This window comes from Pelobates fuscus, chromosome 1, assembly GCF_036172605.1.
Source record: "Pelobates fuscus isolate aPelFus1 chromosome 1, aPelFus1.pri, whole genome shotgun sequence".
Classification (NCBI taxonomy): Eukaryota; Metazoa; Chordata; class Amphibia; order Anura; family Pelobatidae; genus Pelobates; species Pelobates fuscus.
The window spans coordinates 446241740-446313828 of record NC_086317.1 but is presented as its reverse complement, the minus strand read 5'-3'; the positions used below and the strand labels follow the sequence as shown (position 1 = coordinate 446313828).

The window sequence follows — 72089 nt, the reverse complement described above, 5'->3', positions numbered from 1 at the left end:
GACTGGAACCCATAACTGACGCCCCTTCACGTAGCCCTATACTAACCAGACAACTGACCGGTACCCAACAACTCAAACATTATCAGATGCCTCTTCGTCTGAATCCTGGGTCAGCCTATCTCGATGCCGCAGGTCAAATGGCACATGCTGACCCAGTCTTCGTATATGTCCCGTTCACGACTACCAATCTCTTGAATTGGAAGACCCACAATTCCTCGTACACTGAGAAACCACAAGCTATGACCGATCTGTTCACCTCGATAGTTCAGACACATAATCCGAAATGGGCTTATTGCCAGCAGTTATTAATGACATTGTTTAATAATGAGGAAAGGACAAGGATTAACCAAGCGGCCATTAAAGCGCTAGAGGATAGAGCCCGTGCTTTAAATCAAGCCAATCCGGCAGCATGGGCCGCAACACATTACCCTAATACCGATCCCGATTGGAATGTTAATGGAGCAGATATGGTTCAACTCAAAGCCTATAGAGACGCTATAATTGCTGGCATGAAAGCCGGAGGGAAGAAAGCTATTAATATGTCGAAGACAGTTGATGTGATTCAGAAAAGTGATGAAGCGCCCAGTGTCTTTTATGACCGATTATTGGAGGCATACCGCTTGTATACCCCCTTTAATCCGGAAGACGCTGATAATTCCCGAATGGTAAACTCCGCCTTTGTCAGCCAAGCTTACGGAGATATTAAGCGCAAGCTACAAAAGTTAGAAGGGTTTGCAGGAATGTCTATCACCCAACTAATGGAGGTAGCAAATAAAGTATACATGAACAGGGAAACAGAGACAAAGAAAGAGGAAGAGCGCAAGATGCGTAAAAAGGCTGATATGCTAGCGGTAGCGATCGCAGGCGTAGATAGACGGGGCCCAGATAGAGGCGATAGTAGATGGAATAGGGAGCCTTTGAGTAGGAATCAGTGCGCGTATTGCAAGGAAGAAGGGCATTGGAGAAACAAGTGTCCGCAAAGAGAGCAGTACGAGAGAGACCTACCCAGGGCAGGTTACGGAAACTTTAGAGGCAGAGCGAGAGGTAGAGGAGGCCCCGGAGGGAGCAATGGTAATAGAGGAAGTAATGGGAACAGAGGAAGTGTAAGGGAAGATAGGTACTATCCAGCAGCGCAAAGGTCCCGCGATAGAGAAGGTAGGGACTTTGTAGGATTGGCTGACACGGTCATGGAGGACTATTGATACCGACCGGGCTCCATCCCCCTTGGTCGAGCGGAGCCTATGGTCGATGTATCAATAGGGGGAAAAAGGAGTGCGTTCATGATCGACACTGGTGCTGAACATTCGGTGGTGACTGACCTAGTTGCTCCTCCATCTGGAAGAACTATTACTGTAATAGGAGCAACTGGAAGAAGTGCTGCAAAACCGGTTCTTAAAAGTCGACTCTGTACATTGGGAGGCCACGTAGTAAAACATCAATTCCTTTATATGCCTGAATGTCCAGTCCAATTGCTGGGACGTGATATGCTATCTAAGTTACAAGCGCAGATTACGTTCCTACCAAATGGAACAACATCCTTAAAGTTTAATGGACCTTCAGGTATTATGACATTATCCGTACCAAAGGAAGAAGAGTGGCGACTTTATACAGCGTTGACTAGCCAAAACCCTAGGAGTGATGAATCCTTATTCAACATACCAGGAGTTTGGGCAGAGAACAACCCACCAGGACTGGCCCGCAATATTCCACCTATTAAAATCGAACTAAAACTTGGGGTTTATCCAGTGAGCCTAAGACAATATCACATCCCGCAGAAGGCTAAGAAGAACATCCAATCTTATCTGGATAAGTTCATACGGTATGGTATCCTAAAATTCTGTACTTCCCCCTGGAACACCCCATTGCTGCCTGTTCAAAAGCCCGGTACAGATGAGTATCGACCTGTACAGGACTTGAGAGCAGTCAATGATGCGGTTGTTAGTATACATCCAGTTGTGCCCAATCCATATAACCTGCTTGCTTTAATTCCGGGCGGGGCTACTTATTTTACAGTCTTAGACCTCAAAGATGCCTTCTTTTTCCTCCGAATTGCCGCAGAAAGCCAATGTATCTTTGCTTTCCAATGGGAAAACGCTGTGACGGGCTCAAAACGCCAAATGACCTGGACAAGACTGGGTTTAAAAATTCACCTACCCTATTTGGTTCAGCTCTAAGTCAAGATTTATTGGATTTCGAGTCCATCCCAGGAGAGTGTGTATTGTTACAATATGTAGATGACTTGTTGATAGCAGCAGTTACAAAGGAAATATGTCAGCAAGCAACGCACGATCTACTACACATTCTCTGGAAGGCAGGATACAAGGTGTCTAGAAAGAAGGCTCAGTTGTGTTTGCCAACTGTCAAATATCTGGGATTCCATATCTCTGAAGGTCAAAGAATTATGGGGCCAGAGAGAAAAGAAGCTGTGTGCCAAATACCGATACCCAAGAATAGAAGACAAGTGCGAGAATTCTTGGGGGCAGCAGGCTTCTGTAGGATATGGATTCCCAGCTAAGCGATACTGGCAAAACCTCTGTATGCAGCTATCAAAGGTACAGAGCACGACCCCTTCTTATGGACTCAAGAACAGCAAACGGCATTTGAAGATGTGAAGAAGGCTTTGATGAGTGCCCCAGCATTAGGTCTACCTGATCACACACGACCATTCTACCTGTATGTACATGAGCAAAGAAGAATGGCTGTGGGAGTATTGACACAGTACTTGGGATCATGGCAAAGACCTGTTGCCTACATGTCTAAGCAACTGGATGCAGTGGCCAGCGGACTTCCACCTTGTCTAAGAGCCGTAGCTGCAGCCGCCCTGCTAGTAGCTGAAGCCGATAAACTCACTCTGGGTCAAGAACTTTATGTACGAGTCCCACATGCAGTACAGACGTTGTTGGATTACAAAGGAAATCATTGGTTTAGTAATAGACGTATGACCAAGTATCAAGCAATGTTGTGTGAAAACCCAAGAGTGCATTTAGAGACTGTAAATACCTTAAATCCAGCTACCCTTTTGCCACAACCTACTGAAAGTCAACATGATTGTTTGGAAGTAATGGATGAAGTATTTTCAAGTAGACCAGATCTTCGTGATTTTCCCATCCAGAACCCCGATGTTCAATATTACACCGACGGCAGTAGTTATGTGAAAGAAGGGATCCGCTATGCAGGATATGCAGTAACAACGATAGACAAGGTGATAGAAGCCACTGGCAAAAGGAACATCAGCACAAAAGGCAGAATTGATAGCACTGACACGAGCGTTACAATTGGCTGAAGGTTTAAGAGTGAACATCTACACGGACTCCAAGTATGCGTTTTTAACCACTCATGCCCACGGAGCTTTGTATAAAGAAAGAGGACTATTGAATTCAGAAGGCAAAGAAATCAAGTACGCAGCTGAAATCCTACAACTATTGGAAGCAGTGTGGGAGCCGAAAGAAGTCGGTATTATACATTGTCGAGCGCATCTGAGAGGAGATGGTGATGTAACCAAAGGAAATCGGATGGCAGATAGTGCAGCTAAGCGTGCCGCTGAATCAGGAAGACAGGAGTATGTGGGGCATTTAGCTGCTCTTATACCAACTCCACTGTCTCAATGGACTCCAGTTTATACAGCTCAAGAAGAGGAGTGGTTAAAGACTGAACCTGGAAAGTATTTGGAGAACAAATGGTATCAGTTAGAAGATGGAAGAATAGTCATTCCAGCATCACTAGCAGTAGAAATTGTCCAAAACTATCACAACGGGACACATTCTGGGAGAGACAGTACCGAAGAATCTCTCAGAAAACATTTCTATATACCAAGATTGTCCAACTTGACTCAAGCCATTGTACGAAGATGTGTAACGTGTGCTAAAAATAATGCAAGGCAAGGACCAGTAAAGCCACCAGGAGTCCAGTTTATGGGGGGACTCCCCATGTCCGATTTACAAATTGACTATACAGTGATGCCTAAATCTGGTGGACATCGCTACCTACTGGTAGTTGTGTGTACCTATTCAGGCTGGGTAGAAGCATGTCCTACTCGTACAGAGAAAGCAGGAGAAGTTGTGAGATTCCTGTTACGAGAAATAATACCCCGATATGGACTACCCTGCTCTATAGGATCGGACAATGGTCCAGCTTTTGTTCATCAGTGCCTACAACAACTGACTCATATGCTTGGTATAAAGTGGAGGCTTCATACGGCATATAGACCCCAGAGTTCTGGTAAGGTAGAGAGAATGAATAGAGCTATTAAGAATCAGTTGGCTAAAATGTGTCAGGAAACCCAACTTAAGTGGAACGTTCTCTTGCCCATAGCTCTATTGCGAATCCGCAGTACACCTACCAGAAGAATGGGTCTCTCTCCTTTTGAAATCATGTATGGGCGACCACCTCCCGTACTTGATAACTTAAGGGGGGATTTGAGTCAGTTGGGAGAAGGAATTACCCGGCAGCAGGTTGTAGAGTTGGGTAAGACTATGGAGGAGGTACAGAAATGGGTACAAGATAGATTACCTGTGAATATTTATCCCCCAGTTCATAGTTACCACCCAGGAGACCAAGTGTGGATTAAAGAGTGGAATAATGTACCGTTAGGGCCCAAGTGGAGAGGTCCTTATGTTGTTCTTTTGTCTACCCCTACAGCGATAAAAGTAGCCGAAGTGACTCCGTGGATACATCACTCCAGGGTTAAACCAGCAGCAGTCGATTCTTGGCAAGCTACAGCAGATCCAGAGAATCCCTGCAAGATCCGGTTAAAGCGCACGACTCAGTCGGAGTGACGAGGAACCTTGTGGATTACAAATTCACGGACGAAGACTGAGGATGACGACGAAAGATGTGTTTCTGATAATGTTTTTATATGTGTATTTTTATATTCAGGAAGGTAGAGGTACCGACACTCCTAGCTGTGAGGTATGCATTAAGACTACAAGAACAGGTAACCATATTTCCCAAACCCTAATTTGGCATTCGCAATACGAGTGTAAAGGAGATGTATCAAGATGTAGATACTTAAATATAGAATATATTGTGTGCCATTTAGGAGTAGGAGAACCTAAGTGCTTCAGTCCAGAGTATCAACCCCGTACAATTTGGTTGACTCTCAGGAATGGAGATCCTCAGGGGACCCTAATTAATAAGACGGTATTAGAATCCGTACATTCTTCGGGTGTTCTGCTATTTGATGCGTGTAAAGCGATATCAAGTCGTAGAAAGCCGTGGAATGTATGTGGGGATCTTAGATGGGAGAGGACGTATGGGTCTAACGATAAATATATTTGTCCCAGTAGTAAAAATAAGTATGTGAGCCCTAGATGCCCAAATAGAGATTATAACTTTTGCACATATTGGTCTTGTGTGGGGTGGGCAACTTGGGGACAGACAGTAGACAAGGACATGATTGTGACTAAGTTGCCTACCAGCCCATATTGTAAGTCTATGGAATGCAATCCAGTCCATATACTTATAAATGACCCCGACAAGTTCTTAGATAAATATGGTAATTTATTTGGGTTTCAAATATATGGGACGGGTTTAGATCCTGGGACGGTATTGTTTATAGGGATAGAGACTGATACGGTATCCTCCCAGACTCATCAAGTATACCATTCCTTTTATGAAGAGATGAGCATAGATAATAAGATCCCCCATAATGCTAAAAACCTGTTTATTGATTTAGCTGAAAGTATTGCCGGTAGTCTTAATGTTACCAACTGCTATGTGTGTGGAGGTACTAACATGGGAGACCAATGGCCTTGGGAAGCAAAGGAGGTAATGTCCGGTTCTGAGGCAGTTGACCAATTAATATCTACACAAGCCGATTATCATATGAGTGTTAGAGGTAAATCTGAGTGGAGATTAAAGACCTCCATCATAGGTTATGTTTGCATAGCAAGGAAAGGAATGATGTATAATACTTCTGTAGGAGAATTAACTTGTCTAGGGCAAAAAGCTTATGATGATGATACAAAGAATACAACTTGGTGGTCGGCTTCAAATGTCTCAGAACCATCTAACCGTTTGCTAGATACGCCAATTTAAAGGATGTATGGTTTGATTTATCCATCACATCTAACTGGAGAGCCCCAGCAAATTTGTACTGGATCTGTGGTAAGAAAGCCTATTCGGAGTTGCCACAGGACTGGGAAGGGGCATGTGTGTTGGGTATGCTCAAACCATCCTTCTTCTTGTTACCTATTGAAACAGGTGAGACTTTAGGTGTTAAAGTGTATGATGTGAATCATAGGAAGAAAAGAGGACCCATAGAGATAGGCACCTGGGAAGATAATGAATGGCCTCCCCAGCGTATTATAGATTACTATGGGCCAGCCACGTGGGCAGAGGATGGTACCTTTGGTTATAGAACCCCAATTTACATGCTCAACCGTATTATAAGATTACAGGCAGTGGTTGAGATCATTACTAACGAGACATCACAAGCGCTCAATCTTCTAGCGAAGCACAATACCAGGATGAGGACAGCAGTATACCAAAATAGATTAGCCTTGGATTACCTTTTGGCAGTAGAGGGAGGTGTATGTGGGAAGTTTAACCTGAGCAATTGCTGTCTTCAAATAGATGACGAAGGGCAAGCAATAGCTGAGCTTACTAGCCATATGGTTAAACTAGCGCATGTGCCTACACAGGTATGGAAAGGGTATAATCCAAGTAGTTGGTTTGGTAGCTGGTATGAGTGGTTTGGAGGGCTTAAGGCAGTGGTAGGTGGAGTCCTACTGATTTTAATGTTGTGTCTACTCCTGCCGTGTCTTATACCCTTAGTAGTTAGGTCTGTGCAAAGCCTGATAGAAAATATAGCAGAGAGGAAGGCTGCTGCACAGATAATGGCAATTTATAAATATAAGGCTCTAGATCAGGGAGAACTAATGCAGGAAGATGAGTGTTGAAGATTCACATCATAAGATAAGTCTGGTCTGGTTCAAGGTAACTTGCGGTGTATGCAAACCAAGGTTAAGTGATGCCTCAAGTAATTGTGAAATATCAAGAGGCATCAAAGGGGGGAATGTGGTGGAATCTCGGTAAAAATAAATTTAGTAGGCCGAGATTACCACGTGGCATGTGTACGTGCATATGCTGACGTATCGATCAGTTGGTTGCACGAGGCAAGATACGATCAGTAGTGTACGGAGCATGTGCAAGAATACAGGATATAGTATTCCCCTCCTCCATTGTGCTGGACAGGCCATGCGGTCAAGCAGGAAGTTAATTATTATTTGTATTGATTGGTCAAGAGAATGTGCGGGTGGAGCTTAATATGGGAGGAGTTATGTGCCTATATAAGGAGCCTGCACTATTGTCCGGGGCTCAGAACTTGCTGTATTTTGGTGACATTAGTCCCTCTGAGTCCCGATCGGTGATCCAATAAAGAATCTCTTCCTTCCTGAAGAAACCTGTGTCCATCTCTCTGTGCTTGGCTTCCGCCAGTTTCTCCGGTATCAATAGTGGGTGGTGATTTCAATGCTACACCGTGTCCGGCTGTGGATAGGGGTCCTTGTGGTGGACTACCACGGTCACATAGAAGAGGTGGGCAGGACAAGCTGCTACACACTTTACTACAAAGCACAGATCTTATAGATGTTTGGAGAGCCCACCTTCCAGACGACCGAGACTACACGTTTTATTCGGCACCACATAACACTTATTCGAGAATTGACCTATTCTTGGTGAGCTCCCTTGCACTGACCAAAGTATCGAACTCCACAGTGGGATCTATTACGTGGTCGGATCACGCTGACACTAGATAAACTGTGCACGGCGTCGCTGTGGTCTTGGAAGCTGAATACGTCTTTACTTCAGGATCCGGCGGTGGTCGAGACCACTCGAAAAGAACTGATTGATTATTTTGCTCGGAATACTGAGTCAGGTATATCATCGGCCACAGTGTGGGCGGCTCACAAAGCGGTTGTTCGGGGAGTACTGATTCGCGAAGCTACCTTGAAAAAGAAGTGTAAGGCGCAATTACTTTTATCTCTCTTGGAATCCCTGAGGAAATCTGATTCTTCTCCTCGCACACTAGCGGAGGTGCAGACCCTGCAGTCATCTGTCCGTGAAACGCTCCTCGATGAAGCAGCAAGAGCTATAGTGTGGTCCAAAAGGAACTTATTTGAAAAATCAAACAAAATGGATACGCTCTTAGCCAGTTAACTCCGCCTGAGGCAGAGGAGCATCCATATCACAAAAATTAAGGATTCTTTTGGTAAGTACCAAACAAATCCTACAAATATCGCTCAGGTTTTTACCAACTACTATACCAAATTATATAATCACTCCTGCTGCACCACTAACGGTTCGCACAGCGAATTGAATAATATCCGTGCTTTTCTGTCCCAATTGTCCCTTGGGTGTGGACTCAGATAACCTAAGAAAGCGGATCTCGGCAGAGGAGATAGATATGGCCATATCTTCTTTAAAAGGCAATAAAGCCCCAGGCCCGGATGACTTCGATAGCAGCTAATATAAGATGTTTCGCAAGGAACTCATCACTTACCTGGAGACGTGGCTGAATGAACTCAAGGAAGGGGGCACGCCAGATAGGGACATGTCATTGGCAAACATAGTACTCTTGCCGAAATCCGGCAATGACGACTCGGCACCGGAAAACTTCCATCCGATATCTCTAATAAATCACGATCTTAGCGAAGATTCTTGTTAGCAGACTGAATCCACTCTTGACATGTTTGGTACACCCGGATCAAGTGGGTTTCGTACGCGGCAGGCAATTCTTCGAGAACACTAGGCATAATATAGATCTTATCTGGAGGCAGGCTGCTACGGGGATTCTGACTTTGATACTGTCACTTGACACTGAGAAGGCTTTTGACAGGGTCAAATGGCCTTATTTATTTGAGGTACTGGAACATTTTGGCATTCCGAGCCAGTTTATTACCGCAGTCCTAGCAATGTACTCTGATGTTCGGATCTCGGGAGCAAAAATTTAGCCATTTCAATTAGGTAATGGTACCAGGCAGGGGTGTCCTCTATTGCCCCTGCTATTTGCCCTTTCTTTGGAACCCCTCTTGCAAGTGATATGCCACAATCCGGAGATTAAGGGATTACGGTTGGAGGACAGCAATATGTGGTGTCAGGAATCGCCGACGATATCTTACTGACATTGACCGATCCTAAAGATTTGATGGCGTCACTGACAAACGTCTTAGAAACATATAATGCACTGGATGGGTATAAGGTGAACTTAAATAAATCAAGCGCGCTACCTATAAGCATGATGGGAGTGGACTTAGCTCACATAGGCAAAACGTACAAGTTACATTTAGCTCGGGATCATATTAAATACTTAGGAGTTCGGTTGACCGCTGTTCCAGCTCAATTGTTTCAACAAAATTACGTTCCTATGCTTCGAACCTTAATGGAGGTCATGGAGAAGTGGGTGGATAAGCCAATCTCATGGATAGGTAGGATACATTCTGTGAAAATTAATATCCTCCCTAGAATACTGTTCCTCTTCCAAGACATCCCGGTCAAATTGACTAAATCTAACTTAGGAGCACTTCCCCAGGCTATTGGAAAATTCATATGGCAGAACAAGTAACATAGGGTCTCCCGGAACGTTCTTTATAGAGCGAAAACGAGGGGAGGCTTGGGTTTGCAAAATCTTTACTTTTATTATCTAGCGGCCCAGCTAACCCAAATAGCGTTATGGCACTCTCTCCTCCTGAGGAGAGACGGTGGGTAGTTTTAGAGGCGTCTCTTCTGGGTTCAGATACCCCTCAATTCTTTATGTGGATTCCTAGGGAACACAGAACGACTTTACATGTAGAGTGCCCAGCTATCTCGAACTCTTTGAAAATATGGGACGCCACGTCATCCAGATATGGTGTGTCTTCCTCCCCTTCACCACTAACCCCTTACCTGAGGAATGCATCTTTTATCCCAGGGATGGATGTGAGAGATTTTAGGGGAATTGAAAAAATAGGATTACAGCGTTTATTCCATCTATTTGAAAGCGGATGCTTTATTACATTTGAGGAATTGAAAACTAGGGCCCAAATACGGCCTTCTGACTTTTTTCGCTACCTCCAACTTCGGGATTATGCCCTAAATCCTGTGATTAAAAAAAAACACATTAACACAACTCACATTTTTTGAATGGATGTGGATTGGAGAGCACTTCCCAAAAGGCCTGATCACCAGCCTATATGCTCACCTAAGCACCAACACCTTAGAATGGGGTGAGCTTACATATATAGAACAATGGGAGGCGAATCTCAATGAGGTATTGGAGGGCATTGAGTGGCAGGAAATCTGGGAAGCTGCCGCAACATCCTCTATATGTGTCTCTTTGCAGGAACAAGCTTACAAGACTATGGTTAGGTGGTACACTACCCCAGCGAAACTTTGCAGAATTAATAAAATCCCAACGGACTTATGTTGGAGAGGGTACGGTCAGAAGGGGACTTATATACACGTGTGATGGGACTGCCTGGAGGTACAAAAATATTGGAAACAGATCACTGCATTGCTGCGGGATGTCTTCGACAGGGAGATTAAATTAGACCCCTGGGTGTTCCTCCTGGCCAGATCTATGGATGATTGGTCAAAAATGGAACAGAAACTTAAACATAAGGTGAATTTGGCAGCCAGGAAGGCCTTAGTTCAGGTTTGGCTACAGAGGGAGACCCTCCCACTTACAGCTTTCACACAAAAAATCAGAGACATGCTACTTATGGACAAATTAACAGCTCAGTGGGTGATTGGGAGTTTCGCGGGTTGGGCTCATCCCCCCACGACACCGCTCTTCGTGCAAACAACTAGCGATAGCGGCTGAAATCTCCTTTTTCTCCCTTATGGGGGAACTTTAAGGAGATTTACATGGCATAGATCACCCCATAGAAAGATACTACTACGAACTTGAAGACACACTCTGCCGCCTGGACTTGGGTCTTTCTCCTCTGCTGGTTTCTCTGCGTCCCCCTCTGGTACAAAATTCCCCTCCCCTCCATTCCATTTTTCTTCCACCCTCTCTCTTCTTCTTTCTTTATTCTGTTTTTTTTAACTGTATCTTCTCTATATATCTCACAATCTTTCCTTTACCCTTTTCTGACTGTCAATAGAAATTCATCCCGTGCTTATGCAGGCACTTAACGACTATTGTGCCTTGATTTAGTATAAGTGAGGATCCTTGGTCTAGAAAGGTGGACTTGCAATATTAGTTCTTACGATGTAGGGTCAAGATTCTTGATACCGTGATCTTCAATGTGAGCTAAAAGTATGTAAGACCTAAGCAGTGGAACTGAGGATGCTCTTTCTTTGGTCAGTCAGTTTTCATATGTTTTATCTTAAATAAAAAAAACCTGGTGGGACACCACTGTTATAAAGACTTACACAACGGATACGCAATGCTCTGCTGAATTTACTGAAGCAGATTACAACTTTGTTTATTCGTTTATTTATGTTTTATACCATTGTGAATTTGCCACTGTTTTATTGTATACTAGTATGTTTTATTGCCTATGTTATTTTTATGGTGTCCTGCCTTGGAATAAATAAAGAATTACAAAAAAAAAAAAAAAAATCAGTTATTTTGGTCTAAATTTTGAAACTCCCAAAAATGTGCATTATAGCCCTGTTTTTTTTTTTTTTTAGCATCAGCTAGAATAAATCAATCTTGTAAATATTTCAGGTCATCTACCGTAATTTAGAAACTCCAAAAGTGTATTTTGTTTTTAGGGAGAAAATAAAGCTAATGATTTAAATAAAAATGCAATAAGCTAATTTCTCCAACCATTTGTTTATTCAGCTGAATTTTTTTGTGTCCCAGAATGTGGGATAAAACAAGAAATTATTATATTAAGACATCTTTTTAGATTTCTGTGGCGGAAAACCACATCCTGTGGGGGAAAACCCACACCCCCTTATAGTAAAGGCATTTTACAGTATTTATTATCAATAATTGATGGAACTTTTGGTTAACATTGTGTCAAAAACATGAAGCTGCCTTGTATGCATAAAGAACGGGCAAATCTTGCGTTCCACACACCATCAATGGCGTTGATGGTACGAGCAGTAGGACACACTTGGTATGAAGATACTGTACATGGCGCATTGACTTCTGCCCCTTTAGTGTTGATGGAGACTGTAAAGACTATGTCAACACTGAAGGGACTGGAAACATCGACTTAGGTTGATCCAAAAATCATCATTTAGTCCTTTTATTCCAGGTAAGACTTCACCAGAAGCCACATCAGCAGCACAGTGATCAACACAATCATGAAGTTGAGGAACAGCTCTTGTGTGGATCTCTCCATCTTGTAGGATTGTCTCAGAAGAATGCCAAGAGACGATTTCAGCAGACACTCGTGGAATGTTCACCACAGCTCAATGTGCTGGAAAAAAAAGCATAGGGATTATTTTAATATACACCAGAGCAAATCATTAGATAATAATTGGTAATCATAAAATTATTCAAGATTCTTAAAAAATAAAATAAAAATATATGTACGAAGTAAGCTAAGAAAAAAATTATTTAATGAACTTATTTGGAACTTTGTGTTTAAAGGAAGTGGAAATCCGTCGGCGCTGGGTTGGGCTCCTCCTCCTCTGATGTCAGCCAATGAGGGAACCTAATGCGCATTAGGCCTTCCCTACAGGAAAGTATTGAATTAATGCTTTCGTACGGATATCCTCAAGCAAAGCGTGAGGAGAGGATGCCCAGTGTCACTTCATGAAGTCAAACTCAATGAAACTGCAGGAAGCACCTCCAGTGGGTGTATGGTAGACAGACAGAGTTTTCTCTGAAACTGAAATGTTTGATGTTGCAGGGCTAAAATTACAGGGACACTACACCCAGTTGTATGGGTGACTATAGTATCCCTGTAGGTATAACCATCTGATTGTTCAATGTATACCCTAAATAGAGACATGCTTCCAATAGGTGAAAAAATAATATAAACACTAGCTTCAGAGACATATGACTATGTCAATATTTTTACAAAAGCTGTAAGTACTTGAAGGATCACTATAGTGTCAGGAAAACAAACTTGTTTTCCTGACACTATATAATCCTTGGGGGACCCTCACCCTCAGGGTCCCCATCCCGCTGGGCTCAAGGGGTTAAAACCCCTGCAGCTACTTACCTTAATTCAGCGCCGGGCTCCCTCTGCGCTGGTGACCTCTCCTCCCCCGCCGACGTCAGCTCCCGAGTGGAGCGGAATGCGCATGAGTGGCAAGAGCCGTGCACGCATAACAGTCTATAGGAAAGCATTTCTCAATGCTTTCCTATGGACGTTCTTCACGCTGGATTCGAATTTCGCATCCAGCGTCACAGAAGCGCCTCTAGCGGCTGTCGGGAAGACAGCCACCAGAGGCTGGATTAACCTTGCAATGTAAACATAACAGTTTCACTATGTGTGTGTAGCTATGGAGATGCTAACTTTCTATATTGACTAAATAAGAAGTGCCTCTTACACAGAACATCTTAAACTTTAAGGAAATTAACTCTCTTTTTTACGGGGCTCTCACAAGGGACATGCCACCATGGCATGATACTACGAGGGACCTCACGGTACCTTGATGATCCGGCTCCATTCCCTATAGATGGAGTTATGCACACAGCAGAATAGTTACTATAGGGGACAGTACCTACCAAATACCAGACCGCACAGTCAGGTATAGTAAGGATGGAGTTGTAGTGAATCTCAAAACTACTTTTATGCATAGCGCAATTTACTTAACTTAAAATTGTGCAGTTCTCATGTGGTTTTGATATTGATTCCATGTTATTCTGAAAAGTGCAGTTTTTAAGTGCTTTTTATATTATCAATGTCTATAAATTTTTTTTGGGACACTACAGGCACTCAGACCACTTCATTGCAATGAAGTGATCTAAGTGCCATGTCCCCCATTTTAACTCTGCAAGCGAAAACATATCCATTCTGTAGAATAGCAGTGTTTTCATTACAGGATTTAAATCCCTCAATTGGCTGTCACTCTGACAGCCGCTAGAAGTGCTTCTGAATAAATGTCAATCAGATGGTCTTAGAGACCAGAGGCCGCGCATGCACACGAGCCTCCCTATGCTTTTCTGTAGAAAACATTGGATTGGTTAAAATTATCAATCTTAATAGCCAAAGGGGTGGGATGGCAGCACAGAGACCAGCGCTGTGAGGAAGAAAACTTAAAATCACCTTTTTCTACTCCCTACAGGTGGGTGCCAATCATCTAGAGCATTAGGGATACACATTTATATTCCTAACACTTCAGTGTTCCTTTTAACCTGCACAATAAAAACGGATTGAGCATGACAACCCCTGCTTGGAAGCTTCGTGAAACACTAGTGGGCATAAGATGCTAACCGTAATATTGCATTGCTTTGCAGCAACATTTAACCTGTGTGTGCACAACATTTAGATGGAAACATTAATGTTTTCCAAACCAAAAATACAAGGCAGTGTTTTCATTTAAATTTGTTTGGAGTGGCTACCAACTTTCCAACCACAAAGTGTGACACTCCCTGCTCCTATATCCCAGCGCTTTGTGTAAAATATCAATACTTAATATAAACACCCCCTGTAACATTTCAGTTTGGGCATATCAGAAGAAAAATCATCGCAGTTAACAATGGCATATACACATAATATCCGTACGTGCATCTAATTACATTGTATGAATGTCACGCAGCTTAACAAATTAGCACCCTATCCTTAGCTTGTCCTTAATAAATCTCTTACAAAAACAAATATTCTGACTTCTGACTCCTTTGAGCAGTGACAGCCATATATTTCGTATTCATGTACCACATTTTACACCGTGCGTAAATATGGCGAGAATTTCCTTAGCAAATGCTTGTTCTTTGGCACTGGGCAGATGACCAACTGCAACAATAGTATTATATTTAATGGATAGATGTTAGTATTATTTAGTTACAGGGAGAATGACTGTATCATCTATTTCGAGATCCTCTAAAGGCCAGAGTTGAAAGACTTAGCAACTTGCAGTGATGATATGAGGAGGGGCAGGATGGTGGAAGCCCGATGATGGCATGAGGAGGGGTGAAGGGAAATTCTTCTAGAACAGCGCGCAACTGTCATAGACAGACAGGAACCTAAGGTTTTAGCTGAGAAATGTGTTGAAAGACATTTACAGTCTGTGCGACACCTTAAGGAGTCTGTGAAACAAATATTAGAATGTACAGCAAAGGGTTTACAAAGTGTTCTATAAATATTTGCAGCCACTCAATTGTATAGTAAAAGGAGGATCTTTATTTACAAAACTACCTTTTATCAATAAAAAAAAAATAAAAAAATTGCCAGAGAGTTCATTTCTTCTCATTGAGAATTAATTACTAGTCACTGGGGTAGCATTTTTTTTTAACCATCATTATTTTAAATTATTTATTTATTATAATACAAGTGGGGTTATATACTTAGAAATGGTTAGTAATGAAAATTATTTCAAAATCATCTTCATATTTTAGATATATTTGAGGCAGTCATCCTCAAATAACTGTAGAGGTGAGTTCACCCTACGATGACTTTGCAATCGAAATTCATCATTTACACTAGACTTGTGCACAGATGCATTTTTTTTTTTTATTCTTTATTTTTAGTTGTGCAGGTGGTTACAGGGCATTAAACAAAACGCCACAACAGCGTGATTCAAGAGTGACAAAAGGTTAGTCAGTGGCATGAGAAAACGCAAATGTTTGTAAATTTACGAATAGAACAAGCTTAATTAAATTGATGCTAACACACAAGTCGTGGGCTTCTTTACACATACATCCATACCTATGCTGTCTAGTGATTTTACATTTCAGAACGTTTCATTACGAAGTTGCTTAAAACCTAGGCTTAATTAGGCAAGTGAATATAGTATAAGAGTATAGACACATGTTCATATGAAAACAACAGCTTATCTACAGATGATTGTGCCACCAGGCAGGTTGTGGCACATTGGGTTGGTATCTGCACTAATCAGGGCATTAGGACCATTAAATACTGTTGCCTCAATTATGGTGTCGGTTGCAGATATGTCCGTTTGGAGGTACCCACAGCCAGGGTTTCTGTTATTAAGGCTGTCAGTAACGGGTCTAGTGACTCTCGCTTTAGATGCTGTCTGTCGTAAGGAGCTGGGGTACCTGTCGCTTTTGCATCAGGAGTGATGTCGATCCCTGTCCTCTTCTCCGGCTCATAGTCCTCATAGGGTACCTCTGAGTGCATTGCGTCCCTGGAACTCACCGCAGGTCGAAGTGTCTGTGGACCTCTGTGATCTGTTATTCAGCCGGCTTGTGAGTGCGGGTATGCTGCTTTGCGGGTCGCAGTGACCAGGTGTGGACACCGCTGGGGTGGGGTAGTCATTTAGGGCGACTAGAGCGGTATGGATTATGAGGAGCTCCGGTGAGGCGTGCTCAGTTAAGGTAGGCGCTGGGTCCTCTGCTGGTGAGTAGATCTGCTTGCGGTGTGGGTAGCCATCAGAACCGCAGTTCTCTGTCACTGCCCTGTTCTTTGTTACATTGAAATGCCTTGGGTGGTCATCGCTCTGGCCTTGTATTGTGGGAGCTCTCCCTCAGCGCGCCCTCTTCAGCGGTTTACAGGTTAGGTGCATCGCTGTCAGCCATTTTGTAAGGGCCACATGGTAGCTGATGGCGGTGAGTCGCTTGGGAGCACTGCCAAGATGTTGCCTGCCCGGTGTAGGCCGGGATAACCCCCGCCGGCCCAAAGATTCGTCGTGGATCTTGGTAGTTGCCAGGGCGGAAAGCGGGGCAGCGGCCGTCCGCCCACTCTCCTCCCGGGTAGGCCTCAGTCTCCAGCCCCGGAGCATCTCTCCAGGACCCGGTCCACCCGATATCAGGTGCTCCAGCTGCACCGGGAGACACTCCAGGGCCAGGTATCACACACTTCCAGGGGGTTCTATGTTGATTATAGTGGGTTTCTACCCATTTTTAGTCGAGTTCCCCAGGAGCCATAGTGACTTGCAGCCTGCTGGCATGGCCGCCCGGCCCCGCCCCCCGTGCACAGATGCATTTTGAACGAATCGTATTCCTTTTAATCAAATAAGACTCCACAGGTAAATTCTGGATGGATCAATTAATTCGGACATAGATCAAAAGAAATTTGATTTGTTCGTACTACTTGAAACACATTTAGACCAAAATTCTCAGGCTTAGCAAGCTTTTAATAATATTAAGTTTTTCTAACTTGGCTAAATTGGAATATGTTTTTACTTGAAATTGTCATTTAATGAAAAAACTAAGTGAAAATAATGTGAATTACTTACAATATGTGTAAAGATTGAATTTATAATATTTTTGTTTTTAAGTATTTTAGGTTTAAAATATTTTAAAGAAAGGCAATAGAAATCTCTGCTGAAGGTACGTATGCAACAAGTTAATTAAAGGGACACTCCACTGCCAAAATAAACATAAATAAAAGTCACTGATTAGTACATATACCCAAATTAAAACATGCATGCATTTAATGCTGTATTTTTTTTCATTGGGGGTATATAAAAACAGCTTGCAAAACTGCAGACCTCTTGTCTGCTGCCTTTGAACCCCCCCCTGTTCTTCCCCAGCCCAGACTTTCTGTGACTGTCCAATCATAGACTTCCCAATGCAGCTCAATGAGAAGTCTTTACAAGGCAGGTGCTCTGGGCAGTGACTGCCTCTTGTGTTTAGCTCCACTGAGCTAACAGAACCAGAATGTTACAAGACCTGTTGTCTACTTGTAAGCCAAGTGGGTGTTTACAGGTTGATTTATAAAAGTGAAATCGGCACTGTTTGCAAAATTAAAAAATAGGACTCTCTTCACACTTAATGCTTTTCAGCAAGCTCAAGTACTTTATAAGTCTGGAGTGTCCCTTTAATGCTCAGAGGCTCGATTCTAAATGCCACTGATAGCATGGTACGGGCACATCATAAAATAATCAGAAAAGCTAGCATCTGTAAAAATGTCTAAATCAATGTCTGGACTTCCTATTGCACTCCTGATTATATCTCTTTTGACACATTTTTTATGAAAAAAAATCATCAAATGGCATCTAGTCGAAAAAATAGTAAAATTACCTATGGAGTTGTAGATGTTTGTCAATCAACCAATAAATCAGTCAATCAATTACCCTGTTTTATAACAGATTTTTTTTTCAAGTTTAACAGCTGTGAGTTTGATGGAGTTCCCCATCTTTTTTTTATTTGTACACATCCGTCATCAATCGGAAAAATAATCACAGCATCAAAAGGAAATTCTTTGAACAAACTGTGTAACATACAATATATATTTAGCAGAGCTTAAACCTGATCACAACGATCACTGGTAACTCAGTTAAAAAAAAACGTGCATTTACCAGATTTGTAGTTATGATTTGTAGCCATTATTTAACCCTTTAAGGACACGTGACATGTCATGATTCCCTTTTATTCCCGTAGTTTATTCCTTAAGGGGTTAAACTTAAGGAAGAGATAACATTTGTGATGTAGTGTTTGTTTTGGAAAAGAACCAGTGCTTAATTTATTATATATAAAAAAGGCAAGATAATATATTTAGCAAAAAAACATTGTGTTTTGCCCACCCATGTTTATTTGCTCATCAGAAATGATTATTTAATTGGAATCAGGTCATGTAAAATTAGACTTTAAGGCTATTATGCCAACATATTTTTTGGAATAATAGTTTTAATAAAAAACACTGCCTTCAAACACACAACACACAACACACAACACACAGCACAAAAATCACATACATTTTAGGTTGCATTCCATTCGGAGCTCTGAGAAATACAATCTCATCTAGAACATGCACCTACAATTATGCTATATTTTTATGATAACATTTCCAAGCATAACTCGATAAAAAAATATATATATTCTAGACGTGAATAATATTAGCATTTCGGGTTATTACCTGAACTAATTTCACAGGATGCTTTATTGCTTTAAGTTTATCAATCCTCTCCCAGGCTGGACTCTCCTCACCTTCTTGAGTAATATGATTCGCAACTGTCAGTGTTGGAACTAATGTAGCAAGAAGGAGGAGGGTAATATATGAAATGCCTGGGAATCTGATGAGGTCACGAACCAACTATATATATATGTATGGTAAGAAGTGTATCTTGATAGGAGGAATGATTTGAAACACAGTTTATATTTGATTTACTTTACCTAATGATTATACTTAATACTACAAATATTTGGTATGTGCCCAGTATAAGTACTCATTCATACTCAGAGAAATACTATATTTTTTGTCTTCTCTACCACTGCCTGTAAAAATGATGAAATATCTTGTTAAGTCATTGTCGGTATCCTTATAAATACACAGCTATTACTAAGCCAACCCAAAGGCGTTACTCCTGGTAGCGCGGAGCCTTTATTATTTGAACACATCATTAGCACACTGTCCTTGAGATGGGCAATAATCTGAATATGTGACCTTTTTTTTTTTTTTTTTTTTTTTTTATGTCCCCTGAGCTTACAAATGTCAGGATTTGTTTGAGCAGTTTAAGGATTGTGGTTAGGATTTAATAGGTAACACGATAGGCCTCCATTATCAATATGTAAATATTCAGAGGGCTCAGGAAGCCTAGCGTGATATTTTTATTTTTAATTAGGTGTTGAATGCATCTGAACAATTTAAAATGAAATGGAAAGCATTTGGTAAAGGAAAAAGGCTCCTACATAATTAAGAGAAAGCCCAACACTCAGTGAGTGAGTTATGACAATGGTGGATCAGCATCGCAATATAACATATCACTTTATTTCATCATGTAAAAATATATTTCCTGGCAGGAAAGATAAAATAAAATAAGAAATGCAAAACAAATGTTGCAAAATAAATTACATTAAATGACATTAGAGTGCTTTTATCAACGTACAAAATAATGTGTTGGGTAGCCCAACTAATTCATATAGGACACAGTCGACACAGAATACAGGTAAGATTACCAGGAAAACCAGCAGTATAGTTATATCATTTTATTTTTATTTTTTTAAATAATCTTTGAGATACATTTAAAAATAGTCTGCTCTTCACTTTGGAATGTCCTTTATAAAAACCTGTGATAACTGACTTACATTCCACTGCTTCCTACAGTCAGACCACAGTGCACCCTATTTCCTATCTACACTACAAAAACCTACACTCACCATCAACACTATCTCCATTGAGACAATCATCCCAATACTCAGCAGTTCTGTAGTCATATTCCTTCCACAACCACACACCGCTTTCCTACAGACACAGTCTATCCTTATAATAATTTTTTCTGTATATACTCTTCGTGAACAGTCAAACCCTGACTACAGTCGTACAGTCCGCAGCATGACTCCACAGCCTTACATCAATCTCATTAGTCCCCTGACACTTGCACTACCAAAAGGTCTGTGTAAATAGAAACTACACACAGTTGTTCCGTCATATGTACCGCCAAAGACAAGAGAAGAGAAATACATTGTGAGCAGTATCTACGTGACTTGAGGCTGCCGCTCAACAGTCACTACTAGATACATATCACATCCAGATAATGCAAAAAAAAAATAACCCTCAAAGTATTCTTTCCCAGTTATGCAGACTTTAAAATAGTGACTGATTTCATTTTATTAACATGACCTATATAGTTATACGTACTTAGGGATGTTTCAAACAGAAGGGACAGACAGACAGGCAGATAATATATATGCAAAAGGGTAATAAGCGCTCTCTTCTCAAGAGTGAGCAGCAGTTCACCAACAAGGTGTTCCCTCTACCTTGTGATAAATGGACAGATAAAATAGAAAGGTGAACAGCGCTAAAGATCAGAAATTGTACATACGTTTAGTAGAAATACTGGCCAGCGGAGTAACTTAAAAAAAAGGAGAAACAAAGATACAAATAATGGTACAGTATGTATGAACGATATAATTCCACAAGAACAAAGGTGTTATATTCACACTCACACTTTGAGGAGCTATATCAGCTCGGTGTTAAGAGCTTGGACGGAATAATCCCCGTCTATGGATTTCTTGAGGTTCCAGATCGTTGGTGAGTGTATTCGTTATATGAAAAACAAGAGTAAAATACGCCACATGGTCTAGTACGTAAATATAAAATATTGTAGTAAGAGTAGATGATCCTACTTACATATACTAGAGCAACGACCTGCTCTAGTTTGGAGAATTTCAGGTGGAATAATCCCCACCTCAGGATAAAGTGGACCCAGGTATAGCAGCAAAGCAGTATTAAATAGGAAGGAGGACAAAAAAATGACTGGATGGTTTAAAAATTATATATACTTTAATACAATAAGTAAAAAGTGAATAATACACTATAAAACCAGTCCTGTATAAAAGTCCAAAATTCTTCCTCACTTGACGCGTTTCGCCGAAGCTTTCTCAAAAGTGAATGGATAATATATATAATTAAGGGGACACTCCACTGGCCAAATGAAGAAGAAAATAATATGTTTAGTAGATATACCCCTTTGAAAACGTGTTTGCATTTAATTATACATTTTTTTTTTCATCGGGGATTTATCGAAAAACAGCTTACAAAAGCAGCAGATCTCTATTTTGCAGCCTTGGCAAGCCCTCCCCTTCAAACCCCACCCAGACTTTCTGTGGCTGTCTCATCACAGACTTCCTGGTATAGCTCAATGAGAAGATTTTGCATGAAAAGTATTCTGGGCAATCATTGCCTCTTGAGTTTTGCTCCAGTGAGCTAATCAACCAGGAACAGGGGCAGTTGTCTCACCGCCACTCATGTCCAGGGGGCTAAGAGCAATTTATAAAAATTTAAATTTCTATACACTTTTAAAAAAAATTAAATAAAGGGAGCATGCTCTTTACACATAAAGCACTTCAGCAAGTTGAAGTGATTTAGACTTCTGGAGTGTCCCTTTGATTGATGAGCAGTTTAGCAGATAACTCATTGAATTGGTACTTTGTAACTAATGTAACAGCCCTGAAGAAGAGAGAATGAAAGTGGGTTTTGCATTTCACAGCAGCTGAGCTGACAGAACAGACCATCTGACCATTTACCAGCTGTGGAACAATTCTTTTATAAACAATATAAAATGAAATATAAAAGTTAATATGAATTCCTCTCAATTAGCATTTGACACTTTAATAACTCTGAGTGACTAATTTACCAGAGTAAATATATTCTCCCAATATAAACATAGGAAATAATACATTGTTTAGAATCCAAGTTCACATACTTTAATCTCCTTATCTCATTACTAAATATACTTTTATATTTAAAATTTATTTTTTTCACAGGTGAGCTGGGAATATATATAGAAAATTAAACAAAAATGTACATATGTAAAGTAGAATATTTGAAATTAAAAATAGGATAAAAATATAATATACTCGTTACTCTTGAGTTCATTAAGCACATCTTCATCATAATTCCCACTTATTTTGTAATATCTGTCGGCAATGTCACAGTAGGTCACATTACATTCGCACCCTTTATTATAAACGCCTGTATACAGATATGGCACCTGTAGTACACTTCATGGATGCGTTGGTTTCCAGACTTGTAATTATATTATTGCTATCACGACTGACTTTACTACACTGTAATCTGCAATATTATTGTACAACAGCTTATATCGAAACAATCCCACTGTTTATTTATGCAAAATGATGTGAATAAAAGCCTATCTTGAATTAAAAAAAAAAAATAGGATAAAAATATGCACTTATTCTGAAATTTATATTATGAAATATTATAAATATAATAAAAATTACTAGTTAAAAATAGAAGTATCTGGTGCAGAGTGCATTAAGTAAAAAGCAATAGAATAGAGAGTAGGACCAGGAAATGGTCTGTTTTCACATCACTGGAGATCCTTTGGAACCTTCAAAGGCAAGTATCTTTTTATATTTCTTATTATTATGAAAGCATTTAAAAAAAAAAATGTTTTATAGCTCTTTAAAAACCTTATAAAGTGTGCCATCTCCAGGATCAAGTGTTTATCTAAGGGAATGATGGCCACATCAGACCGTTTTAACCATTTCAATACATAAATCGAGTATAAGTGTTTTTATTTTAATGTATTTGCAGAATTAAATTGAGTCCATAAAGTCTTACACACCCTAATATTGTCTGGCTCGGCATGGAACCTAAACGTGTAGACCAGAGCTGTCCAACCTGCGGCCCCCCAGATGTTGCTGAACTACAACTCCCATGATTCCCTGGCTATCTTTTCAATTGAAAGAAACATGGGAGTTGTAGTTCAGCAACATCTGGGGGGCCGCAGAGTAAAGGAGAGGTGCATCCACCTCTTGTTCAGTAACTGGGGAGAAGGTCTGAAGGGTAGGAAAGGCACAGGCAAAGTCTACCCTTAGGTGGCATACTATCGGAAAATATATATCGCACAAAGTAAGGATGGTGCGAAGGTATCAGACTCTTACTTTTTTAAATACTTCCCATAAATCTTGCATACTACAGAGGAAGGGAAGTGGACAATGGAGCAGATGTAGGTAAATTTATAGTGTTAACAGGATGTACTTGAATAGGGCATTTCTCATGACAACCTTTATCCCATGATGTGATCTCTGATTTTTCCCAATCAATAACAGAGTTATTTTTAACCAACCAAGGGAAGCCCAAGATGATAGGACAAGAGGGAGAAGAAATTATTTGAATTCAATGTGTAATAGACGAGCACAATTCTTGTGTCTCATGTGTGATTTGTTGATCAGATAATGGTCTCAACGACCAAGGATGTTGCCTTTTGGATAGAAGGTAAAGCAAAATAACTATCAGCATCATGATCAACAAAGATTGTGCTGCCTCTGACTCAAATAAGGCATTGACATGTATTAAGACTGGTAGAATTAGTAGAAGTGCTGAAAAAGTAGGGGACAATTTCATTACACCCAGGGACGGCCCCCGGTTTGGTCCTGTTGCGGGAGGTTTCCGGTCGGCAAGGACACTCCTTTCTTAAATGTCCCTTTTGTCCACACTAAGCCTTCTTTTCTCTATTATGTTTTTTCAACCTGTGTCAATATAGTCGGACCTAGTTGCATGGGTTCAGGGGGAAGTAAAGCATGGAGTCTACTGGAGGGCAAACTTAATACAGGACGATTGTACAACCTACTTTTTATCTCCCTTTGCGTCCGTCTTTCTATTAGGCAATTGTCTATATGAATACAGTAATCAAATCACATAGATCAGTGGGTAAGTCCTTGGTGGCTAGTATATAGTCTGCTAAACCCTTTTTTTAAAAGCATTGACCAGAGAAATGTTATCCAGACCACCTGTGAAGCTAAAGTTCTGAATTCAATTGCGTAGTCAGAAACAGAAAGTGAACCCTGCCTAATTCTCATTAAGGCCTTGTCTGCATAACTTACATGACCTGACATATCAAAGGTCCTATTAAATGGAGCAAGAAATTCAGGATAGCTATACACCATAGAGGTATTCGACTCACATATAGGATTTGCCCAAACCAGCGCTTTTTCTGTAAGATGGTTAATTAGAAAAGCCACCTTAGATCTGTCAGTAGGATCATGGGTTAATTTCCAAATTTATATAAATTTGGTTTAGGAACCCAAGACATAGCATAAACCCCCGTTATAACGCTGTGGGGGTGTCATGGGAACAGGAGGAGGGCAGTTTCCTGTAACAGGCGCAGGAGTGACTGGTGAGGCTGCTATAGCAGTGGCTTGAGCCCCTGGATGTACAGAAGCTATACACAGTGGCGTAGCGTGGGTTGTCAGCACCCGGGGCAAGGCAAGTAATTTGCGCCCCCTAACCCGTGGATTTTTAGACACACACACACTAACAGACACACACACTAACAGACACACACACACTAACAGACACACACACACACTAACAGACACACACACTAACAGACACACACACACTAACAGACACACACACACACACACTAACAGACACACACACTAACAGACACACACACACACTAACAGACACGCACACACACACACTAACAGACACACACACACACACACACACACACTAACAGACACACACACACACTAACAGACACAAACACACACTAACATACACACACACACACACACACACACACACACACTAACAGACACACACACACACACACTAACAGACACACACACACACACACTAACACACACACACAAACACTAACAGACACACACACACACTAACAGACACACACACACACTAACAGACACCCACACCCACACACACTAACAGACACACACACACACTAACAGACACACACACACTAACAGACACCTACATATACTAACAGACACATACACACACTAACAGACACACACACACACTAACAGACACACACACACACTAACAGACATACATACACACACTAACAGACACGCACACTAACAGACACACACACTAACAGACACATACATACACTAACAGACACATACACACACTAACAGACACATACACACACTAACAGACACACACACACTAACAGACATACATACACACACTAACAGACACGCACACTAACAGACACACACACTAACAGACATACATACACACACACACTAACAGACATACACACACACTCACATTTTTAACACTTTTTTTTAAATGTAACCCCCCCAGCATCCTTACCTTTGGAAATGCTGGGGGGGGAGGGGGTTATCTTCCTCCCTGGTGGTCCAGTGGCTGCTGGGCGGGCGGCATTGGCGGGCGGCAGGCTGGCGAGGGAGCACTTCCCCTGAGCTGTCTGCTCAGCTCCCTCGCGCGTCGCAGAGTCATATTCCGGCTCCTAGCCTCACTCTGCGGCGCGCGAGGGAGCTGAGCAGACAGCTCAGAGGAAGTGCTCCCTCGCCGGCCGCCCGCTCGCCCGCCCAGCCTAGCAGCCCGCCAGCATGTCTGTTAGCCGCAAGGCTAACAAGACATTTGCCTTGGGCATTTGGGGGCGGCTTTTTTTGCCGCCCCCTGGAAACCTTATAAAGTGTGCCATCTCCAGGATCAAGTGTTTATCTAAGGGAATGATGGCCACATCAGACCGTTTTAACCATTTCAATACATAAATCGAGTATAAGTGTTTTTATTTTAATGTATTTGCAGAATTAAATTGAGTCCATAAAGTCTTACACACCCTAATATTGTCTGGCTCGGCATGGAACCTAAACGTGTAGACCAGAGCTGTCCAACCTGCGGCCCCCCAGATGTTGCTGAACTACAACTCCCATGATTCCCTGGCTATCTTTTCAATTGAAAGAAACATGGGAGTTGTAGTTCAGCAACATCTGGGGGGCCGCAGAGTAAAGGAGAGGTGCATCCACCTCTTGTTCAGTAACTGGGGAGAAGGTCTGAAGGGTAGGAAAGGCACAGGCAAAGTCTACCCTTAGGTGGCATACTATCGGAAAATATATATCGCACAAAGTAAGGATGGTGCGAAGGTATCAGACTCTTTCTTTTTTAAATACTTCCCATAAATCTTGCATACTACAGAGGAAGGGAAGTGGACAATGGAGCAGATGTAGGTAAATTTATAGTGTTAACAGGATGTACTTGAATAGGGCATTTCTCATGACAACCTTTATCCCATGATGTGATCTCTGATTTTTCCCAATCAATAACAGAGTTATTTTTAACCAACCAAGGGAAGCCCAAGATGATAGGACAAGAGGGAGAAGAAATTATTTGAATTCAATGTGTAATAGACGAGCACAATTCTTGTGTCTCATGTGTGATTTGTTGATCAGATAATGGTCTCAACGACCAAGGATGTTGCCTTTTGGATAGAAGGTAAAGCAAAATAACTATCAGCATCATGATCAACAAAGATTGTGCTGCCTCTGACTCAAATAAGGCATTGACATGTATTAAGACTGGTAGAATTAGTAGAAGTGCTGAAAAAGTAGGGGACAATTTCATTACACCCAGGGACGGCCCCCGGTTTGGTCCTGTTGCGGGAGGTTTCCGGTCGGCAAGGACACTCCTTTCTTAAATGTCCCTTTTGTCCACACTAAGCCTTCTTTTCTCTATTATGTTTTTTCAACCTGTGTCAATATAGTCGGACCTAGTTGCATGGGTTCAGGGGGAAGTAAAGCATGGAGTCTACTGGAGGGCAAACTTAATACAGGACGATTGTACAACCTACTTTTTATCTCCCTTTGCGTCCGTCTTTCTATTAGGCAATTGTCTATATGAATACAGTAATCAAATCACATAGATCAGTGGGTAAGTCCTTGGTGGCTAGTATATAGTCTGCTAAACCCTTTTTTTAAAAGCATTGACCAGAGAAATGTTATCCAGACCACCTGTGAAGCTAAAGTTCTGAATTCAATTGCGTAGTCAGAAACAGAAAGTGAACCCTGCCTAATTCTCATTAAGGCCTTGTCTGCATAACTTACATGACCTGACATATCAAAGGTCCTATTAAATGGAGCAAGAAATTCAGGATAGCTATACACCATAGAGGTATTCGACTCACATATAGGATTTGCCCAAACCAGCGCTTTTTCTGTAAGATGGTTAATTAGAAAAGCCACCTTAGATCTGTCAGTAGGATCATGGGTTAATTTCCAAATTTATATAAATTTGGTTTAGGAACCCAAGACATAGCATAAACCCCCGTTATAACGCTGTGGGGGTGTCATGGGAACAGGAGGAGGGCAGTTTCCTGTAACAGGCGCAGGAGTGACTGGTGAGGCTGCTATAGCAGTGGCTTGAGCCCCTGGATGTACAGAAGCTATACACAGTGGCGTAGCGTGGGTTGTCAGCACCCGGGGCAAGGCAAGTAATTTGCGCCCCCTAACCCGTGGATTTTTAGACACACACACACTAACAGACACACACACTAACAGACACACACACACTAACAGACACACACACACACTAACAGACACACACACTAACAGACACACACACACTAACAGACACACACACACACACACTAACAGACACACACACTAACAGACACACACACACACTAACAGACACGCACACACACACACTAACAGACACACACACACACACACACACACACTAACAGACACACACACACACTAACAGACACAAACACACACTAACATACACACACACACACACACACACACACACTAACAGACACACACACACACACACTAACAGACACACACACACACACACTAACACACACACACAAACACTAACAGACACACACACACACTAACAGACACACACACACACTAACAGACACCCACACCCACACACACTAACAGACACACACACACACTAACAGACACACACACACTAACAGACACCTACATATACTAACAGACACATACACACACTAACAGACACACACACACACTAACAGACACACACACACACTAACAGACATACATACACACACTAACAGACACGCACACTAACAGACACACACACTAACAGACACATACATACACTAACAGACACATACACACACTAACAGACACATACACACACTAACAGACACACACACACTAACAGACATACATACACACACTAACAGACACGCACACTAACAGACACACACACTAACAGACATACATACACACACACACTAACAGACATACACACACACTCACATTTTTAACACTTTTTTTTAAATGTAACCCCCCCAGCATCCTTACCTTTGGAAATGCTGGGGGGGGAGGGGGTTATCTTCCTCCCTGGTGGTCCAGTGGCTGCTGGGCGGGCGGCATTGGCGGGCGGCAGGCTGGCGAGGGAGCACTTCCCCTGAGCTGTCTGCTCAGCTCCCTCGCGCGTCGCAGAGTCATATTCCGGCTCCTAGCCTCACTCTGCGGCGCGCGAGGGAGCTGAGCAGACAGCTCAGAGGAAGTGCTCCCTCGCCGGCCGCCCGCTCGCCCGCCCAGCCTAGCAGCCCGCCAGCATGTCTGTTAGCCGCAAGGCTAACAAGACATTTGCCTTGGGCATTTGGGGGCGGCTTTTTTTGCCGCCCCCTGGAAACCTTATAAAGTGTGCCATCTCCAGGATCAAGTGTTTATCTAAGGGAATGATGGCCACATCAGACCGTTTTAACCATTTCAATACATAAATCGAGTATAAGTGTTTTTATTTTAATGTATTTGCAGAATTAAATTGAGTCCATAAAGTCTTACACACCCTAATATTGTCTGGCTCGGCATGGAACCTAAACGTGTAGACCAGAGCTGTCCAACCTGCGGCCCCCCAGATGTTGCTGAACTACAACTCCCATGATTCCCTGGCTATCTTTTCAATTGAAAGAAACATGGGAGTTGTAGTTCAGCAACATCTGGGGGGCCGCAGAGTAAAGGAGAGGTGCATCCACCTCTTGTTCAGTAACTGGGGAGAAGGTCTGAAGGGTAGGAAAGGCACAGGCAAAGTCTACCCTTAGGTGGCATACTATCGGAAAATATATATCGCACAAAGTAAGGATGGTGCGAAGGTATCAGACTCTTTCTTTTTTAAATACTTCCCATAAATCTTGCATACTACAGAGGAAGGGAAGTGGACAATGGAGCAGATGTAGGTAAATTTATAGTGTTAACAGGATGTACTTGAATAGGGCATTTCTCATGACAACCTTTATCCCATGATGTGATCTCTGATTTTTCCCAATCAATAACAGAGTTATTTTTAACCAACCAAGGGAAGCCCAAGATGATAGGACAAGAGGGAGAAGAAATTATTTGAATTCAATGTGTAATAGACGAGCACAATTCTTGTGTCTCATGTGTGATTTGTTGATCAGATAATGGTCTCAACGACCAAGGATGTTGCCTTTTGGATAGAAGGTAAAGCAAAATAACTATCAGCATCATGATCAACAAAGATTGTGCTGCCTCTGACTCAAATAAGGCATTGACATGTATTAAGACTGGTAGAATTAGTAGAAGTGCTGAAAAAGTAGGGGACAATTTCATTACACCCAGGGACGGCCCCCGGTTTGGTCCTGTTGCGGGAGGTTTCCGGTCGGCAAGGACACTCCTTTCTTAAATGTCCCTTTTGTCCACACTAAGCCTTCTTTTCTCTATTATGTTTTTTCAACCTGTGTCAATATAGTCGGACCTAGTTGCATGGGTTCAGGGGGAAGTAAAGCATGGAGTCTACTGGAGGGCAAACTTAATACAGGACGATTGTACAACCTACTTTTTATCTCCCTTTGTGTCCGTCTTTCTATTAGGCAATTGTCTATATGAATACAGTAATCAAATCACATAGATCAGTGGGTAAGTCCTTGGTGGCTAGTATATAGTCTGCTAAACCCTTTTTTTAAAAGCATTGACCAGAGAAATGTTATCCAGACCACCTGTGAAGCTAAAGTTCTGAATTCAATTGCGTAGTCAGAAACAGAAAGTGAACCCTGCCTAATTCTCATTAAGGCCTTGTCTGCATAACTTACATGACCTGACATATCAAAGGTCCTATTAAATGGAGCAAGAAATTCAGGATAGCTATACACCATAGAGGTATTCGACTCACATATAGGATTTGCCCAAACCAGCGCTTTTTCTGTAAGATGGTTAATTAGAAAAGCCACCTTAGATCTGTCAGTAGGATCATGGGTTAATTTCCAAATTTATATAAATTTGGTTTAGGAACCCAAGACATAGCATAAACCCCCGTTATAACGCTGTGGGGGTGTCATGGGAACAGGAGGAGGGCAGTTTCCTGTAACAGGCGCAGGAGTGACTGGTGAGGCTGCTATAGCAGTGGCTTGAGCCCCTGGATGTACAGAAGCTATACACAGTGGCGTAGTGTGGGTTGTCAGCACCCGGGGCAAGGCAAGTAATTTGCGCCCCCTAACCCGTGGATTTTTAGACACACACACACTAACAGACACACACACATACACTAACAGACACACACACACACACACACACTAACAGACACACACACTAACAGACACACACACACTAACAGACACACACACACACTAACAGACACACACACTAACAGACACACACACACTAACAGACACATACACACACTAACAGACACACACACACACTAACAGACACACACACACACACCGACTAACAGACACACACACTAACAGACACACACACACACTAACAGACACGCACACACACACACTAACAGACACACACACACACACACACACTAACAGACACACACACACACTAACAGACACAAACACACACTAACATACACACACACACACACACACACACACACACACACACTAACAGACACACACACACACTAACAGACACACACACACACACACTAACACACACACACACACACAAACACTAACAGACACACACACACACTAACAGACACACACACACACACACACTAACAGACACACACACCCACACACACTAACAGACACACACACACACTAACAGACACACACACACACTAACAGACACCTACATATACTAACAGACACATACACACACTAACAGACACACACACACACTAACAGACACACACACACACTAACAGACATACATACACACACTAACAGACATGCACACTAACAGACACACACACTAACAGACACATACATACACTAACAGACACATACACACACTAACAGATACATACACACACTAACAGACACACACACACTAACAGACATACATACACACACTAACAGACACGCACACTAACAGACACACACACTAACAGACATACATACACACACACACTAACAGACATACACACACACTCACATTTTTAACACTTTTTTTTTAAATGTAACCCCCCCAGCATCCTTACCTTTGGAAATGCTGGGGGGGGGAGGGGGTTATCTTCCTCCCTGGTGGTCCAGTGGCTGCTGGGCGGGCGGCATTGGCGGGCGGCAGGCTGGCGAGGGAGCACTTCCCCTGAGCTGTCTGCTCAGCTCCCTCGCGCGTCGCAGAGTCATATTCCGGCTCCTAGCCTCACTCTGCGGCGCGCGAGGGAGCTGAGCAGACAGCTCAGAGGAAGTGCTCCCTCGCCGGCCGCCCGCTCGCCCGCCCAGCCTAGCAGCCCGCCAGCATGTCTGTTAGCCGCAAGGCTAACAAGACATTTGCCTTGGGCATTTGGGGGCGGCTTTTTTTGCCGCCCCCTGGAAAATGCCGCCCAAGGCAAATGCCTTGTTTGCCTTGCGGCTAATACGCCCTTGGCGCCCCCCCAGATGTTGCGCCCGGTGCGGCCGGCCCCCCCCTGCACCCCCCATGCTACGCCTCTGGCTATACATGTCAGAATGGTTTGCAAGGCCTGGGCAAATTAATCCATAAGGCGTTCAAAGTCATCCACCCTTGTACCACGTATTGCCATTTCCTGCGCTACATCTGCAGGTTCCATGAGGTCCTGTTGTAATGCCAGGCTCGGCATGGATCCTAAACGTACAAACTATGACACAATAACTAGTCGATCTGTATACTGGTCCTTAGAGTGGCCAGGCTAACAGTAAAGGAAATAGAGAGAATGCTGGGGCCAAGGACAGGACAGATAAACAATACACAAGATCCAGCGCACTCTCCTATCTACTAAACAGCAACTTCAATGTTGACAGATTTTATTAGTTTTTTAAAAAGTTTTTTCTAAAGGTCTTTTTCAAAAACACCTAATCTAGGCAAAAAATAATGGGGATTTAGTTACATTATATGATCATACATTGCATAAGCCTGCCACAACGTCAATGTACCCCATCTTTGGCAGGTCCTACTCTCACAGTCTAATGTCTACTCTTATGTGAATAACTCACTTACTTGGGGGAAAAAATCCATCTGAGGCACTCTGCAGTACAAGGCTAAATAGGGACCTGAGATGAGGCACCTGTAACAGGGAGGGGTGCAAAACCAAGGAGCTGGCCAGACTCCCAAATATACATATATTTGTGGTCGGCTAATATTGTATAGTGAAATATCCTTGGGATTGGAATTAAGTCGGCGTGGTGTGCCGGAACCGACGTAGGGGGTAGGCCTGTAAAAGAGGGCCTCCCCAAATGAATTGTATAAGGGGGAGAGGTGGGTGGGGTGAACAGCATGCGTACGGCAAGGTAGGAAGGGGGGAGTAGCGTTTATATAGGAACGCTTAACTCCTCCCACAAATACAGGCCTACGGCCTTAAACTTGTGGTCGGCTAATATCGTATAGTGAAATACCTTGGGATTGGAATTAAGTCGGCGTGGTGTGCCGGAACCGACGTAGGGGGTAGGCCTGTAAAAGAGGGCAAAAGGAAAAGCAAGAAAACACACTTATAGCACTATAATTATCACATAAAGTCCGTTTGCCTTACTTCTTAACCGAATGTTCCTGTATAATGTAGCTAACTTCTAGTGACTAATACGTGTACCGGCATACTGCTACTGGATGCCGTGCTTATTGAAAGGATGTGCTAAATAGGAGCTGGTGGCCCCAACCTACTCTAATGCTGGGACTATGAATGTAGAACCAAATTTAGAAGTGGTTAGGGAATGATTGTATGTTAAGTGTCTTGATTGCCTGGTTTGAATGTTGGCGTGACATGTCGTAGTGTTTGTACCTTCTAAATCTTCCTCGAGGAGACATGATTTGCCAGTCTGATTAGTTGTGATCGTGGAATTGTAGGGTTCCGGAACCCTTGTACGGTTGCAGGCACATAGATTTAAAACCTGGTTGTGTGGTGACCGGAACCTTGGAAGGTTGAAGGCTAAGAGGTTTGAAACTAGGTTGTGTGTTACGGAGGCTGTTAGGGAGTCTGACACTGCCCGGAATTCTCATCTGCGGATGTATGTTATTGATAGGGTGATGTACCAACTATTTATTCCTTGATATTTATATGGAGTATTTAAGAAGACGGGGTGTGGTTTGAAAGGCCTGACATAAGGTGTTATTGTAGGTCAGATTGGTATAGTGCGATAATGTTGTATGATGGCTGAATGAAAGGTGGCAAAAAAAAAATGGTAGAATAGACTACAATTGAACGGTGTGCCTGTGACTGTTGTGTCGCCACTGAGTCATGGGTTGTCGAGTCCCAATAGCCGGGCGACTGAATGAGGATGTTGAAATGCGGACTATGAAGTGTGGAAAGTAACTGGAGTATCGGGTGTTGTCAGATGGGAGAGGTAAAATGCCAAGTGACTCCTGGTTGGTAATCCCTAACAGTTATGTGGATGCGCCACCCAGGATAGTGGTTCTACTGTACAATTTTGGGAGTAGGTCGGAACCAGGCGGGATGAACTCGTAACCCAATACGGAGCTCGAATTACTCCCCCTACCTGAACAGGAATGTCATGCCGAAGGACCTTCCAACACTGTCTCCGTCAAACGGTCTGTGAACCATCTACCCAAAAGGACAAAGAGGATGAACGATTGTATAGTATGTTGCAGCCCGCTATGCAGTCGGCCTAGCCTTCAACTGGCCCGCTTGACCAGGTTCTGTCTGTAAATGTTGCTGCCCCTATCGGTTGGTTTGACTAGGCCGTAGTTTGCAATGGTTGGGAAGACAGAGCGTCACTTAAACGGCAACCTCAATCAATAGTTGTAGGGACGAGTGATAACGTGGAGGAGTTGGAGAAGTCCGTCCTGCTAGGCCAAGTGGTTATACCCGCCCGCAATATAGCTACAATCCTCAGTGATATAGTATCGAGAAAAATTGGGTAATGATACTTAAGGCAGAGGACGCGACTGAAAGTGGAGCAGACAGAACAATGCAGAGACAGTGTTTATTAGTATGCCGGAGGTCCACATCAGATAACACGAGATTAGTTGAGGAGATGGGAACATCTAGAGCGCCCTCTGAGAGCGACCCCCACCTAGTGTAGCACCCGTGTAACGAATACCACCAAGTGCAGGACAGACTTGACAGCCAAAGAACTTCAAAGCTCTGACCTCATGATCTTTGATACAACATATACGGGCAGACGGTCTTACCATGAGCCCCGAGACATAAGGCACATACGTGAAGTAACCCACAGTTGGCAGAACTACAAAAGCCAGAGTTAAAATCGTTGCAAATAAGCGGATGAGCACCCAGACCGTGAGGAGGGGTGAAAGGTGATGCAGGGGGCCACCTCTGTGGGGTGGATGGAGTGAGCGTGTGTGGAGTGCCAGTATGAGCCGGGCTGGTGGTCTCTAAGGCGGATAGTCTATCAGTGAAGGACTGAAGAGTGGTCAGAATGGCGTTCAGACTCCCTAGTATGGCAGAGAGTTCTCCTTGCGAGCTGATCCCTGATCCGGAATCTTCCAGGCTCGGTTCAGTGGTTGTACTAGGAAGGAATGGTTCGTCTCCCATATTTCCTACTTGGGACGTACTGAAAAAGAACATTACAACAAACAAAGCATTGATTAATAACTTAAACAGTAGAATAATCATAGAACTGGCTGGCTAACTAGTGCTGAAGCGAAAAGCTCTCTACCCCATGACAGATGAGGCCCTGCTAGTTGCCAAGCGGCAGGCGAGAGGCTCTACCTATGATTTGGGCGTGGGGCTCGTGCCACTAGCGTGGTGGCGGGGTGTTGCCCTCTCGGTGACAGTAAAAGATCCAAAAACGTGTGGCCGTGTCAGGTGAGGCCCTAGCTATGAACCCGATAGGTGGGCTGATGCGAGGCTCTAACTATGATTTGGGCCGAGGGCAAAATCTCAGCGTTGAGATTGGGGAGTTGGCCTCGCGGGACCAGATCCGTAGTGCAACTAAGGCCAGCAACCTAACCCTAAACAGCCAGTTCTCTAGCCCTAGACGGGGGCTTGATGAGGGTGGAACGTAAAGTATGTAGCAACCGAGTCGAGGTTGACAAGAACCGTGAAGGTATGAAGTACAGGGAGAGAAAAGAAAAGAAAACAAGACGAGGAGGAAGTGTAGACGTGGGATAGAAGACAGAGAAAAGTATGAACAATTCAGTGTATATGTCAGAAATGTGGATGATAGCGTAGTAACCATAACCCCAGAAGGTACGGAAGAAACTCAGCATGGCAACCATATAACCGGAAAGGCATTGTGCCAAGAAAAACGTGATAGTCACAGACGGGGAGAGGGTGGTGAAAAAGAGCGAGGCTGTATGGAACAGGGTGATAGTCCATAGACAGCGAGTTTGACGAAACGTATGATGAGTTATCGAGTAGAGCCGTGGCCTGACGAGGCAAGGCGGGAAATCAAGCCCCCGTATCCCAATACCCCATCGTGTTAAGGCGTGACCTTGATAAGGTGGTAGATTAACCAAATAACGAAAAGTACATGTACCTGATTGAAACGTGGAGACAAAACGAGCCAGTAATCGACTGGCGATAGGACGATGTCTCGAACCTGAAATCAAGGTGCAGTTAAAAAAAAAAAAGGACAACCCAACGATCTAAGTGCCTCTAAAACGGAAACAAACTATGCAGAATATGTAGCAAAGCAACGCAGCTGGTTATACGAGTAGAAGATAGTAGGGAATATCTATTGTGAATACCGTGATATTACATAAAGAATTAAAACCAAAGGTCCTGAGCGTACAAAATGAGACTAAGGACAGTACCTAAAATTCCCCTATAAGGTGCCGAAGTGTGATAGGATTTAAAGGATGAAAATGGTGACAACCTGAAGGAGTTTAAGGGAGTCTAGGCGAGAAGTCGAGCTCCCTGTTAAGAACCCCCCTTTTTGCTGCATGGCCTTGCAGGCAGTAATTAGAGACATGAATTAGGGTAGATTGGTACCCAAAACACAGAGTCTATGGAATAATGATCGGGTTGTAGTAAATGCCCTTGTAAAATATGTAATTAGGTCTGAGGCTTATGAACAGGTACTGTCCCTAGGAATTTATACTTGGTTATTTAGTTACTTTAATTTTGTTAAATTATGGTTTCTAAGTAGATATACTCTAAACACTGAAAACCACAATATATGCATAAATTACCGATTCAACTCATTAACCTCTTACAGCTGGTAGCCATTATAAGCAAACGACATGGCTATATCCCATAGGCTACACCTGGTCCTGTCAGTCACAACAGCATCTGCTGTAACAGTCAATACGCCCCTGATGATAGATTTGTCCAACTTTTACAGTATTATCACATAGCAACATAAACACACCCTGTTAAGTATCCTTCCACTGACATTTAATACTTTTAAGGCATCATTGGCTCAGCCACACAAGGCAACCATTTACCACATCTGTAGCATTATTCAAACACAATGCTTGATACACAAATTCTGAAAGTGTATACATCCGTAATCAAATAGTAAGAAGAATGGTAAACAGTTTTAATTGTCGACCAGCAAATAGCCCGAGCGCGGCTATTTGCCGATTACCTTGGCGTTCGTATTATCGTTGCTCGAAAGGTGGAGCGGGGGAACTGAGAGAACGCCGGACCGGAAGCGTGGAGGACCGGAAGAGGCGAGGACCGAAAGCGGCGAGGACCTGAAGAGCGTGAGCCGGAAGTTCGGCTGTCACTGAGAGTGAACAGCGTGCGTACGGCAAGGTAGGAAGGGGGGAGTAGCGTTTATATAGGAACGCTTAACTCCTCCCACAAATACAGGCCTACGGCCTTAAACATATGAAACATGGGGGGGTGGTTGCACTCACCTGACAGGACAGATACGAATAAATGTTATAACAAGCCAAAGTGAAAGAATACCAAAGATCAGAAGAATTGAGTAAATGAACAATATCAGAAAACAGGAACAGAAGATACAAGGAACACACTCTTGGGCTAACAGAACCACAACAGAGCAACAAGGAGTCTGAGAGGTAAGTATATATAGATATAGCTTAATGTCTATTGGTCCACATCATAAGTGTATTCCTCATGATTCATGGACAGTAGAAATTCTTATTAGCATATTTGTAACATCATTTTTGTGCACCAAATTTGGTCCAAATTCGCCGATAGGACCCAAATTCGGTTGTACAAATCGCCATTCAGACCAAACTCAGCATCACAGAAAACCCCATTGGCGCACAAGCCTTTAGCGTCACAGAGAATGCCGGGGGTTCGAAGGAAATGTTTAGCAATCCTGACACATTTATATTCTGGTAATTATTACCAGCCTGTAGAAGTACACATTTTTATGTCAGAAGCCACTATGTAACGACTGTAAATCGACCTCTGCTTTCAGGTACAGTAAGTGTCACTGGGTCATATCATTCCTACAGGGAGAGACAGGGGAGGAGTGAAAGGACTCTTTCATTTCACTGTCAGCATTACATAAGCATTCTAGAGATTGATAAAAAAATTGCTATAGCAGTCTTAAATACCTTTATTTTAGAAATATATATTTTAACCATTGTACTATTTACTACTGTACCGCTGTACTTATTTATGGTATTTGGGCATTATACTCAAATGTAGACATTCTTTTTACATTCTGTTGCCGATTTTAGTAAACTGTGCTGCTAGTGATGCTGTGAAGGTCTCTACAAATGCCTATCAGGAATGTATTAATGGCATATAATTGGTGTCTGTAATAATATTAATCGTAGTAGCAGTAGTATTAAAAAAATGGGGCTGGCCATTTGTGCAGCTGGGATGGAATCTGCACCTGAATAAGGATTATACAATAAACCTTTTTCATTAAAAAAAAAATGAGGTTAATATCAAACATACAACAGCATCCGAGAACAAATATTACATTGACTAGAAATGCATATTTATAGTCTTTAATATTTAAAGTCTTTGCAACACACTATAACTGAAATGCCATGCTTTGCCAACCAGCACACTGAGGAAGCTACATTTTATTTACATTCGCCCCCAGAGCAGCTTCCCAGAATCCTTCTGTGTAACTGTCAGGGTACCTGAGGCCTCTACCTCTAAGGGAGGTAGAGACTTGGTGGTGTATCCGTCCAGGCGAGCTGTTTCCTCCGTTCCTCGCGGTTCATCCAGTCACTTAAACACCGGCCGCGAGGAATCCACGTCCTTTTCTAGCAGGACGCTCAATACGTGACGTCATGACGCTATCACGAGCAATCTGTCACTCAAGTGTCCGATATCCAATCGGTACTTGTCAGAGGCGTGATTTCCATCCAGAGCCAGGGTATTTAAGCTTACTCCTTACTTCAGCTCATTGCCCTGTCGTGGTTCTAGCTTGTCTAGTCACTCAGTGCTCTGGTATTCTAGTTTGCTCTATTGGTTTTGACTCGGCTCGTTGTACTACCCTGCTTCTCTGTTATCCCTTGACCCGGCTTGTCTCTCGCTTATCTGTCTTCTCGTTCCCTCGACCTCGGCTTGTCTCTGACTATTCTTTACTCTCGGTACGTTAGTCCGGCCATTCTAAGGCCCGGTATACGTACCTTTCCACTCTTTGTACTCTGCGTGTTGGATCCCTGTCCCGATCCTGACATTACGACAGGGCCAATGGATCCTGCAGGTACAAACAGTCAGCTTGGTTCTTCGGATCCCAGGTTTGACGCCATGGAACATAGGATGGATCAGATGGCTTTGGCATTACAGGCACTTTTGTCTCGTGTTAGTAATCCACCTGAGGAGACACGTACTCCTTCTATCTCTCCTGCAGTCTCAGGTCTAGAGGTAGCCACTGTAGGTGCTTCTTCCCGTATTACCCCACCAGTACGTTATGGCGGGTCACCGGAGAGGTGTCGTGGCTTTCTAAACCAGATTAGCATCCATTTCGAATTACAACCCCGCTCTTATCCTACAGATAGAGCAAAGGTTGGATTTATTATTACTCTGCTCATTGAAAAAGCTTTGAGATGGGCCAATCCTTTATGGGAGAATGATAATCCACTAGTCTATAATTATAATGCCTTTGTAGCTGCGTTTAGAAGAACTTTTGACCCTCCTGGCAGAAAGGTCAATGCAGCTAGATTAATGTTGCGCCTTAAACAGGATAATCGAACACTTGTGGATTATGCACTAGAGTTCAGATCCTTGGCGGCAGAAGTTAAGTGGAACGAACAGGCTTATATAGATGTGTTTCTGAATGGGTTATCAGATGTAATTCTTGACGAGGTCGCTACTAGAGAACTCCCTGAAAATTTGGAGGATTTAATTTCTTTTATATCTCGTATTGATGAACGCTTAAGAGAGAGGCAGAACACTCGAGATAGGACCCGTAGACCCTCCTTTAAACTAGCGCCTACCTTTCAAATCTCTGAGTTCGAAGACTTACGTATTCCTGAACCTATGCAGATAGGCAGTACTCATCTCACTGAAAGGGAGAGACAGTACAGGAGAAGGGAGGGTTTATGTATGTATTGTGGAGTCAGGGGTCATTTACGTCTAAATTGTCCCAATCGTTCGGGAAACGCTCGCACCTAAGTTCCTCTAGAGGACAGGCCTTGGGTGTTTCTACTTTGTCCTCTATTCACAACTACAAGGAGCTCAGGCTTGTGTTACCCGTTTCTTTAAAGTGGGAGAAGGGAGTAGTTAAGACTATGGCACTAATCGATTCTGGAGCTGCTGAGAGCTTTATAGATCAGGGTTTTGCTGCCAAGCATGCTATTCCATCCCAGTTAAAAGAGACACCTCTGGCTGTCGAGGCCATCGATGGTAGACCGTTACTTGAACCTGTTATTTTCCATGAGACCATACCGATTAACTTGACTGTTGGCATCCTGCATAAAGAGGATATATCCTTAATGCTCATTTCTTCTCCGTCTATTCCCATAGTCCTGGGGTACTCCTGGCTGAGGAGACACAACCCTATTATTAATTGGGAATCAGGGGAGATAGTTTCGTGGGGAGAGAATTGTCAAGAAAAATGCTTGCGGAAGGTCTTACCTCTTGGATTAACTAATACATCGAATACCTCTGACAATCCTACAGAGACACAAATTCCGCCTCAGTATCTAGATTTAAAGGCAGTATTTGACAAAAAGAAAGCCGATACCTTACCCCCACACAGGTCCTTTGATTGCAAAATTAACCTACTCCCTGGTACCATGCCTCCCAGAGGCCATGTATACCCATTATCTATAAAGGAGAACTCAGTCCTAGAGGAATATATTCACGAGAATTTAGACAAGGGATTCATCAGGAGGTCTTCCTCCCCTGCCGGGGCTGGATTTTTTTTTGTTAAAAAGAAAGATGGTTCTTTGAGACCTTGTATTGATTATCGAGGCTTGAATAAGATAACCATTAAAAATGCCTACCCGATTCCCTTGATCACCGAACTCTTCGATCGTTTGAAGGGCTCTACAATTTTCACCAAGTTAGACCTCAGAGGGGCATATAACTTGGTGAGAATCCAGCAGGGACATGAGTGGATGACGGCATTCAATACTCGATATGGCCACTATGAATATACTGTCATGCCTTTTGGGTTATGCAATGCGCCAGCGGTATTCCAAGATCTGATAAACGAGGTTCTTAGGGAATTTCAGCAAGAGTGCGTCATTGTATACCTGGATGATATACTCATTCATTCTAGTGAGATTGAGATTCATCACAAGCAAGTCAGGAGGGTTTTGCACAAGCTTCTCCAGCATGGCTTGTACTGCAAGTTGGAGAAATGTAGCTTTGATCAAACCCAGGTAACCTTTCTCGGCTATGTGATCTCTGGGGAGGGATTTAAGATGGATCCGGATAAACTCCAATCCATTCTAGAGTGGCCTTTACCCACAGGTCTTAAAGCCATACAGAGATTTATTGGTTTTTCCAATTATTATAGGCGCTTTATTAAGGGCTATTCTTCCATTATTGCACCTATCACTAACATGACCAAACAGGGGGCTGATACTAAGAATTGGACTACTGAAGCTCTCCTTGCGTTCAAGACTCTCAAGGAGCTTTTCGCTTCCGCTCCAATTTTAGTTCACCCCGACACTTCTCTGCCTTTTTTGCTCGAGGTAGACGCATCAGAGACTGGTTTAGGTGCTGTTCTATCTCAAAGGTTGGGTGTTGATAAACCATTACATCCATGTGGATTTTTCTCTAAAAAATTGACCGGTACTGAAAGCAGGTATGACATTGGTGACAGAGAATTACTAGCGGTTATCAAGGCTTTGAAAGAATGGAGACATTTATTGGAAGGTACATTGCATCCTGTTACCATTCTGACAGACCACAAAAACTTGTCCTATATCGGAGAGGCCAAGCGTCTGTCCTCCAGGCAGGCTCGTTGGTCGTTGTTTCTTACCCATTTCAATTACGTTCTGACTTACAGACCTGGGTCAAAGAATTCTAAAGCCGATGCGCTATCTCGCCAATATGAACCCTCTGCTTCAGTTGAACCACTTTTGTCTTCCATTGTACCCAAATGCAATATTATTGCTAATACCAGTCTCAAAATTCATTCTCCGCTACTTGACCAGATCTTGAAGTCACAACATCTAGCTCCCGGAAACACTCCTGAGGGAAGAAACTTTGTTCCTCCTGAACTTCAACTGGAGCTCTTACAATGTTTTCATGAAAGCAAAATAGCTGGTCATCCTGGTATTCGCAAGACATACTCTCTGATATCCAAGGATTTCTGGTGGCCTTCACTTCGAAAAGATATTGAGGAGTTCGTCGCAGCTTGTGAGACTTGTGCCAAGACTAAACTACCTCATACATCCCCATGTGGCCTGTTACACCCCTTGGACATTCCTGAGAAACCTTGGTCCTGTTTGTCCATAGACTTTATCGTTGATTTGCCTGCTTCCAAAAGACAGACTGTTATTCTCACGGTGGTGGATAGATTTACTAAGATGGCCCATTTCGTGCCATTACCTAAACTTCCGACTTCTCCTGAATTGGCGGAGATTTTTGCGAGAGAAGTTTTTCGCCTACATGGGATTCCGTCAGAGATTGTTTCTGATAGAGGTTCTCAATTTGTCTCACGTTTCTGGAGATCCTTTTGTTCTCAAATGGGCATCAAATTGAACTTCTCCTCTGCCTATCACCCTCAGTCTAACGGAGCTGCTGAACGTACTAATCAAAAGATCGAACAGTATCTGCGTTGCTTTGTTTCCGAACACCAGGACGATTGGGTCGGTCTGATTCCTTGGGCGGAGTTCGCACACAATAACCTTGTTTGCGATTCAACTCGCTCTAGCCCTTTCTTCATGAACTATGGCTTTCATCCTTCGATTTTTCCTTCGGTTTCCTCTTCTCAGGGGATACCGTCGGTTGATGATCATGTCGCCAACCTGAAGAATCTATGGGATCAGACTCGGCAAATTCTATTACATAGTTCCTCGCTGTTCAAGAAACACGCTGACAAACATAGAAGAGCGGCTCCTGTTTTTGTTCCTGGGGATAGGGTATGGTTGAGTACTAAGAATATTCGCCTAAAAGTTCCATCCATGAAATTTGCTCCTCGCTACATAGGCCCTTACAGGGTTCTCACTCGTATCAATCCGGTTGCGTATCGCCTTGCTCTGCCACCTGCCTTACGCATTCCTAACTCTTTTCATGTCTCCTTGTTGAAACCCCTCATTTGCAACAAATTCTCCTCTAAGGTCTCCTCACCTCGTCCTGTTCAGGTGGAGGGTCGGGAGGAGTACGAGGTCAGTTCCATCATTGACTCCAGAATTTCAAGGGGAAAACTGCAATATCTGGTCAACTGGAGGGGATATGGTCCTGAGGAGAGGAGTTGGGTACCTCAGGAGGACGTCCATGCTTCTCGCCTTCGCAGAGCATTTCACCTCCGCTTCCCATCTCGCCCCGGTTCATTCCGCCCGGTGGGCGTATCTGAGAGGGGGGGTACTGTCAGGGTACCTGAGGCCTCTACCTCTAAGGGAGGTAGAGACTTGGTGGTGTATCCGTCCAGGCGAGCTGTTTCCTCCGTTCCTCGCGGTTCATCCAGTCACTTAAACACCGGCCGCGAGGAATCCACGTCCTTTTCTAGCAGGACGCTCAATACGTGACGTCATGACGCTATCACGAGCAATCTGTCACTCAAGTGTCCGATATCCAATCGGTACTTGTCAGAGGCGTGATTTCCATCCAGAGCCAGGGTATTTAAGCTTACTCCTTACTTCAGCTCATTGCCCTGTCGTGGTTCTAGCTTGTCTAGTCACTCAGTGCTCTGGTATTCTAGTTTGCTCTATTGGTTTTGACTCGGCTCGTTGTACTACCCTGCTTCTCTGTTATCCCTTGACCCGGCTTGTCTCTCGCTTATCTGTCTTCTCGTTCCCTCGACCTCGGCTTGTCTCTGACTATTCTTTACTCTCGGTACGTTAGTCCGGCCATTCTAAGGCCCGGTATACGTACCTTTCCACTCTTTGTACTCTGCGTGTTGGATCCCTGTCCCGATCCTGACAGTAACACAACCATAAGTAAAGTATGCTTTATGAAATGCTTATTTTGACTGTGTTGGAAATTAACTGAAATCCCAACCCAGTCAAGAGATATGCTGAGACAAAATGTCTCTGCATATTTCTGCAGCCTGACACGTCTAGACACTGGCCGTCTAGACGTGTCAATACCCCCAGCTGTAATCAACAGCTACAGGGAATTGGCTCCATCTATGGAGGATCCTGTGATATTACAGGATCTTCCATAGACCTCAATGCTGGACTCTTGCGGATGCACAAGACAACAGCAGTGCCTTTGGCTCCTGGCGCTAAAGAGCCACGAGCTGAAAAGGACCCACGATGGACAGGTTCTGGTAAGTAGAACTAACCTTTACCTTCTTCCTGGCTGGACTCTCAGCGGCAATATCACTGTTAGGTGTCTATGCGAATTCTCCAAAGTCGCCAAGTCGCCAAACTTATTCCGTCGCCATGAAAACAGTACAAGCAATTTCAACGATTTGATGATTTAATCAAAATAATGGAGAAAACTACTCCTAACCCCACAGGGGAGCAAGAGAATATGGCTGTTACCATTTTGGTTATCATGGCATTCAGTTTGCTACTACATGGCATTTCAGTTCCAGGCAACGAGCGACAGCATCGACTAACCATTCGGCAACTAGACCTTGAGGTCTTTGTGCGGTTATTTGAGTAGGAGAATGGTTATACACGGGATTGTGAAGAAGTCAGCAGTCTTGTGTTGTTATTGTCAGTAAAACAGCAGGAAAATGTTGGAGCAAAAAATATACAAGCATGTTGCTTTTTCTCTTTTCACATCTTGTATAAAGTACCATCACTAAACACATTAGTTGTCGGGCACCTGTTGCTGTCATCAGTTCTTATTATAGACCAACAGATTATCCAGTTTCTCAGTGTAATTTAAGAGAGAGCATACAACAAGTTTACTGTAGGGATTATTTGTTTAATAACTGCATTGCTATAGAACCTTACAAAATTTACAAGACTCATCTCAAGTCTGTCGTCTGTGACACAGAAATGTAACACTGTGTGCTCAATTCTCACTTATACTCATTGTGAGATAATATTTCCCATGTAAAGGGTGTACAGAGATGCTGTCAGCTTGTTTTACTACAAAATCTGCCTGACAAGATGGCAATATATTCTTAACTTCTGACCTGTTCAGACTGTGGAATTGTAGATTTGACCTTTCTGCGGTGGAGGTCTAAATAATGTTTATTTTGCGAGACACATTTAACAGACGGACTTCATTTCCATAAATAAGCTGAAAAATAAACAATGTACCAATCAATGTACCAAAGCAGATCCAATCGGCCAATATGTTATATAGCAGTGTAGAATAGAGGTTGAGTTTTATACAGACAAAAGCTTATTAATTAGAATAAACATAACCATTAAGATGGAAAGAAACACAGACACACCATTACATACACAGGCACACATGCAGATATACAAACACACACTGACATACATGCCGATACACACTATATAACACACAGGGCCATATTAACAGCATTATAGGCCCCTGGGCAAAGCGGTGCACTGGGGCCCTGCCTACACAACCACTCCCATAACACAGAAATAAAAATCTAAATTATCTATAAAATTAAGCTTAAATTGATTGGTACCTCTAACAAATGCAATGCATACATACACACATACACATTTCTGAATATACACAGACTGCTGAATACACACAGACAGACTGCTGAATACAGACACACTGCTGAGTACACTGCTAAGTACACACAGAGACTGCTGAGTACACACAGGCTAACTGCTGAGTACACGCACACATACGGACTGCTAAATACACACAGACTGCAGTGAGGGGTGCAGTGTGTGTGTGTGAGGGGTGCAGCGTGTGTGTGAGGGGTGCAGTGTGTGAGGGGATGCAGTGTGTGTGTGTGAGTAAGTTCAGTATCTGAGGAGGTGTACTGTGTGTGTGTGTGGGAGTGCAGCATGTGAGGGGGGTGTAGTGTGTGTGTTTGAGGGGGTGCAGTATGTAAGGGCGTGCAGTGTGTGTGAGGGGGTGGAGAGTGTGTGAGGGAGCAAACGACAGAAAACTACCAGACCCTCCGTGGAGACAACTTGGGCCCCAGAGGTTGCGGAGTTTGTGGCCAAGAGATGCAGGCCTGCACACCAGCCTGGGACTGGAGGGACACCCTCACTAGCATCCGCACAGCGGCGGACCTCTGAGGCCCACCGGCGTCCTCCTGACGTTTCCTAAAAAAGGGCATCGGATGAAGGAAACTCCACCCGAGGCCTCCTCAACTCATAGCAACTAGACCTGCCATGTCACACAAACAAGACTGTAGAGTTTAATGGGCAGCATACCATTCAAGAGGACTCCAGACCACAGTGAAAAACTAATCTTTAGGCTAGACTGTATCGAGCTCAGCATGTTTATTCTACACTATTTCACCTAGCTTGCTTCCTAGCCACACAACCAACCTTTCACGTAGCCTGCATACCTAATAGTTAGAGCAGACTAGGAACCCTTCTAACCTGCTATCTCTTGTTTATCTTACATTATGAAATGTGCCTTTGCAAGCAGTGGATTCCTCATGCTCATTTAGTTTAAGCACAAGATAACCGAGCATGACAGTCTTCACTTATGTCTTACTCAGTAAACCCTGACATTTCATTTTCTTTGCTTTACTAATAAGTAGTGCTACTATATTACTGAACTACTCTATCTTGATTAATTCATGTTTTCTCTTATAAACTAAAATTGTGCATGCCTATTCTATAACCTCTATTGTACTGCGGTAGCTATGCCTGAGGAATGTCGTTGGGGTACCTTAGGTTTGTATGTAATCTTATCCACAGCAAGTATACAAAATAAAAAATACAAAATGTAAAAAATAAAAAACACTTGGAGGCAGATGATTAATTACTTTTTGGCCTTTCCACTTCCATACAAATATTTAGCCAGAAAGATCATCTTTTATTTCAGCTGGATAATCCTGGACAAACAAGTGTTCAAAGTCCCCCTCTCCAGTTCCAAAGCCCTCACCACGGAGTTAACCAAAAGCTTACTCGTTACTATCCAAACGACCTCCCTGTATGACGGTCCCAGCCTTCCACTGTAGCAATCTTGTCCCAGTCTAGTCACACTTTATGGCAACAGTTAAAGTGAACACCCATTCACTCCTTAGGAATATATATGTAGCATCGTTTAGCTGCCATCGTGCTATAATTATTTATTTTTTACATTTCAAATGTTATTCTCATACCACATGTTAGATGTGACACACAGAAATGAAAATAGAATTAGAAAAATATCAAATCATTCAACAGTACAGTGCAGCCAAATCACACAGTGTAATGAAGCTTTTTTTTTTTTTTTTAATAATGTTTTTAATCATAAGAAAATGACAAGTGACAGATTAATGCATACTTTCATAAATTATTTAGCTAAAATGCATCTTACACGGTTCATTAGATTTCGTAGAGACAAGCAAGTTGAACGTTCCATGGATTATATAAATAAAAAGTTTGTTAAACAAAATATAAAAAAAATGACATTCAAGTTCTCTTTGCTGATCCACGGTGCAAGCAGCAGCACAGATCACTTTTCCCCTATGTACATTAAATAGCAGAGATTATTGGTACCACTGCAATGGGCAGTGTAGTGTCACTTTGTGTTGTTTGAACATTTGGGTTGATGAATACTATAGCCAATGCCACCATCCAGCAAAGGTTTTATTGCAAGGTTTTTAGACAGGATAAAGGTGATTTTTTTTTTTGTGTGTGTGTGTGTGTTTTCTATTTTATAGATAAATCACTGTGTTACACTTTATGCATAAATCATTACATTTTATTGTTTATTAAAGCAGAAATGGAGGCAAGCTCACTTCTTTTAATTTAAATTCGATGTATTCATTTTGCCTGTCTGCTTCAACTGAATGTCTCATATGGTCCACCCGGGTATGTTTGAAAAAACAAACAAAAAAAAACCACATACCCTCCAGTACACTACCATCCCTCAACCCACTAAACTTCCATCCCACAAACTGCTGTTTTGACAAGATCAATCATTGGGCCCTGAGCAATTGGTCCCCAGAATTCACAGTTCTCAACAGAGAAGTGTTATGGTACTTTTTAGCAGTAAACAAAGATGTTTAAATGTCTATCTGTTCCTGTCCAAATTAAAGAAAATTGAATTGCGTATATACGCTGAAGTAATTCAGACTGACACACGGAGTTCAGGTTAAAATAACTTCGAGGAAATTTATTGGCAAGTGAAGTAAGAACGGGCTCGCAGGCCCTTTTAAGAGGCATTTTGCGTCATCATTGATTATCAAGATATCAGTGAATAAACATCATTAATTGGATTAATTGTTAAGTGTCTGGGTTAGTGTCCACCTATCAATATAATTAATTGGCTCAAAAACTAAGTGGTTAGCTAAGTGTCCACCCACCGAGAGGTGGTATTGTTTTGGACACGGGTGGGGACAGGGGGCTCAAGCGCCATCTTCCCTAGCATGAGGTTTACTCGGTGGAAAGGGGGGCTTGAGCGTCATTTTACACAGTCAGTGATGTCAGGTCTTGTGGTCAGGTGCAAGGTCTCTTATGAATAGAACATTTCATTAATACAGTGTTCTCATGGCCTTCAAATTATACTATGTTGCGAGTTAGGGGAAATTCAGCAGTTTCTGAGTTAGTCATGTCTTTATAGAAGATACAGTCTTTGTCCATTGTGTTAGATGTGCTAGGAAATTCTGTCATGTAATGTAGTTTTAAAATGGAGAAGTCAGGTTATGAGGACAAAATGGAGGATTTGTCACAGTATGGGGTTAAAATGGAGTTAGTGCAATAATTCAATACAAGTTCAATAAAGATTTTTAATAATTCTACATCAGAAGGACTAAGATGTCATGGGACCCTTGGCAGGTTTTCAGCTTGCTCTGGTCCCTTCATTGTTTACATAGGAATGGTAAATAGGGCTAAGCAGCTTCCTGGTTTCCAGGGCCCATGTCTAACCTCTGGGCCCTAGGCACCCTGGTTTCATGGCAGGACACAACAGCTATAGCTCTTTGATTTAGTTTTCTTGTACTGTGCCAGTCGCTCTACTATTTAAATCAAATGTTAATAGATTTTATTTTATGCCAGAGATATGAGGGAACAGAAAGCAGCTACGTAGCGTATTTACTATATTTTCATATTTAATACACCCATCGCCCTGGCACTGACTAGAGTTGTGTAGTGTAATGAGGTTAAAATCTTGTTGCAAATCCCCATGAGCAGTTTAAACACCTTATCCCACTGCCTGTTACTTAACTGCAATGTAGAAGTTATATAATATAGCCTGGCTACTAGCCATAATGTATTTAAAGAAATATTATTCATGTATCTGAATATAGGTTTACAAAGTTCAGCATTAGAGAATATCAACTGGCTCTTTTGAAAGACGATGGAAAACCCCAGCAAAAATAAATGTTATGGTATACTTTAATTATCGAATAAGAGTAATAACAGATAACAACAGATAACAGATAACAATAAATAGCAAACATCAAATTTAGGAATATTGTGGTTTGCATCGCCCTCCCCCCACTACGTGACCCAACAAAAAAAAAAAAAGAATATAGTACCCAATTCTTTAGAGAAAACTGTATGCAGAAATTCTTCCTGATAAAAATTACATCGCCGTTTCCCATCAAAAATTGGATTGATGGAATAGTTTATCAACGTTAGTGACCCAGAAGATATGAAGATAATTTTGAGTCTAACTCATCTGTAGCACATTCCATCTGGACTCTGAAGTACCAAAGTATGCAAATAATAACAAAGTATTTGACATCCAGATTACCCTGGTTTCCATGTACATCCTGTGATGTTACAATTACCCAATTTAATGATACTCATTTTATCTACCTCGGAAGGATGAAGAGCTGAGGCAACCCTGAAGGGTTTGAACATGCAACTCACAGGGTAAAATTCTACTAATGATGCATTAGCCCACTCACCAGCATGGAATGTATAAATTTCAAAATGTAAAACCAAATTCTGTAGTTATACTTCAGCATTTAGTTAACAAACTTCATTAGCTCAATGTAACTAATAATCCTCTTGACGAAGATTAATTCTGGTGTATGGAATGAAGAGGCAGAGACTTCTGCGGTCACATAGTACACCAACAATCAATGGAAACATAGTGACAGTTAAGAATTATAAACAATCCTATTTTAGACAGTGTTGAATTGTTAATCTCTTCAATCTGTACCTCGTTAGTCCGCACTATTTATTGAAATGGTTTCTTCTTCATTTGTTTCCCTGGAAAATGGTTTTCAATTACTAGCTGGGAAAAACGTAATTTCTTTCAAAGATTCCATGTAGCTTTGCGTGTTTCATAAATACACGAAGAGCACTTGTCATGCAAAATGGGATGGTGTCACTTATAGCAGGCATTAGGGTGCTAGGATAAGACCTACTAAAAATGTGATACATTGACATTGTGACAGGCTTATGCAATGTATGATCATATACTGTAACTAAATCTCCAATAATTGTAAGTAAAAGTAAGGTGTTAAAAAAAAAAACTATTACATTTTGTGAGCTTCAAATTTATTGTTTGCTCAGTGAGTGATCTTATATGTTATAAACAGTAGCAGTAAAAGGTTGTCATGTTTTAACAGGGGCCAATCATGGTTCATGGTTCCTTACTGAATCAATGTGTGCTCTCTTTCTTTATCTAATTAACTCAAGTGGGACATTAAGTCAGTCAAAGAGAAAAACACAGCACAGCCCTATATATGTTAAAAATAATAATTAATGGTATCAAGAGATTTAAACAATTTAGATGTATTTAATTGTTTTTGTAATTTTTAGAGCACAGTGTGGATTAAGATGATATTTTTATGTTTGTTTTATGATTCATAATGCAATGTGATATATTTCCTTTTCTCTAAGCATACAGATTATCCAGTCGTAACTATTTTTGCATGTTGTGGGCATTCAAAATGTAGTTGTTTGGAATTCCTGGGGTCGTCCCAATGTTCTAATGTTTCACTAAAGCTGTGCCAGAATTTCCTGCCCACCCCATACATATCCATGCCAGGGCTTTTAGTCTATATTTAACATCGCTGACAGTTACAGAATCCTACAGGACTACAGATCAAGAAGAACGTAACTTTTGAACAGATACAAGTGCTGACCATCTTGATTCTCCAAGCAGGACGTTCACCTGCATTGTCTGTGTTTTAACACCAGCTTCACTCTAAGGGCTTATGCCACATTGGAATAGCAGCCAATAGGGTTAGTTTTCATCGAAACATTTATAGAAATTCTCTAAGTACGCAGTCGGATGGCATTAGCTTCATGTATTGATCTCTATTCAAGGGTTCTGAAGCCAAATCCAATACTTTTGACTGTATAGTATTGCAGAAAAAGTTTCAATTTGTAAACACATAACTAACCCAACACGGACAGACATATTATTAATATTGTGTAATTAATTTATTATTTTTTTTTAAATTTGTATTTTATTCGATTTAGAATAACATATACATCTGTTCCATTATATTCGTTTAAGTATACAACGTGTACATATTTATGTCATAATGGGTATATTGTAGGCAACAGGTAAAACAAATAGGGAACTCTGGCCATACGTTGGTCAGTCTTAGATGTCTTTATAGTGAAACTAGATGGCTAAGTCCCGTATACCATAGAGTAATAGTGTCCTTTAGAGGGTCTTTGTGCTCAGTCCGACTCTACGTGGTCTCCGCTACTTGTTGGGTCTTGATTTAGCAGCCTTGGGAAGTGGAGTCAATCTCTTTACGGTGCTACTGGACGGAGCGCTGTGCCATTTTTCGACGGTTCTCTCTTGTTGCACTTGATTCATGGTGGGAGGTGGTGTCTTTTGCTGCGGCATGCGTGTCAAACCGGCTTTTTGTAGGAAGTTTTCCAGGTCGTCCTCTGAGGTGAGCTCGTATCTCTCTCCCTCAACTTCTGTGAGGAGGGACCCCTCTATGCCCCAGCGGTACCTGATATTGGCGTCCCTTAGTGACCTGGCTACAGGTGCTAGTTGTCTTTTCTCCACAAGTACGGAGAATGGTGTGTCTGGGTATATGGCTACCCTGTGGCCTTCGATCAATGTTGTTCCTAGTTCTCTGGACTTAGACATTACGGCAGTTCTAACGGAGATATCCCGAGTCAGCACAATAACATCTCTGGGTGCCGCGGTGGGCGCTGCAGCGGACTTCCTTACCCTAAACGCCGAGGTGATCAAAGGTAGGTTATGTGCGTCTGTTATTCCCATGGCTGTCAGGAGGGTGTGAGTATAGGGTAGGAGCTGTGCAGTGCCGATCTCTTCTGGGATGCCTCTAAGGCGTAAGTTTCGTCGCCTGTGTCTGACCTCCATTGTGGTGATTGTGCGTCTAATTTGCTTTACCTGTGAGGCAAGGTCTTGTATGTCTCGACTTGAGGTCTGGATCTTTTCCTCCCTGGAGGCTTCCCTTGTCTCCAGGCTACTGATTTTTTGCCGTACCTCCTCCACCTCTGTCTGCACTGTCTGCAGGTCGCTCCTCCAGATTTGTCTCATCTCCGTCAGGAGCCTTTTAATGTCACCTTTTGTGGCAGGTGCTTCGTCCTCCTCAGACTCTGTGGTGTAGGATCGAGGAGAGGGCATTGAGTCTTCCTCTTCCTGAGAGGCTTCAGATACCTCGGGTGTTTCGCGGGCCTCAGGCGCCATCTTGGGTCTCTGTGAGGTCGCAGGTCTCTCGAAGGCCAGTCTGATATCTGGCTGCTGGGGCTTGGTCGGACCTTGGTGTCTCTTATTTTTCTTCCCCATTCTCTCTGCTTGGGGGGTGTCTGTCTCTCGGGTTGGTTTGCCGCGATTTTGCGGTATTTTCCGTGGTATTTCTCTGTGTCGGAGCGGAGCTCCGTGGAAAGACGTCCGCTCAGTTCAGTCGTAGGCCACGCCCCCCGTGTAATTAATTTATTGTCACCACATTCATATCTGCATGAGCACTGACGTCCCTGCCATATAAGTCTAAGCCCTCAATGATCCAATGGTTGGCTTTTACCCTAGAGCTCATTCATAGCACTTTCAACACATTGTAGGAGATTTATCAAGTGTTGCACACAGCTTTGAGACATGTGTTTAGCTCAATTTATCAAATCTGTGCATTTATTTAATCAATTTCTTCTTTTGCATCCATCTTTTTTTTGCAACCCATACATTTAAAGCACTGAACAATTCTAGCCCCTCTTATATCTCTTCACAGATCCAAAGGTACGCTCTGCTCGTGACCACCTCCTGACCGCTGCTCGCACTCATACGGCCAACTCGCGCTGCAGAACTTCTCGCAGGCGGCTCCCTTCCTATGGAATAGCCTGTCTACCCCCATCAGACTCTCCCATAGTCTTCAATCGTTTAAGAAGTGTCTTAAAACCCATCTCTTTAGGAAAGCTTATGGCCTCCCAGAGTAACCTCTACCTCACATACCTGTCTCTTGCTCTCTCCTATAGGGCAGCACGCTTTACTCTCTCCTCCAGCTCTGCTTCACTCCCACCCTATTTGATTGATATTTCCTGTCTTAACATGTCTTATACCCCACCTCTTCAACCTATCGTTCCTGTAAGTTTTCTTGTAATTGTCCTATTTATAGTTACATCCCCCCTCTCATAATATTGTAAAGCGCTACGGAATCTGTTAGCGCTATATAAATGGCAATAATAATAAAAATAATCTGGCTTTTTTTTTAACCCCTTAAGGACCAAACTTCTGGAATAAAATGGAATCATTACGTCCCACATGTCATGTGTCCTTAAGGGGTTAAATGTAAGCCATTTGTTTTGCCAATAAACAGATTTGTCAATCTTTTCAGCAATTCTGTCTGCCAGTAGAGTGTTCTGTTTCACTTCTATTTTTTCCACCACTCTAAATTTGGTGTTCTTTTCTAAAAAAAAAAGGATATTTATGAGTATTACGGCAGGGGAAAGGCGATACTTTTTAGACAATTTAAATTTTAAATTTTTTATTAATTCATTATTTTTGTTGCGCACACTGTTAATAACAAGCAAGCTCAAGGTGCCCCGCCCGCAGTCCTCGAGCATAAACCATGCATTTCAATAGGAGCAGTGGAGAAAGCATGCACATTTTTAAATATATTGGTAGGGATGGGAAACACCAGTAAGTATGTTCATATACTAAACAGTTCAGGCAAGCGGTGAAGATACTAGATTGTGGTATGTTTGCTTAGGCTACATGTTTGGACCAGACATTTAGATAACCACGGGTGCTAAATCATAATGTGTATGATTACGTGGTACCGGTCGGCAGCTACTCCCCCTGACAGGTATGCATTTAGGTGCTTCAGGCTTGGATATGTCTGTCAGTGACAGCGTGTGTTAATGCCAGTTGTGTGCTTGGTGTGTGTCTGCCTTGTGCTGTGCTATGTCGGTGGAGCTGTGTGTGCAGGCATGTATGTGAGGTATCGGTGGGATAGAAAGATCAACAATAAGATAGTGTGAGTGCTCCAATAATAAAGAACTAGATGAGTATAAATATAATAATGTCCACCACTTCAGCAATGAACATGTTAACTAGAATCTCAGCCACAACTCCAATTAGCCAGACAAAACATAAAAAAACACTCTTTTTGGCTTAAAAATACGGCAACACATAAAGTGCCTATTTATTAGAAACAAAAAAATTAAAAACGAGAAAACACACAAAGCAATGAATACAAAGTGGCTAAGTGTAAACCAGCAAAAAATAAAATCCCTGACAGCTGCCGGATACAATTTAGCAGGCTAGAGTATCACTAATTAGCCTTTCCACATAATGCAAAAATAAACATGTCAAACTGGTTATACAAATGTAATAATTCACACAAGCACCTTGTAAAAATAAGGGTTTCCCCCAAAAAGTCATAAATCCAGCTCCAGTGAGGGGCCCCTACGCTGGAGCTCAAAAACCCACCCGGGAGGTGCAGGTAGGCTGAGGGTGTTACACAGGGACTTCCAATAGTAATTTACCCTATTTGCCACACTGCACACCGGGCTTAGGGAGCCCGCCAATGACCCTGTTGAATCCTGCTTCAGGTAACCGCGTTGAGGAATGTCCGGTACGTATCGGTGGGATAGTCCATCGTATCGTGCTTGGCGGTAGGTCCCAGATCAGCCGATGCCTTAGCTTGGTAGCAGGCATAGAGGGTTACATGTCAGCGAGAGGCAGAGTTCAGGTGGGTCATTCCCATAGCCCCACCTGCAGCAAAATGGGTCATTCCCATAGCCCCACCTGCAGCAGATCCAGATGGAGCGTCGCTGTCTGTTGCGTCGGATCCTCCTTGTCAGTGGCCACGCTCCAGGTATTCCTCCCCATTGGACTTCAGCCCGAGTGGGCCCATCGTGTACAGCCGTGTGTCTGCTTTATAAAGGATGCCCAGGGGGGAACCGCTCTTTTCCCACTCCTCCTCTCTCGGCTTACTTTCGGAAGCCTGTACCTCTGGCTTCTCGGGGTAGTCAGTTGGCTTATCGCAGAGGCTGTCTATTGTGGTGATGTGCTGTGATAGGATCTCCTCTGCACTCTGCTTGTTCTCGTCTGTGAGTTGCGCATGTGGCTGAAGAGTGTCGGTCATCTTGGCGAGAACTGCCCGGTAAGTGCTCTGCTGCAGGGCGGGTGTTTAGGCCCAGTTAAAAGCAGTAATAGTTGCCTGTGGAGAACCGAGATAACCCCCACCAGTCCAGAGGGAGGGGGGGGTGACAGCAAGTCATAGTCGGAGACCTGGGAGAGCGGCCGTCTCGTCCCAGCTCAAACTCTGTTAGGCCTCAGGCCTCTATCAGGTTACTTCGATGCCGTGCTTGGTCCTATGCAGTATCTCCATGTACACCATCAGCTGGAGAGTAGTTTGGTGACCAATGGGGGTCAGTTGTTGCTTGTGGCTCTCACTTAGCGCCGATTTTCAAGCTCAGACAGAGCACGTCTGATCCGATCATCGGACAGGCTCTGCCCCCTTTAGACAATTTTTAGAACAAATTATTTAAGCTCTTTCGAGCAGGGTCCTCATCAACCTATTGTTCCTGTAACTTTTTGTAATTGTCTCATTTATTGTTATAATATTGTAAAGCTTTCCGGAACATGTTGGCGCTATATAAATGATGATGATAATAATGTTAATGCAAAGAGATTAGAGACCAAAATTAAAAGACATTTTTTTAAAAAACACTCACAAATCTTCACAATGCATTCTGGAATTAATTTATAGAACACTGGCATTACCATGTTTTACCAGGACGTTAACAAAGAACATTGAGAAGTAGAGCCTAATAACCTAATAGAACAATAGTAATAAATCACCCAGCATGCTTCTAATTTTGTCAGTCAATTACATCATATTTTTGCAGCACATACAGTGTTAAATGTTAGATTTCTTACAGTCAATATGCCTCAGTTACTTGCAGGTTACAACATTTTCCATTTGCGAGTTTCTGGGCTTTCGTATCATGGTGAATTAACCGCCATCTCAATTGTCGCTGTCATCAGCTAAATGGATTGTGCAAGTGTCATGGTCTTACGAGATGCTTGGCGGCTGATGTCCCACATCACAATGCAGAATTATCATGAAATGTACAGCTCTTTCCTTGTCTGACAGCAAAAGCGCATCCTAACATAAAGTCGCCAGTCACACTCACATTCATTCGTGACGTGGCTTTAGACGTGGAATGAACACAGAATTGATTTTATTGTGACTCCAAAACATATAAATATTATTTAAAATATAAAATAGATAGTAATTCTAAGCTGAGTAACTATACAGACTTTAACATAAAATAATGAAAATTTTGTATTAATATTATTTTATTAATATTATTAATATGTAAAAACTGAGCACTAACCATTAAATAAAACATGTTTTATTTGAAGCATTGAATCAGGGGTGAAACAAGATTAATTTCAACCGGGTGCACATCAGTGGTATATTTTGGATTTGTGCTGCCCTAGGCACGACTAAATTCGGGCACCCCCAAAATCAAAATTTGACCCCCCAATTCGTGTCAAGGCCACTTTTTTGACTGACAGACACATGCCCTCATTGATACATGCACTGATATACACTCACTGACAGATACACAGTCATTGGCACACACATACAGTCATAGGCACACACTGTTTAACCAACACACACTTTCACTGACAGACACACACTGACACACCCACTCACTGACAGGAACACACTCTCAGATACACATAAAATGACATACACACACTGACACACACTCACAGGCACACCCATTCTCACCGAAAGACACACACACTTTCACTCACTCACAGACACACACTGACAGCTACACTCACTCACAGTAAGGTTGACAGCCCAAGAACACACGACAAGCAAGGTCTGGGAGCTGGGGGTGGCATTTTTTGGTGCCCCCCCTGAAAGTGCCGCCCTAGGCAAATGCCTTGTTTGCCTTGTGGTAAATACATCCCTGGTGCACATATCGTTTAACATGATTTTAACCTTAACAGCAGAGGCATGAGAAACCACCAGCACCGAAGGAGTTGATGGAATTTTAAGGGAATTGTTTGTTTTTTCCCATAAGATCTTGTTCAGCTTTAAAAAGTTATAGAGTCTCACGCTGTGATCAAACCTCAAAAAAAGCGGAGTATGGTTTGTGCACTAAACTTGGAAATATACAGAAATGACAATCTGATTTTGTATTTTAATGTGAGAAAAACAGGGACCTTATAGGAATTTTCTGGTCAAACATTCCCAAATAAGGAATCAACTATTTACATTTTATTGACATAAGTGGTTTGCCAGTTGACCACAGCTCAATAACAGTGAATAAACCCATAAGATAAGGTGTCAAAGCCATACGAAATATGTTAGCAGTTCTATACGTGTAAATATAGCAGCAGTGAAAACCAATGGGGGCTGTTTATGAAAGGCTTTTGGCATATCACTGTTGGTCAGGTTGGTTCGATTCACACTTGACAATCTAGAATTATAATTTCAGCATTAGGATTGCTGCTACAAAAGGGGCTAGTTATAAATGTGTGGGAAATGAAAAGTGTTTTTTTTGTTGAAACATTCCAAAATGGTTTTACAAGAAATTGGGGAAAACAAAATACTGTTTGTAGCGATTCAACAAAAATCTGTCCTTTCCTAAACACCCTAGCTTGCTCCACTCTTCAGCCACCTTGACTGAGGGTGAGTACCTTAAAGTCTGCCAGTTGATACAGTGAATGACAAACAGATAGACTTAGAGCACCATAACGTCATCTTCAATGAGCTGTAATGGTTAGAATGCTTTCAATTATTCAAATGATCTCTTAAGATAAAACCACCTAATGGGCTGTTTCGTTTTTCAGATGTTTCAATATTTTGTTAACACCTAAGCAAAAATAAATCACAACAAAGACTAGCAGCAGGCTTTAGTGCTTATGGTGCTTGTAGTAATCCTTTAAGAAACACCAACATCAAGAATGTGCTCACAAAGTACGTGTCATCTGGTCCTCTAGTCATGGTCCTTACAGGCTAGTCATGACACAGAGGCCTTTCTGTATTAGTAATTTACACTGTTATAAATTAAGATTTATTTTTTTTAAATGTGAATCTTATAGGTCATATCAAGGGTGTGATGATAACATTAGGTATTTAAGCGGAAAATAGTGTAGTGCTGTCAAGTTTTCTCTTACTAAGGACTTAAAATGGTTTCACATGTACATTCTTCCACGGATTAGATCTCCCACATTGTGGCTCAAACCTTGTAGACCAAGATATTCTAAAGGAAGAAAATTAACAAAGAATTAGAGGCTTGCTTAACTCACTGTCCTCATAGAAATCCTAAATTGGTCAAAAGAGAGAGTTGAAAACTAGGCACAAAAAAATATTTCAGAGGACATTTTAATATTTGGAAGCCATGTGTAACACTGGAATCCAAAAAGGAGACTTTGAACTACAATGTACTTTCTCTTGTATCAAGTTCACAAGTTCTTCACATGCCAACTGTTTACCTATTTGGAGTTCTGATGTTGGAACAGATGTGACCCCATGTCTATTGGTGGAAGCATCCTTCAGCTGTTGAGGGCAGAAGAGCAGACACATTTGAAAAGTTGAAGGTCAGCAGCTATAGAGTTCAAGAGCTTGTGATGTAAACTTGAAGGCTGAAGCAAGAACCACACAATTCGAATAGCACTCTAGTATGCTTTTTGCTCCTTTCACTTTAATGATCACCTTAATATTTCACGATGGGGTCTTATTTATTGTTCCTGCACTTTTATTTTTATTGTTTTTCTGTTGATGTAGATAGTGAGCTGTGACCCATAGCTAGATTAGTATGGGTTTGATGGTTAAGGGACACTTTGGAATTGTTGTACCATATCGGGCTATGTAGTCTCTTAAGGGTCCTTCCCCTGAGCCAAGGAAATTTCTAATTAAAATATTTATATATATTAAGAAGAGTTCCATCACTTGGAGATACTAATATTTATTAGGATTTATCTTCATTCTTTTACATATCTCCTGCTATTTACAGTGATTTTAGATTGATCGTACGACATTTAGCTCCCCGTCCCCTACTTTCAGGGCACCATATTAATACCATATTAATAAAGCCTGTTCCTCATGTTCCTCATGTAGACAGGGGCGAAGATATATGTATTTCTAGCCCAATTTACAGAGATGAGCTGTGTGTCTATGCACTTGGGAGGTACAGAAGGTATTTTTTTATTTATTTTATTAAATTTGTTTTACCTGTAGTCACATTGTATAATATACATTCCATAGGAGACTTATTTCTTACCAGTTGGAACATTTCAGGTTAGGTAACTTTTATTTCTTATTTTTGAATACATTAGCTATTTTGGGTTATGCCACTGACACTTCTGGCAGTGTTCAACCAATCCTCATGACCCAGCAACAGTCCAGGTTTTGTCAGTATCACCATTGGAATAAAAAAGGGAAATATATAAATCCTGGATTGGTGAGCTATGAGGAACGGTTTGGGAACCACTGGTCAAAAACATTCTCGTTTTTAACTCGGAACAATGATGCAACTGATTAACTGTAGGCATGACATCCTACACACTAATGTCGTATCCAGGCTCAGGGAACAAGAGCTAAATAATGGGATAAACCTATATGACAATTTAACTCATGCATTTATTGTATCAATTAATAAACTGGCCAAGAACACAATTCTAAGGATCTGGAATAATATATACCATTACTCTAATTGGCTGCAGCATCTGTCAAAGCAAAAGTGTTACAAATCTATAGTTAGAGTTCTAGTTAATAGTTGGTTCTGCATAAGGCTACATAAGGCTCACAAGGGCATCGTTACATTGCTAAGGGGACAGGTGTCCCGAAACGTTTGTATTTTAGCATGATCTTCTAATAAATGCAGATTCCACCAGTGGGCCTGATTAACTAAGCGACACATTGTAATTTTTATTTTTCTCATGTCGATATTTTGCTTATCCAGCCATTGTAATCTATATATTTATGCTGTGCTAGGTAAAAGGTTTTTTTTTTTTTTTAGATTTTTTTTCTGTTCTATTTGAGTGTGCACACTCCTACATACTCCCGTTTGTAGTGTTAAAGTTGAACTGTCCCTTTAGAATGCTTGGCATTTTTAAAAATTCTGCCTTATCTTCTCTTCATCACCATATTTCTCATGGTCCTAAATTCAATTATTTTGCGACATTTTCTTTCTTCTTATGAATAAAGCAAGGGATTATGGGATTATGAATACATTGGTTGCTGTTTAGGTATGGAACATTACATAGAGCAAAGTTTTACGACATTCACAGCAATTTGTTATCGTCTTTTTTTTTTTATATGAGTGTTTAACATTCTTACCCTACTAAAGGTTAATAGCATAAATAAGCACTCTAAATGTATATGTTACTAATACGCTTTCTGACTTTCCACCATTTTATTCTGATTTGAAAGGAGTTTACGAAGAAAGGTCTGGTGTAACTCGAACCACCTCTATTTTCTTTTTCTAAGAATAGAATATTCTAGGCTGGATGCCACCTATTCCAGATAACAGCTGTTTCCTGGATTATCCTTCCACATGCTTTTTCAATGCTTTTACTCACTAAAAAAAGAAAGATATTCATTATATACACAAATACACACATATATGTACGCATATAGTTTTATATATGTCACAGAAAATGGCACCTGTGACTAAGTGTGTGCAGTCATATCTTTTTGTATATTCTTTTGAGAAATATCTTCAATTTGAAGTGTGCTTTTATAAAGTCTATAGCTTGTTCCATGTGCACCAAAGGGGCTGATATGTTGTACTCATGCAATTCTATACTGACATACATCCGGTTCAGTGTTTACACATCGGGATACATCCCAAGGCTCCATTTTTAGGAGTGCCTGCCCTTCTTTATGGTCAAAATTCCACGTATTTGGTGTGTGTACATGTACAATATCATTTTACACGGGTAATACTCACAATATCGCATCTTTAAACTGTGTTTAAAATGTAAAATAAAATAAAAAATTTAACGTTGTGTTTAAATGTAAAATGTTCTTGCTCTAAATCAAACTCCCAGGCGCATAAATGGCTATAAATTGATAATGTCACATAAAAATATCCCAAACGGATCTCCCCCTTGCCACACCCGCAGCGTTACCTAGGAGGCATGCTTCATCTGCGGTGTGACTTACATTACCGACAGGTAGTTTAAGGTCCTGTCAAACTGTTTATGCACATGGGGAATGCCATATATATCCAACAAAAGACATTAATGGCGGGACGATTCTGTTTATGAAAACATTGATTCTTCATTTTGTGCAGAGTGGCTCATTGCCACAAATCAACGTGTGTGCCAATAGTGGTCAAGGTGGTGACACAGTTATACATATTTTAAGCCCATGTCCCATACGTGCTCTATAAAAACACCTCATACATGCAGTTTAAAACTGTGCAGTAAATTATCACCGGCATAGTTTCTGGTTGGTGGGCCAAATTCAGTTTGAATTCTTACTTTAATAAGTGCAAGTCATGCCCTATCTACAATTCGTCCACAGATATAGGGACACTTAGGACTTAATCTAAAATAGTTGGATAAGCTTGTAAGATTATTTAATACTTTTGTACAAACATTTATTTCCCCCCCCCCCAACATATTAAAATATCAACAGATTTGTTGTTTCAGCACATCCCACAAATGCTCAATCAGATTGAGATCTGGGAATTTGAAGGCCAAGGCAACACCTTGGACTCTTCCTCCTTGTTGTATGTAGTCTGCAACAATCTCTAGGTGGGTGATACGTGTCAAAGTAACATCCACATGCATGTCGGGACCCAGCCTTCCTTTTTTCTTCCCCTTGTGCATCCTTCTGCCATCTCTACCCCGTGTAATTGATGCACACACACCCAGCTATCCATCTGATCTAAATGAATATGTTATTCATCAGACAATTCATCCTTCTTCTATTGCTCCATGGTCCAGTTCTGATGCTCACATTCCCATAGAAGGCACTTTCGGCAGTGACCAGAGGTTATCATGGGCACTCTAACTGGCCATACATCTATGCAGTCCCATTCGCAGAAAAGTGCGACTGTAAGTTCTGACACCTTTCTGTCATGGAAAGTGTGGCGAAACCGACCTCGCCACGTGTCCTTGGAGGGGGCTGATTGCCCGCCTCTTGCCTTTGGACTATGGACCAGACTTTATGGGAATGTGATACCCCAGATAGCCATACCATGGAGCCTATTCATATAATGAAAGACTATGGGAAAGACTTTAGCTCCATGGCAATTGTACTGTGTGAGTAAGATCTGCGCGCTATTCGGTAGTTTTGTGCGTGCAGATCCCAGCTATCTGGGGATAGGTGAAATGTCTGTGTGTTATGTGTAAATGTGACTTTATGTATTTTAAAGTGTTTTATGTTGTTTTGCAACCATGTGGTTAATGGAGCCTGCCTTTAGTCCTGGGTAATTGGATTACTTCTCCAATTAACTCCAGGGCAGAAGGGAGGAAACCAGGGTGCATTGTGGGGATGTTTTTCTGCCAGCCAGAAAGGAACAAAAGATACTTTTAGTAACTTTTGAACCCCTGGTCGGATTCATGCCATTTTTTAATATGTTGTTCCCCTGAATGGATTGATTGTGGATATGTATTTTTATGTGAATGTGATGTATGGTTTTAAAGTTATGAAAGTTGTGTAAAAGTATATTTTACACTGTATGCATAATGGGATTATGTGTCACACTAAGGGGAGGGGATGTGTGGGAGGTAACATCTATGTCATTGGTTCTTTTATGCCTCCCCCTGGGTGTGGCCTGTATGTGTGAGTTGGAAATAAAAGCCAGGCTGGATGAGCCAGTCCAGAGTTCCTGTTTTACCCTCAAAGTGATGTGTCGTCTCATTATTGGGGGGAAGGATTTATTGCATGCTGTTCCAGTTGACTGCTAGGAGTACAAGCCTATTCGTATGGTTCCTATTCAATGGTCTACAGCATTCATATGCTTGGGAGAATTTAAAAGGTTTCTCGGATTCGGGGATTGTGGTGTCTGCCAGAGTGCTTGGAGTCCTCAGGAAGCACTAGGAGCATCCATTAACGGAGGTACCAAGTCGGGGTGCCAGGCGATCCGTTACATTGGTGGCAGCGGTGGGATGCGTCCTAGTGCGAGGTAAAGCAGCTCGGAGACACAGTACGTTTGGATTTACAAATTGAGGGCGACGCTAGTGTGCCTACAGCGTCCCTGTCTACACAAAGATTTGGGAAAATGGGGTTCGTAGACCCCTGGGCAACACACACACCTGAGGAAGAGAGTGAATTAGAATGGAGAGATAATGCCCGGAAAGAATTATGGTACGATGCCCTGGAGGAAGTCCAGTATCAACGGCAGCAGCGCCTTCCTGGTGTCGCATACCAGTTGGAGGAACAAATGGCCTGGCGGATGCCACTTCTGGGAGATCAACCTGGAGGGCAGCGGGTAAGACAACTCGAGTACCTCGTGGAAAGGAAACTGAGCCTGGACGCCTCATACCGGGCACTGTGGTGGTGCACTGTCCAGCCAGAGACGTGGAGGGCAGAGGGCATCCAGCCAGAGGGGGAGAACTACACAAGCCCTGGCCTGTTGTGGAAAGCCTTAGTGGAGGATGTCGACTTCGGCAGTCCAGCAGAGTCACGGTACTGGGCTATCTTTCATTACCGAGGTGAGATGATACAGGGCCCGAGATCTATTGGACTGGGAGAAGACCTCCGCCGTTTCGCTGCCATAGAACGAGAGCTGGAGATGGACTATGTAGAACTATTAAATTCCTGCCAGCCGCAGAACAGGGACGCAGACCGGGAAAACTGGGTGGCAGACCCAGACCTGCTAGCCTATAGCTGGGAAAACGCGGCAGAGGTACCCCCTGCTTCACTACCAGTTGCAGAAGTAGGGGACCTCATAGACTGGTCCTGGAGAGACCCACAGATGGCAGGTGGAGATGGGATCGAGGTCTCTCTACCGGCCCTACAGGGATGCTGGGCAGTCGGCCCAGATCCCCAGCGGCAGGTTACAGTTCAGAGAGAGGAGATTGTTACCACCTCTCCCCAGCGGCGGATCATTAATGTACAGGGAATAGAGAGCCCAGTCTCCATTCCCCAATGGCAGAGTGTTCTAATGGGAGAGGAGCTGGTTACCACCTCTCCCCAGCGGCAGCTTAATGTACCAGGGGGAGACTGTAAGCCCCACACCTGTGCAGATGGGACCGTGGTCTCTGCACTTCCAGCACAGGGGGTAGGGACGGTCGGTCCTGCCCCCCCACAACAGGGCTGTTTAGCCAAAGGGGAGACAGTCTGTCTCCAGCAGCAGAGCTGTGTAACTAAAGGGGAGACAGTCGGTCTCCAGCAGCAGAGTTGTGTAACTCAAGGGGAGACAGTCGGTCTCCAGCAGCAGAGCGGTGTAACTCAAGGGAAGACAGTCGGTCTCCAGCAGCAGAGCGGTGTATTTAAAGGGGAGACAGTCTGTCTCCAGCAGCAGAGCTGTGTAACTAAAGGGGAGACAGTCGGTCTCCAGCAGCAGAGCTGTGTAACTCAAGGGGAGACAGTCGGTCTCCAGCAGCAGAGCGGTGTAACTCAAGGGGAGACAGTCGGTCTCCAGCAGCAGAGCGGTGTATTTAAAGGGGAGACAGTCGGTCTCCAGCAACCAGGCTCCAACCAGACTACTCCCGTGGTAGTGCTGGCAACAGGACAGAGTACCGCTGGTCTCTGCCCCCTCAGCAACCTACCAAGGCAGCCTACCAGTCCCCCACACAGCCGTGGTGAGGCACCTGAACCTGGACAAGATTCTCCCTCACCCAGGTGTAGTAACTATTTATTGTGGGTGGGCTGCTCTGCTGTTTCTGTCTTGTGGGTGGGCTGCTGGACTAACAAGGGCACTGACCGGCAGGAGGTCAAGTACCCAGTTAGTCTGGGGGGTAAAGGGGAGAAGTGTGGCGAAACCGACCTCGCCACGTGTCCTTGGAGGGGGCTGATTGCCCGCCTCTTGCCTTTGGACTATGGACCAGACTTTATGGGAATGTGATACCCCAGATAGCCATACCATGGAGCCTATTCATATAATGAAAGACTATGGGAAAGACTTTAGCTCCATGGCAATTGTACTGTGTGAGTAGGATCTGCGCGCTATTCGGTAGTTTTGTGTGTGCAGATCCCAGCTATCTGGGGATAGGTGAAATGTCTGTGTGTTATGTGTAAATGTGACTTTATGTATTTTAAAGTGTTGCTTGGGAGAATTTAAAAGGTTTCTCGGATTCGGTGATTGTGGTGTCTGCCAGAGTGCTTGGAGTCCTCAGGAAACACTAGGAGCATCCTTTAACGGAGGTACCAAGTCGGGGTGCCAGGTGATCCGTTACAGCCAGCATTACATTTTTTCAGCAATTTGAGATACAGTAGCTCTTTTGTGTGACTGAACCAGACGGGCTAGTCTTCGCTCTCCACATCAATGATCAATGATCTTTGAGCACCCATGAAGCCGTTTCACCAGTTGTCCTTCTTTGCAACAATTTTGGTAGGTACTAATCATTACATACTTGAAAACCCCACAAGACTTGCCATTTTGGAGATGCACTAACCCAGGTGTCTAGCCATCACTATTTGGCCCTTGTCAATGTCACTCCGATCTTTTCACTTGCCCATTTGTCCTGTTTCCAACACATGAAATTCAAGAACTGACTCCTTTTTTATTCACTTCACCTGTCAGTTGTTTTAATTTTGTGGCTGATCAATGTAAAAAAATAAATCAATACATCAAAAATAACACAATATTACAACATTTTAATATTTGTCATACTATTACATAATTTATAAAAGTTTATCCAACAATATTAAATCAAGGCCTTAGTTTGAATAGAGGTTCTTTGCTTTTTCAGTACAGTAAATATCCAGAAACAGAGATTAAAGAGGTGTAATCTGTGAATATTGCATTGCACTTGCACACATAGATCAAGGCCACGGGTGTTCTAACCAAAGGATATTTACAATTGATTCAGAAAGGTCCTTGTGCATGCCTGGCCCCAGTAAGATCAGATGACTGGCTACAAACATTTGGTAAGCAGAGAGAGATCTTAGCTTCTGCAAGATGTATATTATTTAATAGGAAAACAACCCAGAATTTAGAAATTATTGTGAATATTACAAGAGAAAAACAATAGGAATATCGCTTCTGTACATTTGCCAAATAGTTTATGCAACCCTCATGCTTATGAGTAAAATAAATGTTTCTCACAAGTGCATCTATTTAATCCTTTATAAGATCAGTCAATAAAGAGAGATGTTTGTTGACTGTTTGCTTTGTATACAAATGTACTATTGGTTGGCTAATTCTTTCCTGTTTGTACATCTGCTGAGCTAAAATATAATTTTCCTAGTTTTCCGCCATGTCACAAGCAACATAACCAGTGGCGTACACACAACCCATGGCGGCCGCAATACATGGCGGCACGCACATGGTCGCAGGGCTGCGACCCGTGCGACCGCGGTATGTACACATACACTTAAAGGACCACTACAGACACCCAGATCACATCAGCTCAATGAAGTGGTCTGGGTGCCAGGTCTCTCTAGTTTTAACCCTGCAGCTGAAAACATAGCAGTTTCAGAGAAACTGCTATGTTTCACTGAGGGTTAATCCAGCCACTAGTGGCTGTCTCATTGACAGCCGCTAGAGGATTTTCTGCGATTCTCACCGTGAAAATCACAGTGAGAAGACGCTGAACGTCCATAGGAAAGCATTGAGTAATGTTTTCCTATGGGCGGTTTGAATGCGCGCGTGGCTCTTGCCACACATGCGCATTTGGAGCTGAGAGGCGAATCGGGGCGGAGAGATCCCCAGCGCCAAGGGAGTCCGGCGCTGGAGAAAGGTAAGTGCTTAAGACACACACACACACACTCTCATGAACAGATGCACACATTTACTCACAGATACACACTCAGTGACAGACATACATACACACTCAATGACAGACACACACTCACTAACAGACGCGCACAAACATACTCAGTAACAGACACACACACAGACTCTAACACACACACACACTAACACACACACTCTAACACACACACACACACACTCTAACACTAACACACACTCTAACACTAACACACACTCTAACACTAACACACACACACTAACACACACACACACAAACTAACACACACACTCTAACACTAACACACACACACACTCTAACACTAACACACTCACTAACACACACACACACTCACACACTAACATACACTCACAGACACACACTAACACATGTTTTTTTTTTTTTTAAATGTAATCCCCCCAGCCTCCTTACCTGTGGGAGAGCTGAGGGGATTCCCTGGGGTCCAGTGGTGTTGTTGGCCCTGTCACCCGGCTGGCTGGTTCTGCGGGCACGCGAGGGAGCACTCTCCCCTGAGAGTGACATCATCTTCCGGCTCCGGTTTAAGTGCGGCGCGCGAGGGAGCTGAAGAGGAAGCATTCAGGGGAGAGTGCTCCCTCGCGCGCCCGCCAGCCGGGTGACATACATACCTGGGTCGCAGGGCGGCCACTGAACATAACCAAATATTAAAATGTAAACGGTTACTCCAAGCACCGTGACCGTTTGAATGATTTGAAGTGATCATGGTGCCTTCAGCATGTGTGTGCAACATTTCGCTATGAAACTCCGCACACACCAAGTTTAACTTCTCTTCTACTGGAGGTGTACCTCCGTTTCCAGCAGTGGTATTGGGACGTCAATAGCCAGCCCAGACGTTTTGTCTAGAATGTCAGTATTATGCATAAGGGATGTCTTGTCGTCAGCATGCAGAGCATGCTGGTTACAGGCAAGCCAAATCCCCCCTTCAGCCCGTCCTCCCCGACATCCCTCATCCTCCAGCGTGGGAGGGTAGCGTCAGCAGAGGAAAATGCCACAGCACTGGAATGGAGTACACTTTTAGATGAGGGGGATCCATTACAGTAAGGGCGATTCTGACCAGAGACTGTGTTTTCCTCAAACACTGTTTTTTGGTAAGAACAACCATTTAAAGATTTGAAATCAATCAGTCAAATCCAATAGTTTTTGAGCTTTTAGTAAATGCCCCTTATGTCCCTGTCTGATGTTGCTTGTTTGCCTGAACGGATGGGATATTTGTCAATCGTCACACTATCTCCCATTTAATCTTGCCTGCAGCACTCTTGTTAGTGAAAAAGCATAACGAATTAGAAGAAACATTGCTGCTGTAACGAGATCCAAGTGGAAACACCCCCGTAATGAAACATCCCCACCTAATATAAAAAATTGAAAAGGGAAATAAAATAAAAAAAATTATTCCACCAGGGTGAGAAATCAGTTATTCTATCACATTAATAGCTGACCTTGGGCCACCAGGGCCTGAGCATCATGGGGAATGTGGTTTACAAACATTAGGAGTGCAAACGTAAGCCAACACTAAATAACGTGTTGTTTTGCTGGTTAATAAAGAAACGTATCATATATGGCAATGCAATTAAAAGTATAGTTCATAACAATGCAGAGATTCCTATTAAGGAAATGCAGATCACAGCTGCCGGAGTATATTAAGAAAGCTCTAAATATAGATCTTCCACACTGATGTGTACTTAGCAACAACCATAAACTGGACTTATCATATTACTTGAATAAAACGCATCCTGGTATATCAAACATAGCAATGAGAAGTTGGTCACAGAGAGAGCAAGAGTTGTGGTGTGTCACATAATCTGTTTGTAACATTATTAATTAAGCAATTTTCCTGTGCCTGATATCTTTTCTCATGTTCATACAACCAGGGGAGGTGTGACTAGGACTGCATAAACAAAGTGATTTAACTCCTAAATGGTAGAGGATTGGGCAGTGAGACTGCTTAATTACGATAAAGTTGTTTTGGTGCTTAGAGTATTCCTTTAACTGAGATGGTTTGGCACCTATCCTACAAGGAGAGTGCTATATTAGTCACAGCTCCAATAACGGAGGTCAGTATGTGGGCATAAAAGTGCCAGATTGTTTCTATCCTTCTTTAGACATCAGTGAGACAAGCAGAGATAACTTTTATTTTCACTGACTAAGGAGTATGTGTCAACTCGGACCTCGTAGAAAGGGTTACAGTGATTTAGTTATGTCCAATCCTGCATACCCATACTTATGTTTTGTTGAATAATGAAAAAGTAAGCTTCATTATTATTCCATCTCTAGCAGAGGGGCAGTGCTTTGAGTGCTGGAAAAAACTTCAGCAACTGTTGATTTAAACGTGAGTCAAAAAGTCTATTTCTAGTGGATTCCAGATGTGAAGGATTCTCTGGAATACTAGTTTGTTGAGTTTCCAATCACTCTTGTCCTTTCGATGTCTGGATTTCCAATCCGCTACCACATTGGACATCCCTAGTAGGTATTTTGCCTTTAACCCCTTAAGGACACATGACATGTGTGACATGTCATGATTCCCTTTTATTCCAGAAGTTTGGTCCTTAACGGGTTAAAGTTATCTCTCAATCTAAACAAAAATGCCAAAATTCCTTTGATAACTCCGCTAGACTTTGTTCCACCCAAATGGTTTACGTATAGAACCGAGAAGCATTGTTCATACCGATAAGAATGCAATAATTGTACTTGTCTTTTGCAAAACAGCGCAAAGGATCTTGATAAAAGCTCAAGACAATTGATGTGGAGCCTGGATTCCTTTTCCCACCACTTGTCTACTGTGGTGACCTGACCTGCACAAGCTCTCCCAACCAACCAGACTTGCTTCTGACTATTACAAAATCTGGATTTGAATTTAAAATATCTTTGACGTTCCATGCATTGATATGTTTTAGCCACCCCAGATGTTCCTCTTTAGCTTCCACGGAAAGTGGAATTTTTAAGGTATATGAGAGACCCTGACGCAGATGTTTTGCCTTTAGTCTCTGAAGAGTGCGATAATGAAGTGGAGCCAGAAATATAACTTAAATCAAGATGAACTATAAATAACAATGGTATGAGAGAGCACTCACTTTTATTTGGGAAGGAAGGATATGGTTGCTGGGAATCTGCTTGGGATTTTTAAGAAAAAAAAACAGTAAAGGTCTTTAAAACCTTGTTGGGTTTGGAAACATCAGCCAGAAGAGTGGCCTCTGCTTCTTCCAGACCTCTATAAAATATTAGGATGAAACACTTTTTAAAAAAAAAAAAAGATTGTTGCGCCTTATCTAATGAGGAGAAATCCCTTACATACTTGTCAATAGTTCTTATAAAATCATTCCCAAAAAAGTATCCCATTAGTCCCTGGTTACACAGTGTGCATAACACAGAGCATTTCCTGTGTAGGGGCTGTTATTGGGCAGATGGGAAGTGATTCCTTCCTGTACTAACTCATGTACTGACACTAGTCTTCTAAACTGTTCCTGCAGCTCTGCTGTTGAGGTTACATAGTTACATAGCTGAAAAGAGACTTGCGTCCATCAAGTTCAGCCTTCCTCACATATGTTGTTACTGTTGATCCAAAAGAAGGTAAAAAACCTAGTCTGAAGTGCTTCCAGTTTTGCAACAAACTAGGAAAAAAATTCTTCTTGACCCCAAAATAGTCAGATGTCTCCTTGGATTAAGCAGCCATTACCCCACTAATAAGAAATTATATCCCTGTATGTTATATTTTTGCAAGTATTTCTCCCATTGCAGTTTAAACATCTGTATAAACTCTGACAAAACCACCTCTTCAGGCAGAGAATTCCATATCCTTATGGCTCTTACTGTAACAAAAAATGTTTTTCTTTGCCTTAGATGAAATCTACTTTCTTCCAGCCTAAATGTGTGACCTTGTGTCCTATGTATAACCCTGTTTATGAATAGATTTCCAGATAAAGGTTTGTACTGGCCCCGAATATATTTGTATAATGTTATCATATCCCCTCTCAGGCGCCTCTTTTCCAAACTAAACAGATTTAAATTGTTTAACGTTTCTTTGTAACTAAAATGCTCCATTCCTTTTATCAATTTTGTAGCTCGTCTCTGCACTTTTTCTAGTGCCATGATATCTTTCTTTAGAACAGGTGCCCAAAATTGAGGTTTACTGGACTACAGATGATACCGTCCAAGGCTGCTGGTAGTTATTTCTCCCCACCTGACTATTTAAGCTGATAAAAGCCAACTGTTTAAAAAAAAAAAAAAAAAAAATAGGGTCCCCCCTCCCGAGCTTTTAGACCTATTGCCCCCCCCCCCGGCCCCCACCCCTGAGCGGCGTGTGGGGGCCCTAAAGTAAAATGATGGGGGGGACCTATTGTCCTCCCCCCGACCCCCACCCCTGAGCGGTGGGTGGGGGCCCTAAATACTAATAAGGGGGGACACCTAATGTCCTCCCCTCTGACCCCCACCCCTGAGCGGTGGGTGGGGGCCCTAAATTGGAATAAGGGGGGACACCTAATGTCCTCCACCTGGCCCCCACCCCTGAGCGGCGGGTGGGGGCCCTAAATACCAATGGGGGGGACCTATTGTTCTCCCCCCTGGCCCCCACCCCTTCGAGCAGCGGGTGGGGGCCCTAAAAAAAAAAAACCCTAGTCACCCCCTCCCCCCCAAAAAAGAAATGATCCCCCTACCTACCCCCCTCACCCT

General features: G+C 42.6%; 1 protein-coding gene across 2 annotated transcripts; it reads right to left on the bottom strand.

Moving 5' to 3' along the window:
• Positions 1-11742: 11742 nt before the first annotated feature.
• On the bottom strand, positions 11743-18996 carry LOC134598739 (sarcolipin-like). 2 transcript variants are annotated; one of them, XM_063444915.1, is made up of 3 exons: positions 18867-18996; positions 18032-18085; positions 11743-12356 (listed from the first exon to the last, which is right to left on the bottom strand). In XM_063444915.1, the coding sequence occupies exon 3, from the start codon at positions 12276-12278 to the stop codon at positions 12183-12185; it is 96 nt and encodes a 31-aa protein (XP_063300985.1). In that variant the 5' UTR covers positions 12279-12356; positions 18032-18085; positions 18867-18996; the 3' UTR covers positions 11743-12182. The 2 variants fall into 2 exon arrangements, with proteins under 2 accessions (XP_063300985.1, XP_063300984.1); XM_063444914.1 differs by lacking the exon at positions 18032-18085 and having other exon boundaries at positions 18867-18995.
• Positions 18997-72089: the final 53093 nt, after the last annotated feature.

What these genes read in the sequence shown, in the direction of transcription:
- LOC134598739 (XM_063444915.1), bottom strand. Translation starts at nt 12,278, where the DNA reads ATGGAGAGATCCACACAAGAGCTGTTCCTCAACTTCATGATTGTGTTG.